General features: G+C 45.0%; 2 protein-coding genes across 6 annotated transcripts; one reads left to right on the forward strand and one right to left on the reverse strand.

Moving 5' to 3' along the window:
- The first annotated feature begins 33980 nt into the window (after positions 1-33980).
- On the forward strand, positions 33981-47282 carry GTF3A (general transcription factor IIIA). The gene is given in 11 exon segments (XM_045069720.1): positions 33981-34058; positions 34095-34388; positions 36898-36998; positions 41059-41155; positions 41531-41619; positions 42842-42915; positions 44332-44412; positions 45169-45398; positions 46718-46781; positions 47016-47068; positions 47070-47282. Coding segments are annotated over 11 exon segments (1272 nt in total). The 3' UTR covers positions 47181-47282.
- MTIF3 (mitochondrial translational initiation factor 3) lies at positions 47224-60700 on the reverse strand. 5 transcript variants are annotated; one of them, XM_045069704.1, is made up of 5 exons: positions 60435-60655; positions 54915-54989; positions 51065-51528; positions 48415-48572; positions 47224-47480 (listed from the first exon to the last, which is right to left on the reverse strand). In XM_045069704.1, the coding sequence occupies exons 3-5, from the start codon at positions 51525-51527 to the stop codon at positions 47262-47264; spliced, it is 840 nt and encodes a 279-aa protein (XP_044925639.1). In that variant the 5' UTR covers position 51528; positions 54915-54989; positions 60435-60655; the 3' UTR covers positions 47224-47261. The 5 variants fall into 5 exon arrangements, with proteins under 5 accessions (XP_044925639.1, XP_044925640.1, XP_044925638.1 ...); XM_045069705.1 differs by having other exon boundaries at positions 60546-60643; XM_045069703.1 differs by lacking the exon at positions 54915-54989 and having other exon boundaries at positions 60546-60700.
- Between the last annotated feature and the right edge of the window lie 248 nt (positions 60701-60948).

Consider the following 60948-nt stretch of genomic DNA (forward strand, 5'->3'; position numbering starts at 1 on the left):
ACCCCTCCATGACCGCCCCCCAGATTGTTCTGAAGCAAATCCCAGGTAGCTCATAGTTCATAAATATTTTAGTAATGATAAAGGCTTTCAAAAAATATAGCTACAATAATAGTGCACCTAAGAAATGACTAATGATCCCCCAATATCAAATATAGAGTCAATGTTCATGTTTCTCTGATTGCCTAATAATTCTTTTATACTTTGCTTGTTCAATTTGCGGTCTACAAGAGATCAATGCATTGACATATGTCTCTTGAGTATCTTTTAATCTGTAGGTTCCTACAACCCCTCAGAAATTAAGTTGTCCCTTCTTTAGAGTTGCCTACAGGCTGAATCTTGCCAATGGGATTCTTGTAATGAAATTTAACCTGCTCTCTATCCCTTATATTTGCAGATCTGGAGTCTTGGTTGGGCGGGTTAGTGTTTGCATGCAAGACTGCTTTAAAGGTGGGTGTATTTCTAACAGCAAGTGTATGATGCCCAGGTTCCTTTCCTCGTGAAATGTTACTAACCATTGATGACCACTAGCCAGATTTATTTATTTATTGGGAGTGGCAAGATGATGATATTCTAATTCTATCCTTCCTTCTTCATCTATTAGCTGGCATATTACAAAGTAAAACCTCTCTCATCTACTCTTTGGTTATCCTGAGGTCCAGATCACATAGAAAATAAAGACGGAAAAAAAAAGAAAGAAAGAAAAAGGAATTAGCCAGTCCTGAAATGGGCAGTCTCTCTCCAGGTCTGTAACGCCCTCCTGAAATGTTAAAACATCATAAGATACAGAAAATAATAAATATGATTAGTACAAGACTCAAAAAAAAGGGGAGGGAAGAATAAAGGACAAATGCTTGAATTTTTTCTTTCTCTTTTTAAAAGATTTGTTTATTTATTTATTTATTTTAGAGAGGGGTGGGGAGGGTGAGCTGTCGGGGGGTGGCAAAGGGAGAGGGAGGGAGGGAGAATCTCAAGATTCTGCAGGGTCAAGTCTCAAGACTCCCCGCTGAGCACATAGCCCCATGCAGGGCTCAACGTGGGGCTCCATGTCACCCTGAGATCATGACCTGAGTTATTCAGATGCTTAACTGACTGAGCCATCCAGGCATCCCTGCTTGGTTCTTTCCCAGTTCAAAGGTGAATAGAGATTTGGCTCCTTAACATCACCCAAAGGTGGTGACTTGAGTAGTTTTCTCTTTGGTGGCCTTTTCTATCTCTGGGAGCTCAGACGTATGGGACTTACTTCAATCCACCGCACTTTTTGTCCTTACCAAAGGTATTGAAATGGTCTTATTTTTGGCGGAGAGCTTTTCAAGCTTGGTTCAAGAACGTTGAGGCCACCTGAGTAGAAAGATAGCTTCCTTGCTTCCTGATATGAGGAAACCAGCTATGTTGGAGGCCCCACCCCTGCAATGGGCCATTTCTTCAAGGATTCCTGATTATTTTTAGAGGACAATGCTTCCTGGAGATCGCAGTCTCAGTTTTGGGAGTGCTAATTCCCACCGGGAAGGTCATTGTGTCCAGGCCTTTCCCATGGACAGAGCTGGAACACTTGCTCTGTAAGATTAATCACAAGGTGATTTTCTGATACTTGACCTCACACCTGGGACCACAGGGATTCGACTTCATTAGCCACAGAGAAAAGTCCCTGAAGACACACAGCGTAGTTACGCATTTGATTTAGCCCACCGCACAGACAGAATAATCTCAGAATAATCGTGCGAACATGACCATTACCAATAGCTCTAGATTCCTGAGAGCTATTTATGGCTCTGTTTCTAGTTCTTTCTGTGCTGGGAGTAAGCCCACTGAGAATGTACCATCAAGTGGCAGTTCTTCATAGTCGAGGGCAGCGGGGCACATCCTTCAGTCCGTTTGTTTCCTTCCACTCACAGTTTATCAGCACTGCTTTTTGATTTAATTTTGTTCAGTAAAATTACTTAAAATACTTATGGCTCCCAAATAAATGAGCTAGAACCTGGTGTAGGAAACAAGTCGACCTTTATCCTTGCCTCCTGTGGCTTATCCTCTCCCTTCCTCTACTTGTAAGCATTGGAAATTTACAGCTTCTTCTTCCATTTTTATTTTTATTGTTTTAAAAGATTTTATTTATTTATTTATTTATTTTAAAAGATTTTATTTATTCATTTGACAGACCGAGATCACAAGTAGGCAGAGAGGCAGGCAGAGAGTGAGGGGGAAGCAGGTTCCCTACTGAGTAAGGCTCAGTCCCAAGACCCTGCACTGAGCCGCCTAGGTGCCCCAAGATTTTATCTATTTATTTGGCAGAGAGAAAGAGGGAGAGATCAAGCAGGGGGAGTGGCAGGCAGAGGGAGAAGCAGGTTCCCCACTGAGGGGAGAGTCTGATGTGGGACTCAATCCGAGGACCCCGAGATCATGACCTGAGCCAAAGGCAGATGCTCAACTGACTGGGCCACACGGGCATGTATATTCTCCCATGTTTAAATGCTTGTATATATTTGTGTAAGAGCTGTATTGAGATTTCATTTACAAACCACAAAATTCATTCTTTTGTAATGTGTGTGTGTGTGTGTGTTGTGTTTTCTCAAACAGCTGCATATAATAAACGCTTGTCTCTGCCTGGCTTTTTGTGCCAACAGTATACCCAAGGGATCCTTGCACGGGCCTATCTGCAGAGCTTCCTCGTCTTTTCACACAGCTGCAGTGGCCACAAGGACCCTAATTCAGTCGACCGATCTCCCACTGGTGCACATCCAGGTCATGTTTAGACTGTTGCTAGTACAAACAAGGCGTATGTATTTTCAGATTTGGGCCAGTGTACTCTTGGGATGGATTTGTAGAAGGGAAATGGCTGGGTCAAAGAGAAGTGCATATCATTTTTTTCTAGACATTCCCCCGTGCCCCTCCCACCATACTTATAGGAGAAGCTGTTTCCTCCCAGCCTGGCTAACATTGCGTGGTGTCAAATGGCTGCATTTCCCTTAACCTGTTAGCGGAGAAATCATTATCTCAGCACAACTCAACGTGGAGTTTCTCTGCATCTGAGTGAGGTTGAGGGCCTTTGGGTGACGAACACTCAGCTATTCACAGTTCTTGGGAACCACGTTCTCATTTCCCTTCCATTTTTCCCTAGGTGGGGTAGATTTTAGAACCCTCTGTAATAAGGGTGCAAACGTGTTTCCTTTTGTCGTTTGTCTTTCTTTAACATAGGGCTTTTTGCCATGTATAAGGTATTTGTTGTTGTCATTATTTTCTAGAAGCAAGTTTATCAATCCCTTCTTCTGGGTTTGAAACAGAGTGAGGGAACTTCATTCCATTTCCGGCGTGTGGATTTGGGACGTCTCCTTAACAGGCTGCTCCATTCTTATATCCAGCTGGGTCTGCTTCTGAATTTTCTTTCCTGGTTCTTTGGTCTGCCTATTATCTATCCTTGGGCCCAAGTTAAACAGTTTCATTATACAGGTTTTACAGTATAGTCTAAAGTGTGCTCAGACTATCCCATTCTCTCCCCGGCCTGGCTATTTTCCAGGGTTTTCCCAGATATTATTGTTGGTGTACAAACCATATATCTGAAGTTTTCACAAGGATGTACACTATCACAATACAGGGATCTTTAAATCTTCATTGAAATAAAAACGTTATTTTAAAAAAAAATGGTTTGGGGTGCCTGGGTGGCTCAGTCAGTTAAGCCGCTGCCTTCAGTTCAGGTCATGATCTCAGGGTCCTGGGATCAAGTCCCGCATCGGGCTCTCTGCTCGGCAGGGAGCCTGCTTCCTCCTCTCTCTCTCTGCCTGTGTCTCTGCCTACTTGTGATCTTTGTCTGTCAAGTAAATAAATAAAATCTTTAAAAAAAAAAAAAAGGTTTGTATCAAAACCAAAGAAATGCCCATATCGGATATTTCATGAAATCAAGGAGTTATTGTTCATTTGTGCGTGTGTACTTTTGATAATGGCATTAAGAATTTGAGGTTTTTGTTGTTGTTGTTGTTGTTGTTGTTTTTCATTCTTATGCTGTGATGACAGATTAAATCACATTTGGGTTTTGGGGTTTTTTTTTTTGCTTCCAAGTAGTCCTGGTGGTGGTGAGAGGGGAGGTAGATAACATAAACTGGTCATAAATTGGTAATTTTTTCAGTGGAGTGGTGGGTATTCGGGGTTCATTTTTTCATTCTATGGACTTTTATGTATGCTTAAAATTGCCATAACAAACATTTTTAAAAAGAGAAAGGGTAACAGGTTCTCAGTTTTTTGAAATGTGGAACAATATGAGACTTTTTTTAAAAAGTCAGATCTGGTGAAGAGTGGATACTTTGCCTAAGGCAATTTGCAGCCAGAGTGGGGACAGCAGAAGTACAGGTAGGGAGAGAATGCTCTGCAGTAGGCAGAGTACTAGTGTGGCTTGGGGCGAGGTACTTTGGCTAATTCTTTTTTCCAGCAAACATTTACTTGTAACGGATCTTGATCCTGCCCCATTTATACACCAAGTGAGCTCCTGGAAAGCTGGGTTGAAATATTCTGTTTTGTAGCTGTTAGCCTAGCATATTGCCCAGAGTTTGTTTTGGATGGTCCCTGAAGTTCTTCAGCATTTCAAAAGGACAGAATAAATAAGATCTTATTAAGTATCACTTTTATGGAGCTCCTTTTATTTTGGAACAACGAATTTTTTTAGAAAGAAACATTACAGGCTGCAGATGGTAGGCCCCCCCTCAATTGCCCTTCTCACACGTCAGCACTTAGGAAGGTCATTTTTGTGCCATGTTTAAAACCAGCACTCGATCCTGCCGCTTGGTACCCTCTGTCAATGGCATAGGCTGAGGACGGGGAGACTGAGGTCCTCCTCACCAGAAGTGTGCACATTCTCAGTCCTTATGCAGATGTCCTTATCATAGATGATATGACCCACAAACCCCAGCTCTTCGATCTACCTCAGAGATATGTGTACCCAGGCACAAGTACAAAAGAATGTGCTAGCAAGATTGTTCACAACTGCCTAATGCTGGAAACAAAGCAAGTGTTTGTCAACAATGAACCAACACCAGCCAAATACCAGAAACAATACAAATTGTTCATCAGCAGTTAACCGATACCAGCCAAATACCAGAAACGATACAAATATTCACCAGCAATAAACCAATACCAGCTAAATACTGGAAATAATACAAATGTTCATCAGCAATAAACCAATATCAGCCAAACACTGGAAGGAATACAAATGATCATTGGCAAAGAAAAAGATAAATATGTACTTGAATACTGATGTATAATCACATGCAATGAAGATGCATAAACCATGGAGACCTTCTGCAAAAGTAATGCTGGGGGAGGAAGCAAGACAAACAAGATAGAGTTACATTGTTTATACATCAGTTGCTGAAGGGGACACACAGAGATGTGTTGAACTCTACAATTCACTCCAAAGAATGTGATCATTCTAGAAGACAGGACAGTGGTTATCGGGTGGGGAGAGGGAAATAAAGGAGAAGGGACATGTAGACACATCTGGGATTCTGGAAATGTTCTTTGGATCGTCTGGCTGGGGAATGCACGGGCACACAATGTTAAATGAGTTATGAAGCTGGACATTGATTTACGTGCACCTTTCTGGATGTGTTTTACATCTCTCGATTAAAAAGTTAAAATACAAAAGTTAAGCAAAGGAATTTTAAAAAGGTATGGGAAACATAATAATAAACAGGACTACATAACATAATAACATAAACATTGTCTATAAAGAAAAATGTATCACTTATGAAACATCCCTGTGGACCTAATTGTCTATAAAGTTGGCTAAACCACTGAGTCATAGAAATCACACTCATGTAAAGCACATCAGAGAAACTAGGCATACATAAGGGATGCAAAACACCTAAATGTGTTCACAACAGCGCTTTTTTGCTGAATTAGCAGTTTAGAAATAGGCCTCTGAGTGTCCAGGTTAAATGATGATTTATAAAGAGAAAACATAAAATGGAAAAAAATAGTAGCTCACTAGGATAGACTGAGATGCTTAGAGGAAAGAAAACCCTGAAATATATTGCTTTGGGGGGAAGACGAGGACTTGGAATAAAACTTTCATTTTGGGGTGTGTTATGCAGGGCAGAGCAGAGGGGACTGTTCTGAGTAACGGGAGAGGATGCGTCTACTATTATTACCAGCTTAGCCTCTGGCCATCTTTATGGATTTGCTGTGCCTCCAGCAGCCAGCAGAGCCCTTTCAAGGACCAAACTGTCCCATCTTCCCGCCAGCCAACAGCTTAGTTCATTTCTAGACTTTAACATCGATGAATTACAGTATAGATTAGTGATGGGTTGTTAGGAGAGCGGTGTATCCCTTCACATGCTATCAGGTTTGGGAAACGAGAGCAAGTGGCAGAAAGCTAAGGGACAACTCCACATACTATCAGCAGAAGTGCCAGAATCACTCGGAGCCAAGAGAAAGGAAGATGGGCGCATAGTCTGGGCTGCTTGCCAGGCCCCACGCTCGTTGCTTTTCTCGTGGCCTTGTACAGTCTGACTGGCAGTGTCTCCCACAAAGTAGGTACAAACTCCTAAGGAAGGGCTCTTCTCCCCCATTTCACAGATGGGGACACTGGGACCCAGAGCGGTCAAGTAACTTGCACAAAGGAAGTTTCAGGACCTGAGGAAAAGTGTGCATTTCAATGAAAAAAACACAAGTTGTGATCATCGGTGAGATGTCAAGAAAATGTAAATGTTTGAACTACTACATTTATTATGATCGAAGACTAAGACTTTAGGTCTGTAAATAAATTTTCCAAAATAGAATTCATTGCAGGCTTCCTGATTTTAAGGCTGATTATATATCTACGATAATCAAGAGTGGGTGGTATTAGTAGAGGGACAAATACTGGGCTCTGTGGACCCGAAGAGAGAACCCAGAAATAGACCCACAGGAATACACTCCACCAATTTTTGATAAAGGACCAAAAGCAATTCAGTGGAGGAAGAGTAGCCTTTTCAAAAATGGTGCTGGAGCAAAGGGTCTTCCTCTTAGAAAAATTAACTTCAAGTGGAATATGAACTTAAATGTAAAAAAGTAAAATTCTGAAACTTTTAGAGAAAACATGAAAGAAAATCTTCAGGATCCAGAGCTAGGTAGAGTTCTTAGACTTGACACCAAAAGCATGTGCCATAAAAAGAAAAACTGATAAACTTGACTTCGAAATTTAGAATTTTGCCTGCGAAAGATCCTTGTTATTAAGAAGATGAAAAAGCCAGCTACAAAGTGGGAGAAAATATTTACAAACCATATATCTGATAAAAGATTACTATCTACTATCTAGAATATATAAAGAACCCCTAAAACTCAATAGTTTAAAAAAAAAAAACTCATTAAAATGTGGGCAAAGACATTGCACAGGAGAAGTGTACAAAAAAAAGAAAACAAACAAACACTCAACATCATTAGCTATTAGGGAAATGCAAATTAAAACCATATGAGATCCCACTCTGCATTTACCAGAGTGGTAAAAATAAAAAGCAGAGCCAACACTAAATACTGATGAAGTTGGTGAGAAACTGGATTGGTCACACATTGCTCTTGGGAACACAGAATAGTACCACCACTCTGCAGTCTGCCAGTTTCTTAAAAAACTAATGACATATGACCCATAAAAAACTAAACTTAAAAAACTAATGACATATGACCCATAAAAAACTAAACATATGACCCAGCAACTGGAAATGTATCCCCATGCAATGAAGACTTTGGTTCACACAAAAACCTATATGCAAATGTTTATTTGTAATAGCCTCAAACTGCAGCCAACCTGAATGTCCTTTGGTAAGTGAAGAGTCAGATGAGCCATGGTACGTCTACACCACAGAATTCTCCTCAGCAATAAGAAAAAAACAAGCTTCTCATATGCACAACAAATTGGACGGATCTCCAGAGATTCACCTTTTTTGCTAAGTGACTTATCCCTCACCTCTTGGCCATTTTCCTGGGCTCACGGGGTTTCTACAGTTCTTCATTCCCTGTACATCATGTGCCTCTGATCAAAGTCTAATTTAAGGCTCTAGCCTTAGAAGGCCCTTGCAGCAGTTTGAGGATAATCTCTACTGTTTAGTCCACAGTCTTAAAAATGGAGATTTAGTGCAATGAGCAATGTTTATAATGAATTGTTCTCAGGTCTTTCCAGGGCAGCAGTTCTGAGATTTTTCGGTCTTAGGACCTCTTTAGATTTCTAAAAGTTACTGAGGATCCCAAGGATCTTTTGTTTATGTGCCTCTGTCTACCCGTATTTACTGCACTAGAATAAAAACGAAGGAATTTTTAAAATATTGTACAAATTCACTTAAAAATAGCAGTAATAAATCCTTTACGTGTTAACATAAGTATTTTTATCAGAAAGAGCTCTACTTTCTGAAACAGCATAACATTTAGTGAAAAGAATAGCATGGCTTTCCATTTTTGTAAATCTTCAGTGCCTTGCTTTCTAGTTGGCCTATCTTGCCAACAGATGATTCCCCTGTCTGTTTGGATCTGTCTTCGTCTGTTCGTTGGGTTGAACTCTGTCCGGAAACCCCACCTCCCACAGCTCTGCAGTTGAAAAAGGGAGAACCAGGAGGGGCCCCTGGAAGCAAGGGCTCCCCCAGGGACCCGCGGACCACACTTTGAGAAAGGCCCATCTGGTGGATTTCTCCAGATTTCATTTACGTGCTTCGTTCCTCGAAGCTGCAGAACATGTGAAAAGCTTGACCCATTCTTCAAGTCTTTAGAGAATTTTGTCCTTTTCGACAACCTAAGGGATGTGTATGGAAAATAGGATCATGAAGCAAAAGGGCACCTCCAGAAGGCTTTTTGTGGGGAAAGGGTGTGATGTCTTTTTTTTTTTTTTCCTTTCTCCTTAAACAGAATACTCTGGAGATGAGATCTGAGCGAGCCCAGGAGGCCCCAGCGTTTGCCTGAACTGAACAATGCGAGGAAACCAGCCCGAGCTCCCAAGGACGTGCAGGTGACCCAGTCCTGGGAAAACGGGGCGTTCAGAGCAGCTATATAAAATCAGCGTCCATATTCGCTTTCCTTTTAACGAGATTAGTCTTGCTTTCCCCCTCCTCTTTATTTCACGGTCTGCAGGCCACCTCTTGGCGCTCATGGTAATGTGATTAGCTGGCCTGTGGCCCACACCGAGGCCACTGTCACAAAGATCTCTGCTTCCTTGAGTGCACCTCTTTCCCGAAGGCAGCGTCTTGTGTTTATAGTCGCTGGGGTATTGTTAACTCTGGGATTCCAATAGAATGGGATATTTACGACCTCCTCGTACCTCCCCCACCCCCATAAAAGTGGATTCAGGGAGACATTTAGGGAAGAAATAGACAGAAGACAGATGTGTTTCCTTCCCCAGATGCTAAAGAGCTTCAGTTGTTCTGCATATGGAATGACTTTTTATGCCTCCTGGCAAAGGCCTCTTTTGACTTTTAAAAAGGTGCCAAAGTCAAATATAGGTAGTTACTGAAAACATTGTGGTAATCTCACTGGATGCTCCAGCTGGCTAGAAACCCTCTATCAGAGGATATATAACAAACATATATGCCTTTCCCATGTCAAGACGATAACCGTGATTTCTTTGCATTTCTATTCAAGACTGGGAACATACATAAAAAGACCATATAGTGTCTTCTTTGGGCACCAAATACCTTTCATAAACATTTAATGGCTCAATAATTCTTTTAAAAGCTGTTTATGTAATGATAACAAAAAGCGGAAGAAATTAACGGAGCATGCGGACCCTCATTTTTTTTTTTTTTTTTTTACAAATACGTTATTATCATGTCTCTGATTTTGCATGGCGTTTTACAATTTACAAAACTTTTTGATGTATGTCAGTTCATGTGATCTTTGCGACAACACCCTTTCGAAGAAACTTCTTTTCTTTTCATGTAAATCATTAAATCCCATCATCCCTGAAGGGGAAGTGTGGTTTCAGTGATTTCGATAATTTAGGTTAAACTGAGCGGAAAATGTCCAGGATTGGGAGAATCTGTACCCACAGCGCTGCATTCTTATCAGCTTTTCGCTGCGTTCCTCTCACTTGAAAGATGGTCTACTCATGGTCGAAAGGTCCTTGGTTCGATCCCAGCACACAGGGTCATCAATGGGCCCTTCTGACTTGATTTCTGAGGGATGTGTTCCACGGATTGGCTCCTACTGTCATTTCTCCTTCAGAGCACAGTGCTGAGAAACAAATTCATGATTGATATCAAAAAAAAAAAAAAAAAAAAAGGCAAGAGAGAGCAGAGTCCATGGATGGATTTCCCAAAGCGCAGATAACTGTGCTCAGTGGTAGGCTGGTAAATGTGTAACAACCAGCTCTTTGGGCAGAAAGTGAGCCCTGATTTGTGGTGTTTGAGATTCCCGTGGTAGAAACACCCCCACTCTAGCTGACTTTGAAACACCACTGAGACGGACCAATGGGCTGGGCTCTTGCCCGGATACCCCGGCTTCGGCACACCTCCTCACGCCCTTCTGCGTTTCTGCTTAAATGATGAGTTAGATGCCTACAATGTTTGTCCCTCCAGGGAGATTTATAACCATGGTGAAGGCAAAGAGATTGTCCTACGGGATTTTACATCATTCACCATGCCTGGCACGGTGTCCCACAATAAAAACCCCCTATAAATCGTCCCTGAATTGCATCATTACTGTTTTTATTGTTGCTGTTCTTATTGTTGGTTAATATTTATTGAATTTAAATGTACTCTTCTAAGAGCTTCGCTTGTCTTATCTCTTTGGCTGCTGATGAAAACAGGAATGTGTTAGAGACTCTGGAAAACAGTATGGTGGTTCCTCAAAAAATTGGAAATAGTTGAACACTACTTAACTGTGCACTTGGAAATACTTAAGTGTTAATTTTTTTGTTATGTGTGGGTTTGTTCTTGTTTTTGTTTTTTTGCCATGATTAAACATTTTTTAAATAGAATTACTCTATAATCCAGCAATTCTACTTCTGGGTATATCTCCCAAAAGAATGAAAAACAGGTACTTGAACAGATTTTTTTTTAATTTATTTGACAGAGAGACACAGAGAGAGAGGGAACACAAGCAGGGAGAGTGGGAGAGGGAGAAGCAGGCTTCCTGCTGAGCAGGGAGCCAGATGCAGGGCTTGATCCCGGGACCTTGGGATCACAACCTGAGCCAAGGTCGTATGCTTAATGACTGAGCCACCCTGGCACCCCTTGAACAGATATTTGTTCATCCATGTTCATAACAGCACTAGTCATATTAGCTAAAAACTGGAAGTAATTCAATTGTCCATTGACAGATGAAGGAATTAACAAGACACGAGGTATATACAATGCAATATTTATTATTCAGCCTTAAAAGGAGAATTCTGACACACAGTACCTCATGGATGAGCCTTGAGGACATGACGTTACATGAAATAAGCCAGTTGCAAAAGAACAAATTCTGTATAATTCCACCTAGATAGGTGTCTGAAGTAGTCAGAAAGTGGAATGGTGGCTGCCAGGGGCTGCCTGGAAAAGGGAACAGGGACTTCTTGTTCACTAGATAAGGGGTTTCAGTTTTGTGAGATGAGGTTTCTGGGGCTGGATGGCGGGGATGGTTTACAACAGAAGATACGTAATGCCACTAAACTGTACAGCTGAAAACCATTAGGATTTAGAGTGGCAGATTTCATAATTTGCATTATGTTTATGGGAATAAACATAAAAAAAGTTAAAGAATTTATTAGAATAAATATATTTGTTGATAGAGTTGTTATCAGAAATATAATTGTTCAGGGATACCTGGGTGGCTCAGTCGTTTAAGCATCTGCCTTCGGCTCATGCTCTGGAATCGAGTTCTGCGTCCGGCTCCCTGCTCAGCAGGGAAGCTGCTTCTCTCTCTGCCTCTGCACTTCCCACCACTTGTGCTCTCTCTCTTGCTCACTCTCTCTCTCTTTCAAACAAATAAATAAACTCTTGAAAAAAGAGAAAACTTTCTGTATGTGAGCTTATTTATTTATAAACTAGGAATCATACATTTTCTTCTAGCTTTTTTGTAAGGTTCAAATGTGTGAGGTTATGTTCTAGAAGTACAAAGCATGATGTACGCCCACATGGGGAGAATGTTAGTACCCAATAGTATATATTGTGGACACATTGATATGAAGTATTATATTTCTTTGGACCTTAGACCAGTGGTGTCATGCCTGATATAAACCTATAGGCATCTTACTGTACTGATCCAAATATAAAAACACTCCTGGTTATCACGAGCATGAAAAATGTTTATTAAATATTTATCGAATTTCCACTTTTGTTCTGTGTGGTCCTTGAAGTCTGGGTGATTATCTGTCTTTGAAAAGAGCAAAGGGTTTTGTGGCCAGGAATCCCAGTCCTACTTAGCTACACCCATTGTTAATGCCTTAGGAAATGCTCTCAATTCCAGTTTCTGTAGGGGATAGTTCACTTCCCATCTCCCAAATTTCTGAATTCTGAAAAGCCTTGGAATTTCCAGTTTCCATTGAAGTTTTCCTCTGTGCTTTTATTTTTATTTTTTATTTTTTGAAGATTTTATTTATTTATTTGACAGAGATCACAAGTAGGCAGAGAGAGAGAGAGGAGGAAGCAGGCTTCCCATTGAGCAGAGAGCCTGATGCGGGGCTCTGATCCCAGGAGCCTAGGATCATGACCTGAGCTGAAGGCAGAGGCTTTAACCCACTGAGCCACCCGGGCACCCCTCTTCTGTGCTTTTTTTAATCAAGGCTGTTGTTGATATAGTGCATGATTTTATCCTCAAAGGTGAAATCTGGCCAAAATACAGATGGGAATATTTCAGTAAGAATTTTATTCCAACTAGTTTAGCCCTTTGTAATTATTTGGGCCATGTGTTCAGAGGACTTTCTACTTTGGGTTACATACTCTTGAGTCGGTAACTTCTTGTTTTGTTTTTGTTTTTTAAAGATTTTATATATTTATTTGACAGAGAGAGACACAGCGAGAGAGGAAACACAAGCAGGGGGAGTGGGAGAGGGAGAAGCAGGCTTCCCGCTAAGCAGGGAGCCTGATGCGGGGCTCAATCCCAGCACCCTGGGATTATGACCCAAGCCAAAGGCAGACGCTTAACAGTTGAGCCACCCAAGTGCCCAAAGTCAGTAACTTCTTATTAAATGAATGATGTTTTAGGGTTCATAGCTAGTCCTCCCAAGGCGTGGCTAGTAGACTGTTTCCCTCCGTTCCACAGCCCAGAAAGGAGTTCCAGCTTCATCCCCTTCTCCTCCTTACCCTCTGGCCCCAGAATGGAACTTGAACTTCTGGGGTTTAAAGACAAACATACCAACTGTGCTCCAATAATAGACACCTGCATAAACTCATGAAAGAGTCCTTGATTCAAATAGCTAGTTTTACATTCTTGGCCAGTTGTGGAACCCCACCCCACCCCTTAGCCCCTGGGCTGTGGCTGGGGGAAATCAGAGAAGGACTTGAAGTGATAGCACATTCCAGATGAAGCATGCGTGCTCACAGGGTCTGTCTTACGGCACTTACAACCTCTCCAGGAACAGGAGGGAACTAACTGCTAGGTTAGAATACCCATAAGACAGATGTGGAGATGGAGATACAGAAGGGGGCAGACCCCAGATGGGTGGACACAGTGAGCTCCTGGGAGTGCTGGCAAAACCAGGCACTCCCTATCCCCTGCTCCTGCATCCTGACCGAGTAGAGAGCTGGATTTACTAGAAAAAAGGGGGACATTGAAACCTCATCAATTAAGCCCAGCAAGGAATGCTTCCTCCTTCAAAAACTAAAATGCTTTTGTCGTCAAAAGACCTTTTAATTAAAGGAGTTATGTCAATAGCCATCTGGGCACGGTGAAAAGAGCTCATTTGAATGTTCATAAATGCTGTTAGTGTCACAGTTATTCAAACTGTGGCTGACGGTTGTGTTTCAGCAAGTGCTACCTGCATTCCTACTTCTCCAGGTGCCTCTTGGAAACCGGATCATTGTAGCTCAACCTGGCCATTTCCCTAATGAAAAAGGAATTTATGAGGCTGCCTACTTTCCTCAGGCTTCTTATTCAAGAAGAGTTGATCTTTTGTCCTCTTCACCCTATTACTAAATATCGGTTCTGAGTAGAAGGGACTTCTGGAACAGAATTACTTACTAGTATGAGTATTTAAATTTATTTTTTCTGTAGTGCCTTTCAAAGAGCAGATTTTTGTGTTCAAAACTCTAGGATGGCTTCCAAATTAGGAATTTGTTTATTTGAACTCCTTTTCTCGAGAAGTCCACAGGTGAGTGTTCCGAGAAGGGAATAGTCTTAAAGTCTAAGATACTTCCTTACTGGAATGACAGTAGCGAGGGAGCTGGGAGCCAGTCTAGAACAGTCCTGCATGGGAGGAGGGCAAGGACACAGCCTCCCCTGGGATCTGCAGGATCCCAGGTCATTTCAACAACAACAAAAAAGGGAGTAGAAGATGGAGAAATGTTTTTGTCTTGTTCTCTTTTTAAACGAATGGACCCTTCTCGAAAGACATGGAGACCTGTCATCACTGACAATTAGATACTGTGCAAAATAAAACTCCAACAATTCCACACTTGACCAATAATCGCACAATGCAGTTTAAAAAAAAAAAAGAGGGTTAAAAAGGGTTTTTTTAAAAAAGGAGCATTTTTAGACATCTGATAAAGCATTGTAAAATGTATTTCATCCATACAGATCCCTAGACATGTCCTCCAACCCTGGAATTTGAGTTTTATGATCTGCCAGTGTAATCGAAGTTTTTGGTTAAGTTTCTAAGGGAGAGAAAATTAAACACCTTGAAAGACAACACCTTGTTTCTCAAGACATAACCCGGGGCAGATTTTTATGGCTGCACTAGGCTTTTAGTCCCTGGCTGGCACTCTCTTCCTAATTCTCAAACTGCTCCTAGCACTTCCTCTTTATGGCGGGGGCTGGGCTTCCGGCTGCAAGTTCAGACCTGTCCCACCAGGCTCCCTGCAGAATCTCGGGCAGTCAGGGCCTCCAGGTGGGGGGCTGACACTGAAGGGGACAAGCCCAGGCTGAGCGGTTGGCCAAATTATAAAGTCAAGGAAGTGAGAATGGGAAATACAATCACCATGTCTGAATAAATAACTAGTCTTTCTTAGGCCACAGTAGTCTTCCTGCCAGACACTCAGTGATGGGCCGGGCCAGCTGGTTCCGGCTCCCAAGGATCTCCCAGACCAGTGATTACACAGAGCCATTACTGGTCATTAAGTTATGGAAAGGCAAAGGTAAGACTACTTGAAGATGATCACTTCCCTAATTCGCTTTTACTACATTTTACATTTACTCTGTTCTATAGGTACTTTTTTGGTTTTTTGTTTTGTCCTTGTTTTTCATTTTTTTTAAATGATTTTATTTATTTACTTAAGAGAGAGTGAGAGAGAGAATGGAGGGAGAGAGAGGGAGAAGCAGAACCCCTGCTGAGCCCAGAGCCTGACATGGGGCTCCATCCCAGGACACACCACCCCATCAAGACCTGAGCCAAAGGCATAGGCTTAACCAACTAAGCCATCCAGCTGCCCTGTCCTGCAGGGACTTTGGGTTTCTGTGCCAGTCCGGGGACACACTCTTGGAGGGCATAAAACTGGGCATTGTTCCCACCTCCACATTCAGTGACGTCATGGCAGTCAACTGAAATCTGCCACGAGGGGAGTGTTTACACCATAAAAGTGGGCAAAATGTTATAAATCAGAGCTCAGTTTATTGTTTTGTTGATTGTCTGGACTTAAAGAAAAGGACAGAGAAAAATGTCAGTGATGCCGCCGATGAAACTTACAAGTGTGTCATGTGTTAGTTGCTCAGTTGTGAATAGCTGAAAAACTGAAAATATATTTTTCCAGGGTTTGCAGACATTAGCTGATTTAGCCATCACGCACATCTTTGATAAATGGCTGAAGTTTCGGCATCGCCTTTGTCGTTCTATTTGGTCTTACTCTTAAAAATACCAACTAACATTTATGTCAGAACTACAGTTTGTCCTCAGTTGCAACTATAGCTTGGACACAGGATATGAGAACTCAACAAACATCTGCTGAAAGCGAGAAAGATAATTACCATATGATCTTTCTGATATGAGGAATTTGAGAGGCAGTGTGGAAGGGCTGTGGCGGAGAAGGGAGGGAAAAAATAAAACAAGATGGGACCAGGTAGGGAGACAAACCATAAGAGACTCTTAATCTCGGGAAATGGGCTGATGGTTGCTGGAGGGAGAGGGGTGGGAAGGGGAGGGTGGTTGGGTGATGGACATTGGAGAGGGGATGTGCTAAGGTGAGTGCTGTGAATCGCATAGGACTGATGATTCACAGACCTGTACCCCCTGAAGCAAATAAAACATTACATGTTAATAAAATAAAATAAAAAATAAAAATAATTTTTAAAAAACCTCAAAACATCCGCTTAAAGCATTCTGTAAGGGTCATATGGCTGTATGGAATTTCCAATCAATGCTGTATATTGTCTTATTTGTACATTATGGGTCAGACATCTTCTACATCGGTAACATTTTGAATAAAGCTATAGATGAAACAGATCAGACACACACACTACCCCTGAGTGTTGATTGCTAAATGTCTACTGGCACACCCACACATACTCAGTGCAATGGCACTCCAGACTTCTGGGACAGTGAGTGGTCCAGAAACTTTCTGGACAACAACCCACTTTGACAAGCAAAAAATCATGGCCTCCTTACTTCAAACAGTTTCTGTATGGCATAAAAACAGACCTCGTCCTGTCCCTTCCCCGGCAGAGTTAGGCGCATTTCTGATATAGCAATAGGGGCATGGACGGATGATGTTTAAACACACGTGTATTGATGTGTTTCCGTGTAATTACGGGGGGAGTGGAGGCAGATGCTGCACCACTGCACACAGCAGGGCTAATCAAACAACCACAACAAACGGAACTGACAATAAAAAAGCGAAAGCAGCCGGTGAGTTCTAATTTAAAAGCAAGAGAAGCCAGCAATTGCAAAGCATGACCAACTCAAGACAGAGGTTGATAACCAAGTGCTCCTCCCCCCGAAATGCAGGAATCCCAACCACGCTGCTCAGGAAGGAACCCAAGTGAAATGGTCAGTTTCTTCCAGTCCCGGGCTCATTTTGGTTTGAGAAGGATAAATTGCACTGACTCCTAATGACTCACTGCTGAGGTCACAAATCATCAGGCATCAGTCATCTATAAAAATGTAAGTGTCTGGAAGTGCCTGTCATTTACACTTGGGAAAGTTTTCCTCTGTTCCCTGCTCAGCTCGTGGGCTGTACGTCAAGGGCAAGCCCAGGCAGCCCATGTCCTAGGGAGCTCTGTGGCATCCCTTCATGCACAGATACTCTGTCCACTCTGTCCACTAAACATGACTCAGGCTTTGGAGTCCTTGGGCTAAAGAAGACCCATGCTGGTAGTTACTGGCCAGCAAGTGACGCATCAGATCTTTCATGTCCTCAGGGAGTCAGCTGGGGCAGGGGCGGAGTTGGTCCCAGAATGTCTGCAGGCTACCTTCTTCTCCATCCACCTGGATGGCTCCATCCACCTGGCTCTGATCACTACAAAGGCCCAGGTCCGTGCCAGGCACTTAGGCAGACAGGCCCCCCGTCATCCAGATGAGGTCCGAGCAGCCGGTTATCTCTGAGGGGGAAATCCTGGGTCTGCTTCACCATGTGCTTTAAAGAGCTTATCTTTCTGTTTATTTGTTCTCCTGATAGAAACAGCGTTGGCCCAGCAACAGACGGCACCCGGAGCTGACCCAGCAGCCCGGCCTCCTCTGCCTCAGTCCAGGGTTGATTTGGGGGTTAAAGGTTATACTTTTGGAGAAAGGTAGTAAAACATTAATGATGAGTAAAGTTCTTTCTCTTCTCCCCCTTAAGTTAACTAACTGGGTGATCCCGTCTGCTCTATAAAATGAACTGTGTTTGCCGAGGATAATTTGAATTCGGCAGCACGAATGACCTTGATTTCCTCCTGCTGCTGGGCTGTGGGTGGAGGTGAGCCCTGCAGGGTGTTATCAGGAGGCCGTGGTGCCCAGGACAGCTCTCAGTCAAGCCCCGCAGGCAGGAGAGATGCTGCAGGTTTTATGAGAACCCCTGGACTCAAGGCTGGAGTACCCAAAATGTGAGCAAGGCACAAACTTCTCAGAGCCTCCTCCTCACCTGCAAACGTGCTGACGGTGTGTATCACACACACTGACGCCCAGTGACATTAAAAGCTGGGGAGTCTCACTCACTTTCATCACTGAAGGTTCTGATTTTATTCCCATCTCCAGCCCCCAGAGTCCCGGGTGACCTTGCAAACTGCTTCGGATTCTACATCTAGAATGTGATGAATTTCTTTTTTCATCGTCTTCCCACTGGAATCGAAGCTCGTGAGAGCAGGACCTTGGCCTGTTTTACTCACTGCTGACTTCCCAGGGCTTGGAGCAGTGCCCGGCACGGAGTCCGCGCTCGGTGCGTGTCTGTCAAGTGACCACATGGATCCCATCACCTGTTCTACACTTGTCGCCCGTTGCCTTTGTGGTATTTGGCACCTCCCTGGGCAGATGTGGGTGATACGTGGCAGTCGTGAAAGAATGAGACAACAACATAAGACCCGCAGAGCCAGGATCTAACACACAGGCAAGGCGGGCACGCCTCGGCAGGAAGTCATCGGGCTCAGAGGCCCTCGTGGGCTAAGGGCTAGGTCAGGCAGGCGCCTCTGTGTCTGCTGGGCAAAGATCAGGCTGGTGTGGGGTAAGGGCTGGGTGAGCATCGTTGAGCAGAAATTACATTCTAGGTTGCCCTAAGGACATGGAGAAAACTGCTAGTTTTTAAAAATCGAACTGAATTCTGTCTTCGTGGGCTGGAGAGCATGGTCAAAGTCATTTCTAGCAGATCCCACCCCGTCTGGTTTGGGGCGGTTCCTCCGTGCCTGGAAACTTCTATACCATGCCAGGGCTCATAGCTCCATTGTTTGTCGTCCTGAGACTTGGCTTTCCTAAACACGGCCCAGAAGTTCTCTTCCCAGCACTGGGCAAGTGGCTGAGAAGTTGCCCATCCAAGGAAACACATAGAGAAGGTGAGACAAACTTATTGGTCATCACATTTAAAAAAAAAAAAAATTGTCTCTCAGGACGACTGGGTGGCTGTCACTGAAGAATCCGACTCAGTCTCAGCTCAGGTCGTGATTTCAGAGTCATGAAATCGAGCCCTGCGGAGCTCGGCAGGGACTCGGCTTGGGATTCTCTCTCTCTCTCTCTCACTCTCTCCCTCTGCCCCTCCCCCTGCTCGCGCTCTCTCTCACATAAGTTTAATCTTTAAAAAATAAACAAAAATTGTTAAAATGTCTCTCGCGGTGAGTATCCAGTGTGCTTATGTGGGGCCTGAGGTTTGTAGCAGAAAAGCACACGGACCTCCGCGGTCGCAGCTGACCCGGGCGCCGGACGCTCCCTCTGGGGGCAGGCTGTTGGAACGGCCGGAGGCCCAGGGCAAGACGCAGCCGCCAGCGGCCAGGCTCAGACAGCAGCTGGTCGGCGGTGGGCCCTCCGAACGCCTGTCCCGACGCCTGGTGTCGGGCTCTGCGCCGTCTCAGGGGTCAGCGTGTGTCAGTGCTGTTTGGAATGTGAGAAAAGTCCCTCGCGAAATGACAGAGGCTTCCAGAAGACAAACCGATACTGCACACCTTGTACCGTCTCGGACAAATTAGGTTTATCCTCAGAACAGAGCAGTGGCCGCCTGGCACGTGGCAGCAATCGGGAGTTTCTTATTTTCCCACGACATAAAAATCAAAACCACGCAACTGAGGCAAAGAGCCAATCTTTCAGGATCACGGTTACCCAATTTGGCTGTTTACTTTAATCAAATCACAAACTAATGATCGAAATTGGATTGGATTATGTACCTATAAAGATAACCAAGGATCCCACGAAAGTGACTGTCAAAGCCTTTCAGACAATAGCATGACAACATGCCAATTACATTTTTATCAGGTAGTTAAGATAATTACCTGTGGTAAATGTGTTAGCGCGACAAGTCTAGATTGCTGTAAACATTTGCCGACCACTTTAAAATGCTGCCCGCCCGTCTGGGAGGAATCAAGGGTACAATAGCATGCAGATGTATTTACACCGGCTGAGGGCATAGAAAATCCAATAAAGTTTCTTCACCGGAAGCCTGTGTGTCCTTTTGCCACCACAAGATGGCTCTGTACCGTTTCTTCTGGGGAGCAACAGGGGCTCCAGAACCAAATCGCGTTAGCGAAGCATAGACAAGCCCTGGGGTGGTGGGGGGATCCTCGAAACTGGACAAACAGCTTGAACCGGTGAACTTCAGCCCCCTTGTCCCTCCCTCTCTCTCAAGCCCCTGATGCCCTGGGTTTTCTTCCAAATGCTGGACCCATGGGGCATCAGCCTCCAATCCAGGGTGCACTGCCTGACGTTCTCCCCCACATGCAATGCTGGTGAAACTGCATACAATTTTTAATATACACTTTATTCCATTTGGCTCTTTGTATTAAGATGATCCTTTTGCCAAACCCCAAACTTAGGTGATTCAAGACTTGCTTTCCGTCAGGAATGTTAGCTGCATTCCCATTCCTTCCTCTCCCTATTTCTAGATGGTACCAACTCCCGCTGGTCCTTTTCTAAGGAAGTCTGGGCATTTATCTCATTATCTCCACAGCATTGTCTTTTTCTCCCACCCTAAGAGCCTCCAAAACGATTTCACTGCATTTGACTGTTCTGAGTGTTTACCACGTATCAACTCCTTCAGTTTCTTAACTCTGCTGTGTCAGTTACCAGCCAAATTTCTACTTTGCAGCCTCCAAAATTTTCCTGCTGCAATCTTGTCTCTTGTTCTTTTGTTCTTCTGGGATAATGTGCTTTGGGGGAACATATCCATTCAGCCTTTTTATCAGGGTTTCAGAAGCAAGCCGTCAATGCTCATACTTAGTCCACCATCTTTATTAAGAAGCCCAAAGGGAGCCCTCAGCGTTGGGCGCTCATGTCCTTAAGTACTTATCACAATAACCTTGGCCTGTCAATGTCCCCATTTTTCAGATGAGGAAATGGAGGCACAGAAGACTCAAATAACTTGCTCAAGTCCACACAGCTAGGAAGTGGAGAGGAAGCTAGAATTAATTCCAGGCAGCCTGACATCAGCATTATGTCTACTTCTGGAAGAAACAGAACTGACAGTCTGCTAAGAACTGGTCAGACCCCAGGTACAGTGTTGGTGTGCCTGTGCGCATACAGGCGCCACACACACACACACACACACACACTCTCTCTCTCTCTCTCTCTCTCCTTGCTGTGCAGTCTCCCCTTGCCTCTTCCCATCAGAAGCTTGGAGTTACTCCCAGTGAAGAGAGTGAAACACGAGGTCTTTGGATTGATGGGGGTCTAGCACAGTGGTGCGTAGGGGAGACAGAAAATGTATCTAACAAACAGGGAGATTCCCAGTCTCCTCCTCCACAAAGCTTCTGGGATTCTAGAACCAGAAGCATTGCCTTTTGCAGAAACCTGGTACATGCGACCAGCTGGAGAGGACAGCCCTCAAAACACCAGGGTTCCCAGTGACATGGTGCAGCTCTCAGTCAGCACTCACATGGATGAAACTGGCCTTGAAGGAAATTTGAGGGGGGCTGCCAAGGATCGCTGCACAGCTAAAGAAACTTTGTAACCTAAGACTAGGCTCAACACAAAGGGGAGAAAGCAGAGTGGAGTAACCAGAATCTAGGCAAGGAGGTGAAGATTTCAGAACTATGATCATTAATATCCTCAAATAGAGAAGAGAAGATACCAGATGCATGAAACAGGAACAGGATGCCATTTTGTGTGTGTGTGTGTTTTAAACAAACCCTGAGAATAAATTTTAAAAATTTCAAAACTTGATAGCAGAAGATATAAAAACATACAGTTATTGTAGAATATTAAGAAAATTCAGTGTATAGCTTAAAAAATAAAGGTAGGGAAATCTTCCAGAAAACAGAGCAAAATAGTCAAAGAACTAAAAAGTAGGAATGAAAATGTGGGCACAGGGGCGCCTGGGTGGCTCAGTGGGAAAACCTCTGCCCTCGGCCCAGGTCGTGATCTCAGGGTCCTGGGATCTAGCCCTGCATCTGGCTCTCTGCTCAGCAGGGAGCCTGTTTCCTCTTCTCTCTCTCTGCCTGCCTCTCCCCCTACTTGAGATCTCTATCAAATAAATAAAGAAAATCTTCTTAAAAAAAAAAAAAGAAGAAGAAGAAGAAGAAAAAAGACAAGGTGGGCACATAAGGGAACTGAAGGGCATCATTTAAGAATCAGTTAAGGAGAGGGGTGCCTAGGTGGCTCAGTCTGTTACGTGTCTGCCTTTGCCTCAGGTCATGATCTCAGGGTCTTGGGATCTAGCCCCTCATTGTGCTCCCTGCTCAGCAGGGAGCCTGCTTCTCCCTCTCCCGCTCCCTCTGCTTGTATTCATTCTCTGTCTCTCTATCAGATAAATAAATTTTTAAAAAAATCTTTAAAAAAATCAGACTCTTTCAACTGCAGGACACAGGTTTCCAGAACATGTGAGTGCACTCTGCCTGGTCCAGCGGTCAAAGAGACCACACCAAGACGCAGCACTGCCTACCCCTGGGAGATCTCAGGACACCAAGAAGGAGAGGATGCTGAAAGCTTCCGGAGTCCTCGAGGGAAAAACAAAATCAATTCATAAATGAGATACAGAGATATAGATAACATGTAATATACAAAGGATGAGGAGTCGAAATGTCTTCAGAATTTTCTAAAGAATGCTAGAGGCAAGAAGGCAATGAAACCACAAATTCCTGAAAAGAAAACATTTCAAACTTGGAATTCTATACTCAGCCAAACAATATAGTGGGAGGGTAGACAAAAGATTTTTTTAAGCACTTCCCGAGAGTTGTTTCTAGGGAAGCCACCAAGCGCTCCACGGATGACAAGCCAATGACACTGTAAAAATGTGATTCGGGGATGTAAATAAACATACCAAAAAAAAAAAAAAAAAAGCTGAGAGGAACATAAAATGTTTGCTTCTGAAGACGAAATTGGAGGGAGCCTGGGGTGAAGGTGGGAAGGGCAGAAGTATGTTGTTTTTCATAATAATCCTTGTCAAATGACTTAACTGTCGGTTCCCCAGAAGCAGACCCTGAGACAAGGATTTGGGGACAGGATTTAGCAAGGAAGGGCTCCCGTGGGAGATAGGAAGGGAGGGGAGAGAGGGCTGGGATGGACTCAGGCTGACTCTGCTGCAGGCAAGGTTGCTGGGCCAGCCGCTCCGCACCTCTGGCTGGGGGCCAGGTACACCCACAGGCCCACAGGTAAAGGAGGCTCCCGCCGCCCCAGGGCACCCTGCCTCTGGAGAGATAGTCCTGGGTGCCCGCTTGCAGAAGACTGGTGTCAGGCTTAAGAAATGTACAAAGAAATGTACAAATGGGTGGTGGCCTTTAGTTAGCTAAAGGTCCTAAAAATAGTGTTCAAAAATCTCCAGTTTGTATCTCCAGCCAAACTCTTCCAGACCTCGCTGGGATGGGCAATAAACCCAACTTATTCAACTCTTAGAGGTCTGTGGCTGGAGGAGGCTGAGATAGCCTTCCAGGGATTCTCCCCCCCCCCCCCCCCCAGTTACCTAAGTTTCTCAGTGTGTACATTTAAGCATGGGGTAGGGTTCTTCCTTGAACCCCTGAAATCCCTCCACGTGGACTGGCACACCTGCCTTGTCAGTCTCAATGCTATGAGTGGGCGGCTGCTCAAGAAATATAACCTTATCATTTATTGGCATCCTCCCCAAAGCAATTTATATTATTTATGTATTTTTTATTCAAATTCAATTATTTAACTTATAATGTATTATTTGCTTAAGGGTGTAGGTCTGTCATTCATCAGTCGTCTATCACACCCAGTGCTCATTTCATCACATACCCTCCCCAATGCCCATCACCTGGTTACCCCATCCCTCCACCCACCTCCCCTCCAGCAACCCTCAGTTTGTTTCCTAGGATTAAGAGTCCTGTATGGTTTGTCGACCCCTCTGGTTTCGTCTTGTATCATTTTTTCTTCTCTTCCTCTATGATCCTCTGCCTTGTTTCTTAAATTCCATATATCAGTGAGAGCTGATTGTCTTTCTCTGATTGACTTATTTCGTTTAGCATAATACCCTTTGTTCCAACCACATTGTTGCAAATGGCAAGACTTCGTTCTTTTTGATGGCTCAGTAATATTCCATTATATATACATATATAATATATATAATGTGTATTATATACATATAATTCATATATATATACCACATCTTCTTTATCCATTCATCTGTCGATGGACATCTGGGCTCTTTCCATAGTTGGGCTATTGTGGACATTGTTGTCATAAGCATTGGGTGCAGGTGCCCCTTCAGATCACTACATCTGTATCTTCCCCCCCAAAGCAATTTAGACAGAAACAACAGTGTTTAAGTAAACTTTAGGACAATTATAATATTCAAACAGCACTTTTTGGCAAATAAAGAACCAGTAACAAAATATCACCAAAGATTCTTAAATGCTCAAGATAACTTTGAAAGAAGAAAAAAACCAGTCCTTCAACTTTCTCCAGAGGACACTGCCCTACCTTTCTTCCAGATTTACATACTTTCACCGATTGCTAAATAAAAGCTTAATAAAAAAGTTTGTATATGATGACAGGATTAAAATCCATAGGAATTCTTTTTTTTTTTTTTTCCCAGCAATCCTATTGAAAACAAGAAGGGACCTCTCACTCCTGTTTTTATATTTCTTACCACCACAATGGCACTGGCCCAGGCATCCTGGTGGTCAGCTGGAAGGCTCTGTGGGACACACCCCAGCATCACGTGGGGCTGGCACAGTGTCTCACCCAGAGATCCCCAATAAATATCTGAAGGAACCAACTTGAAGCCGCTACATGCAGGCTCCCTCCCATTATCAAAGGGACCATAAACACATGTCTGTCTGTGGCAATCATATCATAATACATGGTAAATCTCTGTGGGAGGTGAATAAGCAAGCCATTGGTTTATGGACAAGATTTACAGTCACAAATGATCACACAGGAGAACATGCTCCCTTCTAAGTTGACAGTGCTTCCCTTCCTGGGCTGCCCACCCTTTGGGATGTTGGAGGACACCGCTGAGCTGGAGACAACCTATTCAAAATCATTGCTAACTCTAGGATTTAAAATGATGACAGCAACCACAACAAATCAACTGAAAGATCTAAAATTCTAAACCAAGTTGTTGGCTCCATTTCATTTTGGCTGTCCTAAGTGTTACTTATGAAAAATCTTTTTCCACTTACCTTCTGGAGCAGGAATTTTTTTTCTTTTCTTAGAGACAGAGTGTACACAAACAAGGGGAAGGTAGAGCAGAGGCAGAGGGAGAAAGAGAATCTTAAGCAGGCTTTACTCCCAGCACAGAACCCATCATGGGGCTTGATCTCTTAGCCCTAAGATCATGACCTGAGCAGAAACCAAGAGTCCAGTGTTTAACCTACTGAGCCACCCCATTGGCCCTAGAGCAGTAATTCTTAACGTGGGGTCCAAATCCACGAGATTGTTGGACAGTTTTTTTGCTTAGATGTGTATTTTCTAGGGAGAGGACCCTGGAGATGACCTCCCAGTTATAGCAGTAGGCTGGAAGGGTGACAAAGGGAGAGATTTTGGTGCACAGTGGAATATTTCTTTTGTACATTTGGCAGAGGAAGTATCTCCATTGGGGGAAAGAATGACAAAAGGCTAGGAAAACAGAAAAGCCAAACAGGAAAAAAGGAAAGAAGAGAGAAAAGAAAAGAAAAGAAAAGAAAAGAGCCAAACAACCATTTCATCCACTAGCTGCAAACAGATGAAGGCATTTCTCCTTTCATACAGAGGCAGGGACCCAGATAGGAATGGAAGCAGCTGCTCTGACTTCAGTGACTAAGAAGGAAAGGGGGGAATGGTATTTCAAAGTCAATTCAGAGGCTACAGGGACCCCATGAAGCACATGAGAGAGAGAAAGGTAGAAAGTAAAAACATTACCGGCGTGCTAGAAAGCGACAGTTATATCTTTGTTAAAGGCAAAAAATTCATGTTTTATGTGAAGTGCTTTCTGGGCCAATAAGTGTTTGACAAAGTGATAAAAATGTCCGCTGTTATTTCTGCTGTTTCTTGGCAGTAGCAGGAAATGCATTGATTCAACTGAGAAATATTTATTGGCACCTACCACGTGCCAGGCCTTGTGCTAGATGCTGGGGTGACAGTGGTGAACAAGATCCACGGAGCCTGGCCTGCAGAGCTGTCATGCTGCCAAGGACGATGAATTGAAGAATTTCAGTGAAGCGTGTCTGGTGCCAAGAGTGGAGACATGCCAAGTACTGTGGGGTCCAGAGCAAAGCCCCTTGCCCAACTGAAGCAAAAGCCTTTGGAGGACTTGACCCTAAACTGCCACCCGATGGATGAGTTGACATTTGCTGGTTTGGAGGGACAGCAGGGAGCAAGGAGGAGAGAGTGATACAAACTGAGGAGTATCCGCGGAGGCCGGAAGGGAAGCGAGAGCTGGACAGGGGTGAGGAAGGAAGGAAGCACAGCTGGGGCAGAGCGGAAGTGGCAAGGAATAGGGCTGGGATAATGCCAGCTTCCCTGAGGCCTTGCAAGGGTATTACTAAGGAGTCGGGACTTTGTCCTAAAGGCTATGGGATGCGGCTGTGATCCCTGGCGTTTGGGGAGGATCCCTTGGCAGTGATGCAGAGAAAGGATTGGAGAGAGCGAGCCTAGATGGAGGACGGGAAGGGACCATGCGCCGGACTGCGGTGCCAGCGGCGGAGGTGAAAGGAGAGGGATGGATGCTGCCCCTCGTGGAAACCAAAAATCCATTCCGAAGGACTTCCTAAAAGTGCCTGCTCACCTCTGGCAGAGGTGGTGTCGGGTGGCTCAGCGAGAAAAGCTGGAGGAGGAAATCATCAAACACAAAAATCCTCTACGGGCTGTAGGTGGAAACCGCACGCATTCAAGCAGCTGTCCCTGCGGGCAATCAGAGGGTAATTAGGCCGCACTCACTGATGCAATCTGGCCACTCCAGACTAAAATGGAATTGAAGTGGGAGGGAATGGCGAAGTCCAGGCCTGTGGCGGTACCCTGGCGGGGGAGTTCCAGCTGCAGGGAAATGTGATGGTCAGACCGAAGCTAGAGGAGGGCTGATTTGAGAAGCCAGGTTGGAACTGCGCAGTGAGTAGACAACCAAGAAGGACAAGAATACTGGATCTAAGCACTGTGCACTGGTTGATTCCAGGCCAAGTCATGTGAGACATCCAAAGAACAGGTGTTCAGAGAGGGCAAGAAATCTGCTGACATAGCACAGCTGGGAGCAAGGACAAAGATACAGGTGACAGCCTGGGGGACATCTTTTAACTGGGCAATTAGACAATCAGTGACTCCTCAAGGCTCCTTGAAAGATGGGCCGTAGAGTGAGAATGTGGCTGAGGGGCAGAATCTTTCTTGCTCAATCTGAAGGCAAAGTGGAGGGAAATTTGCCTAACCATTGTCTTCCAGCTCACTTTGGACTGACCTTGGCCAATGTAATACTGCTCAGCCATTAATTCATTTTGTTGTTGTTTGAGCCAATATCTGAGAACCTAGTGTCAGTTACAGTTTACAGACATATAGCTCTTCACGGTGTTCATGCACACCATGTGATGATGGTGACAAGCACTAACATTCCCTGAGCAACTCCTCTGAGCATGCGTTTTGCTACACGGCTTACATGTTTTCTTGTTCAGTCCTCACAACCTGAGGTACTACTGTCCTAAATTGACTTACAGAGAGGTTAATGAACTTACCCAGTTCTTACATAATACCCACAATAACTCTGTGAAGGCAGTAGAGTAGGGTCTCTTCTATTTTATAGATGAGGCAAGGCAGGTTGGGAAGAGTTGCCCAAAGTCATATTCAAGTAGTAGCGATGGGGGTCCAATCCCAATTTCTTTCTATCACATGCCTGTAAAGGAAAAAAGAGTATGTGGCTCTGCTTCATTAAGTTAAAGGTGTGTTTTGGGGATGATGTCTTGGTTCCTTGTCTGATCCAAAGGGCAAAAGCTCTAGCTAACCACCTTGCTTGTGCTGGACCAACCCACAAGAAGTGAATATTGGAGATGAGAGTAAAATTGGGGTGAAAGGAACTACATGCTGAAGGTCTCCCAGAACTGTACACATTTGAGCTATTTTGTCCAGTTTCCACAGTAACTGCACTAATTTTTGTTGCACTGTGCACCTGACTTGGTTAGGAAGAGACTTGTATAATAGCTAGATGCTGTGTCAGGGTCCCCTTTGCTGTCAGAACCCTCTTTGTTCACCATTCTGCCTTTAGTGAGAGTTCAGGAGCACCAGGTCTAGCATTACTTTGTATAACGAAAGATACTGACTCTATGTATTACTTATATTGCATAACAAATTATCCCCAGACTTAATGGATTAAACCAACACACATTTATTATCTTACAATTTCTGTGGGTCAGGAGTCTAGGCATAGCTTTACTAAGTGGCCTGCTCCAGGGTGTCTACCTGGTTGTGATAAAGGAGTCAGCCAGGGTTAGGATCTCATCTGAAGGTTCAACTGGAGAAGGATCCACTTCTAAGTCTCTATGGTTGTTGGCAGGATTCACTTACTATTCAGTCCTGCTGGACTGAGGACCTCTACTTCTAGTTGGCTGTTGGCCAACCAACCAACCCTCAACTGTTTTCTGTGGGCTTCTCCAGCATGGCAGCTTGTTTCATCAAAGTGTACAAGCCAAGAAGAGGAGGGGAGTTGCTAGGAAGATGGCAAAAGCCCAGTGTTTTGTAACTTAATCACAGCCCATCACCTTTATCTTTTTCTATGAGTTAGAAGCAACTTACAAGGAGAGTCCTCGTCTGCACCCAAGGAAAGAGGTACTTACACAAGGACATGAATACCAGGAAGTAACGATTATTGGGGGCCATCACAGAAGCCTGCCAAACACAACTCTAGCTTGAGAGTGAAAGGCATAAGGCAGCAGCAAATGAGGAAAAAAATAAAGGCTTCTATTTTTTGCTGACTTGTCATGTGCTGAGCCTTGTGCTGAGCACCACACAAGAATTAATTAATTCTCACAACAACCCTGTGGCATATATATTATTATTCCCATTGTATTATCCCACAGATAACACAAAATTCAGAGGGATTAAGTAACTATCTCAAGGTCAAATAGTAAATGGTAGAGCCAGGATTCAAGGTTAGATCTGCCAAACTACAAAGCCCATCTGTTACTGGGATGCCTTTTCACCTGTGCACTCAAATGTCTCCTACTTGCCTCCCTCTCTCTGGTCCCATGGTCACCCCCTTGAGCCTGGACTTCCACTCTTTTGACAGTCCTGTACCTTAGTATGCCTTTCTAATGTTAGGATCCACCCTTCTAATCCTACTATCTACATTCTTTTTCTTTAGCACCATTTTTGTTAGCGTTCAAAGATCTAGGTCTTGCTGGAGTAACTCTAGGAGGACTGCGGAGATCTGGAGCAGTTTGGGGGAGGATAGCTCTGAGCAAGATTCTCTCCAAATGGTTGGGGCGTGGCATAATTTCAACACTGCTTTTCTGATGGTATCACAGCCTGCAGTGGTAACGGGAAGGATCAGGGCCTTTCTTGGGTGTAACTGAAGATGGGGAGGTGAAATCAACTGTGATGGGCCATTTAATAAATGCAGAAGGTGAAAGAAGGGAAGAAGCCACGGGTTCAGTCAGCTGGGTGGAGGGTGGCCACATTCATTGGGACCAGAAAACCCCGGAGGAGGAGAGGGGGGTGGAGAGAAGTTTTGAATATGTGGAGTTTGAGCACCTGTGGGTGTTAGGTGGTTTACAGGATCTACTGTTCATTTTGCTGGGTCTGATAATAGAATGAAGATATGATTATATAATTAGAATTGGCAGTTAGAGCTAATTCTCAAAATGAGATGATGTAGGAGACTGCTTTAAAATATTCTCTTTAAAAAATATTTTATTTATTTATTTGACAGAGAGAGAGAGACACAGAGAAAGAGGGAACACAAACAGGGGGAGTGGGAGAGGGAGATTCAGGCTTCCCGCTGAGCAGGGAGCCTGATGTGGGCCTTGGTTCCAGGACCCCAGGATCACGACCTGAGCGAAGGCAGACGCTTAATGACTGAGCTACCCAGGTGTCCTAAAATACTCTTTAAAGGAGCATTTTGCTGGACTTTAAAATAGTCCGGGAAAAAAAAGAAAAAAAGAAAAAGAAAAAGCATGGGGAAGGTTGGGGATGGAGGCATTTAGAATGAAAACAAATTATTGGTTGTCACAGTGGAGTGGTGGGTCCATGGGGTTTCTCATACTATTCACTCTAGTTTTACATGGTCTGAAAGATGATGATGGTGGCGATGACGATAAGACAAGAAGAGGAAACGAGGAAGAAGGGCACAGACTATCCCTCTCAATAACCTGGCTGGGAAGGGAAACCATGCAGTGGATATGAGAAGCACAGAGACATGAAGGAGTTTTTTGTGTTTTTTGTTTGTTTGTTTTTCATTTTGGTTTTAAAGATGAGATTCTAGAGCATATATATTGGCTGAGGGAAAGCACTTGAGAAGAGAGTACAACTTAGCCATTGACACAAAACTGCTTAGTTAGAAGCTATCCTACAATATAATGGCTCCCAATCATTTATGGTCAAGATGTGTAGATAAGTGGACAGTCAGCAGACGGTAGAGTGATGGACACTGGCCTCAGCAGGGAAGACTCAACTTTGTTCCTCATGTCTCCCTTCTACCTAGCACAGGCTAAAGCTGAAATGTCCTCGTGGGGCCAATGACAGAAGTCTAAGAGAACAACACACAAATTCTCTTGAGGCCTGGGCTTGGAACCAGCACAGTGTCACTTTCAACTCACAAGCCAAAGCAAGTCACACAGCTGAGGAGAGAGAAAATATCTCCGGCTCCCTTCACGGGAGGGAGAGGGTCAAGAGTTGATAAAAAGCTGAGGCTAGTAAATGAAATTTTCTAGCTAAAAGGGGTATATTATAATTCTGTCTATATTAACCTTTTGGCTTGACTTACAAGAGGCACAGTCTTATCCCTTTCAGGCTGAAGCTGTCTGGGACTGGGGAAAAGAGCGTGAACCTCAGGTAGGCCCAAGATTCTCTTTCAGGAGTGATTCTCTATGGGCAATTAAGGAGTCAGATTATATAAAGTCCAGACTGCTTGGGTTGAGCCATAGCCCTTGGAAAACCACAGTCACAAGGGTAGAAACTCAGAATCTCATAGAAGAAGCTAATCTATAGAGAAGAGTGGAGAAACAGGCAGGGATGACCAGGGATCTGGGGCTGTCAGGGCATGAAGCCTGGGAGAGAAGGGGGAAGGGAAAAAACACACACACATGCAGACATACATGTACACATATGTGTACACACAAAAATACGTGCACACAGTCAGGCAAGTAGTTTCCTAGAGTAGTCTAACAGATGCCTGGAGAGAGCTTAAGGAGGACAGCAGATCCAAGTATCGACAGTCAGATGGAGGAGTGGACTGTCCGCAGATGACTGATCCTATCAGGTCTTTCCACAATCGGTGCAGAGAGATTCCCTTGAATGTTTACCCTAAATCTCTTTTCACGTGGATTAGTTCGAGCATTCCTTGTATAGAAAGATTCCTTGATGAATACATTCATGTAAAACCTTTAAGGTTTCACACAGTAGTTCATGGTTGTGCTCATATAACCAAGAAATAATGTGTGCAAGTCACCTTGCTGTTGGGGATCCAAAATGTGATCCAGTCTCTGCCTTTATGGAGAGTAAATCAGGATCGGGGAAACAGGAAATTTATAGCCTGCTAGTCAAAGACAACCCAGACACTGGAAAACTTTCTACACAGTGCTATGGAAGGAAAGGGCTGCAGAAGTTCAAAGGCAGAAAAGATGGGTGAGGGCTGCAGTAATCAGGTAAGGCTTATCTGGAGGAAATAGGACCGGATCTGCTCAGAGTCGGAAGGAGACTGCTGGCGGGCTGAGCTCAGGGACCCCATTTCCCACCTGAGTGCTGTTACCTGAGCTGCAGGCACAACAGCCAAGAGGACTGAAAATGCTTTGCAATTAGCAGTCTTGCACACTTAAACTTATACAATCTCAGATGTGTTAGGGAGGTGATGCTGGAAGCCTCCTGACTGGCTGTTTCAGGTGGGTAGGTCCCAAGTACAGAAAAACTAGACAGAGAGTGAGAAAGGGAAAGAGGAAGGAGGAGGATCAGGGATTCAGATTTCACTGGTCGCCCCAGGTGTCATCGTTTTCAAAAGTGAATTTCCTGTGTGCAGCCAGGGCTGAGAACCACTGTTCTAGGATTTCATGAGTGGGAGACAGAGCTCATCACTGTTGACAGGGCAAGAGAGGGAAGGAGGTATAGCCAGATGGAGGAAGTAAGATTGATTGCTTGGTGTTAAAGTTAAAAAAAAAAAAAAAAGATCCACTTGTCATTTAGAAGTATGGGTATTGGAAAAACACACTGTGGAGTAAACTGCAGAAAGAAAAGAGGTGGAACAATGGATCTGTTCACAGGAAAGAAAGAGACAGAAGGAAAAAGGCGTGGCCTGGATCCTATTATCGGCTTTACATGCAGTGTTGTGGGGGAAACTGAAACTGGTGGTCGATGGGCCTAGCACAGGGGCCTGTAATAAATGGAACTGTTGTTTCATATGATCTCATTCATTCCAAAAATTACTATAACAGGTGGGTATTAGGAGAAAAAAGAGTCAAAGCTATCTAGACTCCTATGGTTAATAAACTAGGAACCCAAAGGTAGGTGTAGTAGGAGGCTCTCCCACCACAATACATCACAGCAGAGGGCTGAGCATGAGAATGTGGGTACTGAACTAAGAAGGTGGGAAGAACTAAAGAGAACTAAAGAGACGGGAAAAATCAAGAAGACAAGAGGAGAGCCGTGGACACACTGAATGGAGTCAGGAGGCTAAGGGAGTATCTTGAAGAGATTCACCCAGTATCCTTGACATGTCTAGGGTACAGTGGGAGTGAGGAGGAGAAAGCCAAAACCCACACAAGGGAAAGCATTTAAGACCCTCCAAATTGCGGGAGGGTGGGATGCATGTGAGCTTGTCCCACAGATCCCCACTACCGCGGCAATCCAAGAAAAGCTACAGGTGGACCCACGTCCCAGCACCCTCTCTCAGTCTCATGACACCCTGAGATGGGCATTATTATCATCATCTTCACTGTAAAGATGAGGGGATTGAGCTCAAGGGTGAGTATGCTGTGAGGATCCCAGATCAGGACTGGCTAGTAAGCCCTGGCTTGTTTTCGAAACTTCTCTACAGGGACCTGTTCATCACCCTCTGACAAAGACCCGTTTCGATTTGGAATGACGCAGGATATGAAAAAAACACACCTGGCAGAATGTCAGACAATCTATCCCATCATTGTTACCCTCATCCAAGGACATCCTTTAAACATGTGATCCTCGTAAAAAAAAAAAAAAAAAAAGACACCTATATTCATTTGAGCCTCTGAGCAGCGCTTCTCGAATTTTTATGTGCATCGCACCACCTGGAGATCTGATTCAAGTAGGTCTGTGGTTCTGATATCTATCAATGTCGCTGGTCCGCAAACCATACTTGGAGAGGCCAAGGCCTTAGGGCAATGGTTTCCAAACTTCCATGAGCACTCGAATGCCTGGCGGCGTTTCCAAAACTTCTGATTCCTATGTCCTACCTCCAGAAATTGTGGTTTAATTGGTCTGGGGTATGCGCTGGGTTTGGAATTTGTAAAAGATCTCCACTTAAGTCTAACGCGCAGACAAGTTCAGGAAGCACGTAGAAAGCATACGACCAAACATATCCATAAGAAGCCAAATCAATAATGTAAGGACAAGTTAGTTTAAATTATGCACGACACAGTGCTGAGGGCGGTGGAGGAGATGGGGAGCAGGTCGCAAACCAACCGTGCCTCCTGCTAGGTATGAGGAAGCCACGCCCCCCAAGCGCGGGAGGGGCGCCGGCCCGCCAGCGGCTTGCCGGAGCATGCGCGGATGCGGCGCCGGCGCGGGGCGGGGCCTGCTATCTGCGCGTGCGCCGCCGCTCCAGTCCCGCTCCGCTGAGGTCGCGCTCCCGGAAGTGCGGAGGGCTCGCAAGTAGGGTGCTCCCGGAACGGAAGGCGCAGGGCTGAGCGTCGGTCACGCGCAGCCGTTTGCTGCACGTGTCTCGGCACTTGGCTGACCCACTGTGCGGGGCGCCCTGGAGCCGCCTGCCTCGGTTGCGGAGGGTGTGTCATCCCTGACCATCGCCGACGCCTTCACGGAAGCCGGCGAGAGCCCCGCCCCGCCGCCCTCCGGGCTCAATAGGAGGTTCATCTGCTCCTTCCCTGATTGCAGCGCCAGTTACAACAAGGCCTGGAAGTTAGACGCGCACCTGTGCAAGCACACGGGGGAGGTAACCGGGCACCAGCCTTGCGGCGGAGGGGCGTGGCGTCCAGCCCCAGGGACTCGGGACGTGGAGGCCGGCCTGGCGGGCTCTGTCCGTGAGGCCAGGGGCAGCACGTGGGTGCACATGCCTTTGCAAGACATGTTTATCTTTGGCAGCCTGGATCATAGAGGCGAACCAGCTCTGCCTTAGGTTTGGGAGGAGCCGAGGAGAGGTAGACACGTTCTGAGACCGAGACACTTGTCCTGGGCTCGGGGCTTTCTAAACCAACGCTTCCCTTTTGATCTTGAGCTTTGGCCAGTCATCACCTCCGGGTAATCTGTAAATAGGTGCAGAGGAAGGATACATTTATTCTCATCCCTTCTATATCCCCTATTTTTACCCCCAACAGACACCTGACTTAATCCCTGGCGTCCTGGAACTGGAATGGGGAATGACTTCTAAGTACTGGAGCTTTAGCAAGCAGCATGCGTTCATTCCTTCATAATTCAGGACCCTTCTAGCCCTGAAGAGAGAAGAACAGTCTGGGCAGGAAAACAAAAAAACAAACTGCAGAAGGAAGCGTGATTGAGTGTGATTGAGTTGGGGACAATACAAGAGGAGGTTTGAGAAGCATGTCTGGTGGGCTGATTTTTTGGCCAGGGTACAAATAGGGTTTGGAGTTTGGGTTTTATTTTGAGGGCAATACGAAGTCTTTGGAAGATCATCTCTGGGGAAAGGGAAGTTCATGGAGGCCAAGGAATCTGCCCAATTTCCCAATGTTTTGCAGAACCTGGCTTCACATTGCCTCATATGAAGGCCCCCAATTTCCTCTGCCTCCATCCTTTTTTTAGATTAATTTATTTTGGAGAGAAAGAGAGGGAGTTCAGTGGGGAGAGGGAGAGGCAGAGAGAGAATCTTAAGAAGACTGAGTGCTGAGTGTGGAGCAGGATCTCATGACCCTGAGGTCACGACTTGAGAGGAAATGAAGAGTTGGATGCTCAGCCGACTGAGCCATCCAGGTGCCTCTGAAGGCCCTTAATTTCTTAAACCAGAGGCCTGCAGCCCCTGCTTTTGCACCTAACACCTTCCACACATATAGGCTATTCATTCCGTCACATGTCCTCATGGCCCCCATCCTCCTTACCCTCTCCAGCATTGGAAGGCTGACCATTTCCTCCGAATCTTTCCCTCTTCCTCACCTACTGTTTTCACTGCTCCTTTCTGCCCTTGACTTTACCCATGCTACCCAGTTGTCTTGGCAGTCTTACCCAGTGACTGTCTTCACTCAAAACATCCATTAAGTTCTGCCACCCTGTCCTTTCTGTTGCCCATTCTGTCCCTCAGATTGTGGGTTCTGAAACTTGTATGTCCAAGTAGGGAAGCATGTGGTCACTTTTGTGTCCCTCCCTGAAAACCTTTGGGGCAGCATGAGCCTCCTCTCCCTTCGGTGGGTCACCCCCAGAGCCATGGCCCAGAGGAAGGATAGACTGTCTGTGATCTTGGGACATGGGGCAAGTAGTCTCCAACTCTTCCCTCAGCTCTGCCCTCTAGATAAATAAACTGCCCTCTCTTTAAAACAAGGGCGCCTGGGGGGCTCAGTGGGTTAAGCCTCTGCCTTTGGGTCAGGTCGTGATCTCAGGGTCCTGAAATCGAGCCCAGCATCATCAGGCTTTCTGCTCAGTAGGGAGCCTGCTTCCATCTCTCTCTGCTTGTTGCTCTGCCTACTTGTGATCTCTCTCTGTCAAATAAAATAAATTAATTAATCAAGTAAAAAAAAACAAAAACAATAAAAAAAGACTTATAAATACTGTGCAAAGTTCCATGCATTTTCCCCCAGTAATAAACTCTTCTGTCTTCCTGTCTAGTGGCTTTGCTACTAGTACTGATATTTGAGGCTTTGGTACCTCCTTCCTGGACCATCTTGGGGTTACGTTTTTCATAATAAAATAAAACTGGTGATTTGGGGGACATTTTTTACTTTTACTGTAGGTGTAGAATGGAGACCCTTCCTCCCTGGGTCCCAGGTGGTGGTTGCAGTTAGGCTGAGAGCTGATGGCTTTGCTCTGGCACCTGTGAATATCTTCCTGGAGGTGTGCTGGGCATTCTCTTAGCATAGGCATTGCGCTTGTCTGGGATGAGACGGAACCTGCATGTTCCTGTGCCTTAGGCTTCGAATGGATAAAAATATGCTGTGGTTGGAAACATGTGCATGTTGGCCATGCTGGGTGGGGTGGTACCGGTGAAGCCTGTTGTCAGGCTAGAAGTAGGTTAGCAGTGCCATCTCTTACTGTGAAGGCTACCTGCGTATTTCATCTGCTATTCATAGAACAAAATCTGTCACACTGCCTTTGTGAGAAAGTTGTGGCATTTGTAGAACACCATTTTCTAGCCTCGGGTGCTCAGCACTTACTGAGAGGAAACCATCTCTGGAGGTGGCGTCCATGGTTTTGCCTCCTGTACAATTTTAGGTGTTTAAATAATACCAGAATTACTAACTGGGGCAGGATTGACCTGTTTTTTCTTTCCTTCCTGCTAGAGACCGTTTGCTTGTGACCATGAAGGGTGTGGCAAAGCCTTTGTCAGGGACTACCATCTGAGTCGCCACATCCTGATTCACACGGGGGAAAAGCCATTTGCGTAAGTAGAGCACAATTCTGAGGCCTTTGAAGCGGTTGTATTTGGCATATCGACCTGTATTTGGCATATCGTTCCTGGTAAGGAAGTAGATTGTTCACTCCTAAGACCAAGAGCGAGCAGCTTCTCTCCTTTGCTTCTCTGGGTCCAAGAGGAGACTGGGTTTGAATATGTGGGAGAGAAGAGGGGGTTTTGTGGGTCCTTTGTGTGTGATAACTTCAGCAGTGAGTTTATCTGAAGTTGTCTTGAGTTTGCATCCTGTCTTCTCCCTTTTATTTATTTATTGTTTTAAGATTTTATTTATGTATTTGACAGAGATCACAAGTAGGCAGAGACACAGGCAGAGGGGATGAGGGAAGCAGGCTCCCCACTGAGGGGAGAGCCCAATGCAGGGCTCGATAGCCGAAGGCAGAGGCTTAACCCACTGAGCCACCCAGGCACCCCTCTTCTTCCTTTTACAGTAGATACTGACTGGGAAATCCTCCCCCCAAAACACTCTGTTCAGACTAGATGGTATAATGGTTCTCTGGCAGAGTCTTGCCTCCATGGGTTACAGGGTCTTTATGAACCAGTAAATAAGCTTCTGGGATAAGAGACAGAAGCATGAAGAAGTAGAGCTTTTCATAGTTTTATCTTGTATTTCTTCAAATTAAGCCCTGCACCTCTCCACACCGGGTTCCTATTTTATTCTTCTTGGAGTTACTGCTTGCCTTTTGAATCAGCTACTTCTTTAAAGCACTGGATCTCAGATTTAGGGAGCTGAGAATCACCGGGAGAGCTTGTTAAAACCCGAGTGCTGGATCCCATCCCGGAGTTTCTGATTCCATAGGTACTGGGTAGAGCCAGAGAATGTGCATTTCCAGAAAGTTCCCAGGTGATGATGCTGTTGGTCTGACGTCCATACTTGGAGATCCACTGAACAGAACAGAATGTTCCATGGAAACACTTAGTTTTCATTGAAAAAATAATACTCTATTAGCTGTCCAGAGCTACATACAGGAGACCGGTATTGCCCATGTTGGAATTTGATATCGTAATTGTGTTCCATGAGACATTTCCTTGCGTGTAAGGTTTTCTCATGATCTGAGTTGTTTTCTTTTAGTTTTAAGATGATGGTGAAGGTGAAGTGTCTCATGTCTCACTAAGGCCCAAACAGTCTTGGGGAAAGTGAGTTGTCAGTAGTTGACACGGGATCATCTTCATGTCCTTTTCCACGTGGAGAGCCACCTCTCTGTGTGACCAGCGTGGTAGCAAGCGGGAATGGGACAAATTACTGGGGGGGCAGATGTCTTTATCTCAGCCTCCGCGCAAGCACACGGTGTATCATCAAAATAAATAGCCCTAAGTAAAGCTTAATGGATTTCAAAATGTAGTTCAGCTAGCCCAGCAGAGAGTAACTAAGTATGGTCTGGAAAATAGAGCTGGACTATAGTTTTTGACCTGGAAGTTTCACGTTGGGGGATTTATTCTGTAGGTACCCTCGTGCCTGTATTAAATGCATGTATGAGGTTATGCACAACACTATTAGTAGGATCGGAGCATTGGGATCAACCCACCTGCTGGTCATGAGGGACTAAAGAGCATAGCAACACAGTAGAATAGTCTACAGCTGGGAAAACGAGTGCAGGTGTTGTCTGGGAAACAGGATCTCCAAGGCATAGTCACTGAAAGACCAAAGTTCAGAAGAGTGTGTACGGAGAACTGCCTTTTTGCGTGTAAAAAGGAGGAGGGAAGAGGGGCGCCTGGGTGGCTCCGTGGGTTAAAGCCTCTGCTTTCGGCTCAGGTCATGATCTCAGGGTCCTGGGATAGAGCCCCACATCAGCCTCTCTGCTCAGCAGGGGGCCTGCTTCCTCCCCTCTCTCTCTGCCTGCCTCTCTGACCTCTCTGACTACTTATGATCTCTGTCTGTCAAATAAATAAATAAAATCTTAAAAAAAAAAAAAAAAAGGAGGGAAGAGTGGACAGGAAGAATCTGTATTTATATTTGCAACGTTAAAAGTTACTTAATAAAACCGAAAGTGTCACCTCTCCTGAGTGGTGGGGCGTCACGCAGCAGTGTCCCTTTTCATGCTTTTTGGTTTCTGAGCTAAGATACTTTGTGCTATTTAAAAGATGAAATCTTCAAGGAGAATGAGCTGGGTACAGATGCATAGGGGGACCAGGAAAGCTGAAATGTTCTTCCCTCTGGACCAAGGCCACTCTGTGGTAATCCTGGCCAGCTCTCTCCCTCGCCTGACCCGTCTTCAGTTCCAGGCTCCCATCTGGACAGTGCTGCTGGATGTCTCTCTGACTCCTTAAGTTTCCTGTGGCGCAAATCCCTCCCAGTCAAGTCTGAGCTCTGCTTCCTTTGGTCTTCACCTGCCTGGTCTTCACCTGCCTTGTTCTTGTCGGGTAGCATCTGTGTCTACCTGATGACCCATAGCAGAGACAAGGCAGCTCCCCTGGGTGCCTCACCCTCTTAGCTGTCCCTCAGACCCTGTCCTTCAGACTCTGTCCCTCCGGCTGCTGTGGTCTTACTCCAGCCTCTTAACTCCCACTTGAATGGTGTTTTCTTTGCCTCCAGACTGCTTCCCTTTTTAAGGCTGGGCACGGGTTTTAAGTGTGGCTTTCATAACCAAATCTAGGATCTTAGTATGTTGTGTAAATGACCCTGGTGACCCCACCTTTTCATGATCTTGCCCTGTTTGCTTAACTCTCTGACATGAAACTTTGGTCCAGCAGCACTTAACTGACCAGCAGCCCCATCTGTGACGCTGCCTGCATCTACTGGGTCTCTGTGCCTGCTCCTTGCTTCCTGTCAGGACGTTTCTGGGCCCTGTCCTCTTGCCCCAACTTGTGTTGGGTTAGATGCTTGGATCAGGATTCAAGGCCAGAGTGACAGAAAACCCAGCACCCTAGTGGCTTAAACAAGACAGTCTCTGTTTTTCTTGCTTAACTGAAATGCAGGAGTGGACAGTTGAGGGGTGTGCCACAGTCAGGAGACCTGGGCTCTTTGTAGCCTGTCTCTGCCATCTTCATCTTGGGGCTTCAACATCATGCTCCAGGAGGACTGCTGGAGCTCCAGCTGTCACACAGGCGTTCCGCCACCAGGGTGGACGAAGGAGCAAAAGAAGGTGTGCCCCTTCTCAGATGCTTTATGGTTGCTTTAATTGGACGGGCCCAAAAGAGCCATGTGGCCACCCCTAATTGCAAGGGAGGCTGGAAAAAGCTCTATTTCTGTTCATCGTGTACCCAGCTAAAACTGCGTTCTATTCCCAAAGTCAAAAACAACCCCTGTTGAAATTCATAGTGGTCTCTGCCCCAGCGCCCCTCCTGTGTGCTTCTAGTGCCATCGATCGCACGGCCCCTACCTGTGTGTCTCCCATCTGTCCCTGTGCCCGACGGGACTATTACCCAGTATTTATCAGTGAGTGACAGCTGAGATCAGGGCTCTCAGGGAGGTCCTGCTTCGTCCACCAAGCTTTGGAGAACTCATCACAAGAAGAGCACACAGTAAAAAACGCAACCGCCCAAAGAATTTAGGTAATTCAAGGGTGAGATATAGAAGCACTCATTAAGGGGTGGGGAACTAGAACGGCTTGATGATATGCGAGAAGCCATATGGTTTGTGGTTTTGCTCTAAATATCTGTTTTTACCTCTGATGGTAAGCAGAAACTAGTATTTTGGAGGTTTTTTTTGGAAATGCAGCTTATTGTGACATTTCAAGCAAAATTAAGGTTATTCAATTCTAAATTGAGAACAGTTTAACTTAAATACAATTTAAGCCTAAGCAGGGTTTGGGCTTTTGGGAACTAGTATTTTCCACTTTCCCTCTGCCCGGTTCACAAAGCGTGTGTGCTGTACTATGCCTGATTTCAGAGGCCTCACATGAAAAACGCATCTCCGTGCTTGGTAATCATATCAGAACTGAGAGGCTGACACTGACTTAACACTTTGGAATTTGTTAAAGACTATTTCATACTGTACTTGGGAAACTACTTTTATAAAGTTGGATGATATATGCATCTTAAAAATTCTCTTCCCTCGGCTTGTAAATATTTTGATTTTTACAATTTCTTACAGTTGTACAGCCAGCAGTTGTGATCAAAAATTCAACACAAAATCAAACTTGAAGAAACATTTTGAACGTAAACATGAAAATCAGCAAAAACAATATGTAGTAAGTATGAATGATTTTCTGTGCCTAAATTCTCTATTTTTATGCTTATTGTCCATGTTTCGAAAATGCTTATCAACCAGATTTTGTCTGCCAAATACCTGAATTTAGCCCAACTCCTAGCTAACATAACAGCGGCTTATTTTGAAAGCAAAACATTTTCGTGCTGATGAGGTTTATTATGGGTAGGCTGCCCCAAACGAAACTCTTAAGCTGTTACAAATAGGTTCTTCTTCAAAGCTTCCTGGCCTAGAATTTGACAGTAACTCAGTGGAAGCAAGTAGCAAGTATAAAGTTTCCATAATGTGTTTATCTTGAGGGAATTCTCTTGTGAATGGTTCTTTTTTTTCTTCAGACTAATGAACCTTTATTAAACAGTGCACTTTTGAAGGTTGCAAGAAGGCCTTTAGGAAACACCAGCAGCTGAGAATCCACCAGTGCCAGCACACCAACGAGCCACTGTTCACGTAGGTGCTTCCCGCTCCTGGGCTCTCTTACAGTTGAGGGGGGGATAAGATTGAAAGGCGGAGGTTGGGTGCAAGTGTTCAGAAACCATTTCTTAACGCTTTTCTGTACCGTGAATGCCCATTGATATAGTGGGGCATTTCAAAAGTTTGATTGTGCTTTTCCTTTCCAACAGAAATAGTTAATGTATTTCTAAATGATTTGTAAACTAGTGCAGTTGTGGTGAAGCTCGAAGGGAGAACTAAGAAATTACTTTATTTAGTTAGAGCTCATTTATTTTTATTTTTATTGACGATTTTATTTATTTGTTAGAGAGAGAGGGAGGGCGCCTAAGTAGGGAAAGCGGCAGACAGAGGGAGAAGCAGACTGACTCCCCACTGTGCAGGGAACTCCGATATGGGACTCGATCCTAGGACCCTGGGATCATGACCTGAGCCAAAGGCAGACGCTTAACTGACTGAGCCACCCCCGCGTCCCAGAGAGGCTGTTTAATTGTGTGAACTGTCATTATACAGACACGAAGCATTCCTTTGCTACAGAGCAGAAGTCTACTTTAGAGTGGCCTTCCTGAGGAACAGGGATGGTGACTGGACACACGGGCCTGGACTTGCTGAGGGTGTCAGGGAGCTCCAGCTGCCTGCTCGGAGGTGCATCTTCAAGGGCACTAGCCAGCCTCTCTGTGGGCCACCATCCTGCCCAGTGCCTTCCTGGTCCCCCCAGAGCCGTGGCTTGCCTGGGGTCACTGCAGGGCCTGCGTCTCCTCGCTGGCAGGCCTGCCACCTCTTGTGCCACCCGGGCCTTTTGCACGGAAGCGGCTATGCCCTGTGTGGCTCACCAGAGCCCGTGCGTCTGCCGCTGCTTTCCTTCCACACTGTCCCGAGGTGGCAGCGTGAGACCCAGGAGACAGTTGAGAATGCCTTAGTGGTTTACCTCAGCTGTCACGTAGCCATGAAAACAGCCCAGTCTCAGAAGGGTGAAGATGAACACTTTAATATGATCACAATGCCAAAAAAAGAAGTCATGACTCTTAGTTTGTTTGGTCTCGAGGCTGGTCAAGTCACTTGAATTTCACTTGGGATTTGGTCTCAATTTCAAATATCCTCTTTATGATTGGTTTGGTGGTGGGGAGAGACTTGGGTAGCAGAAAAGGACAGAGTAATACTGACCTTCAGCAGATGCTCCACAAAAGCGGATTGGCTCATACGGGACCTGTTGTTAACCCAGGTGTGCCCAGGAAGGATGTGGCAAACACTTCGCCTCACCTAGCAGGCTGAAGCGACACAGGAAGGTCCATGAGGGTATGTCTGGCGCTCCCAGGTGGCCCCCGCTTTGAGGAGACCCCAGGAGAGATTGTGTGTGTGTGTGTGTGTGTGTGTGAGAGAGAGAGAGAGAGAGAGCGTGTGTGTGTGTGTATGTGTTGTGTCAAGTTCTTTGACTGTAAGATGCTCTGTTCTGTGCCGTGGTCCCGTGGCACCCAACACGATCTAGGTGGGGACCGCGTGCTGTAGGTTCAGGCTTTAGACTCGACCAGAGACACTGCACGCCCTCGTCTGTTCTTCCACTCCTGTCATCACTGTTTACAGCCGGTGTCTCTTGGTCTGCCACAAGTGCCTGGGGGTTCTCTGCTTCTGAGAGGGTTAGCGCTCCGGCTATGAAGTGCTATGGTTGGCTTTTTCACCGCTGTTACCTCTGATGCCTGTGTCCTCCTTCTCATTAGGGGCATCCTCAGGGCTTGGATAACAGTTCGAGATTTTGGAGTTAGCAGATTGTAACTTTTTCCAGAAAGACTTGATTAAATTACTTGAATCTTCTCTCTGTTTCCTTGAGGGCTTTGTTTTTTTTTTAAGAATTTATTTATTTGACAGAGAGAGAGATCACAAGTAGGCAGAGAGGGGGAAGCAGGGTCCCCGCTGAGCAGAGAGCCTGATATGGGCCTCAATCCCAGGACCCTGAGATCATGACCTAAGCCAAAGGCAGAGGCTTAACCCACTGAGCCACCCAGGTGCCCCTCCTTGAGGGTTTTTTTATTCTGTATTCCAGTTTTCTAAGTATTGAGTATATGGGGGTTTTGTTGTTGTTGTTTTAAACATTCCACTAGTAGCTGAAGAGTAAGAGGTACCCTCATTCCTTTTAGTTTCTGTCTATTGAGTTGGTGAAATACAGATTGGCTGTTAACAGTGACAGATTCTTCCAGTTCTGGTGCTTCGCATGATGTCTGCTTTTGTCTACAGTGTTTCCTCTGGGTTCTTATTTTCTCCCTTAATTGCACTCTGCGTCTTTCCTGTATTTTATAACTAACAGATAGTAAGACTAGAGGCCAGGCGTAGGCACACAACCCCTGAGACGTAGTGTTGGTGGTGTGCCAAGCCCAGAGGACCAAGGAGCTTTCATGAGGAACACAAGAGGCAGGCATAAAGCAGGGAGGGGCAGGGCGCTGCAAGCCATGGCAGCTGGGGAAGGGCAGCAACTTACTGGGAACAGTGTGCTTCTGTGAAGTGTACAGACCTAAGACACTACGTGGACTACCTTGCTACATGATTATTAGATTTCCCTGCAAAACTGAGTTTTTATTCCCACCTCTAAAGACTAACTGAACATTACTGGGAGATTGGAGAAAGATTATGTAGGCTTACAAGTTTCCTTTCTAATTATGTTTGGTATTTATGCTGAATATTTATGAAAGGCAATGCACCAATGTATTTTTTTCTCAACAGGCTATATGTGTCAAAAAGAATGTTCCTTTGTGGCAAAAACATGGACAGAACTTCTAAAACATGTGAGAGAAACCCACAAAGGTAAGGCAGACGTGTATGGCACAGTGTAAATATTTGTCGCTATAGAACTGCTTTTAAAGAGGGAAATATTAAACATGGGCCTTAAAATAATAACTTTTCCATGTCATGTTTTGAGACGTGCTGGGTACCTCAGCCATTTGGCACATGAGCAGACAAAGCTGTGGTCCCAGGTTCAGGAGGAGCTACGCAACAAATTGCTTGTGCACACTTGTGTTTTTTTAAGATGTTATTTATTTATTTGAGAGAGCGAGCACAAGGCAGGGAGGAGAAGGGCAGAGAGGGAGAGGAGAGGCAGGTTCCCCACTGAGCAGGGAGCACAATGTGGAATTCAGTCCCAGGACCCTGGGAACATGATGTGAGCTGAAGGCAGAGGCTTAACAGACTGAGCCACCCAGGCACCCCTAAATTAGTAGTCAAGAACTTTGGGAGGCACTGGTGGCCAATGGGACAGTTTGGGAAATAGCGCTTTATGTATTGGCAGACAAGGAAAGAAACTGGTCGTCTCAATCTCCCTTTGCCCGCAGCTACCATGCTGAGAACCCCTGCTCCCTGGTAAGGGAAGAGTGACTTTCTGTAATACAAGAGCATGGGAGAATTGAGACAGACTTCCAAGCAATAAAAATTGGACTTCGTTTTCTGATTTATGATAATCATGACATTTTCAGCATCAAATATATTACTTCTATATTGAAGTAAATTTTCTCTGTATGGTCATACCTGGGGAAATCGGTTAAGTTTGTCTGTCTACTCCACCAGAGGACATAAAATGTGAAGTATGCCAGAAAACATTTAAGCGCAAGGATTACCTTAAGCAGCATATGAAAACTCATGCCCCGGAAAGGGATGTATGCCGGTGTCCGAGGGAAGGCTGTGGTAGGACCTACACAACCGTGTTTAACCTCCAGAGCCACATTCTCTCATTTCATGAGGAACGGCGCCCATTTACCTGTGAACATCCTGGCTGTGGCAAAACCTTCGCAATGAAAGTAAGTATTCGCCCTCCCGGATGCTGTCCTTTAGGTCTGGGGCTTCCCAGCTGGGTTCCTGGGAGCTCTGGATTTCAAGATGGTGCCCCAGGACCTACAGATGGGGAAAACCGGGTACTCTGGACCTTCCACTCTGGCTTCAGCAGGAGCGGTTCTTTTTTTTTTTTTTTTTTTTTTTTTAAAGATTTTATTTATTTATCAGAGAGAGAGAGAAGGGGAGAGAGCGAGCACAGGCAGACAGAATGGCAGGCAGAGGCAGAGGGAGAAGCAGGCTCCCTGCTGAGCAAGGAGCCCGATGTGGGACTCGATCCCAGGACGCTGGGATCATGACCTGAGCCGAAGGCAGCTGCTTAACCAACTGAGCCACCCAGGCGTCCCAGCAGGAGCGGTTCTTAACTCAGGTCTGCAGAACCACCGGATTTTCCTATGCCAGTGGCTCTCAAAGCATGGCCCTGGACCAGGAGCATCGGTGTCACCTGAGAACTTGCTAGAAATGCACATCCACAGGCCTTCCCCGGACCAGAAACTCTGGAGATGGGACCCAGTAATTTAACAAACCCTCGGGTCTTCATGTCCTTGAGAACCAGTGGCCTGCAGTACCACATGCTTATTAATTATAAGAGTATGATAATACTTGGGTGTCCTTTTAGACTGTCGTCTTTTAGGGGTTGAGAGAGTGGGCAACAAGGACATGAGGGACTATAGCACTTGGGGATCGAGTCTGGATCTTGGTGTGACTTGAATAGGTAAGAACGGGACACTTACCAGATGACCCGCGCTGCTCTGTGGACCCTCAGTCTGGCAGGTGCTCCTACAAGTGTGAACCATGAGTTACAGCTGAGTCTGAAGAGACAGTGATGCGGGCGCCGAGTGCGTCCAGACCGTTAGAAAACCACCTGGGGCTGACGATGGTCAGCATTATTGAGGACGGGAAGGCCTCGGTCAGATTTTCCACTGGGGTTTCGGAATGCTGCTGAGGTTCACCTAAAGGTGCAGCTAAAAGAACCTTCTTCGGCTTGGAATAGCTCACTCAGAACTGGTTTCTCCTCCTCTTACGAACAACTAAGAAGCCGGTGGAGGTTGAGACTGTGTAAGTTCCTAACCTGGGTCCTTCAGAAAGGTAGTGATTTAGGTCTAGGATTTGAGGAAGAATTCGCTCTGGTGGGGGAATCTTTGTAAGCTGAGGTCACATCCTTCAACGGGATGTAACAGAAAGAAGGTGGACAGTTTATTTAAGTAAGTCATGGAGTTTTCCTATTAAGAGATACCAAAATGGCAGTGTTCTAAAGATTTAACTGTTTCTTTCTCCTTCATTGTAGCAAAGTCTCACTAGGCATGCCGTTGTGCATGACCCTGATAAGAAGAAAATGAAGCTCAAAGTAAGTTGAGTCAGGCAAGCTGTTGATTTTAAACACCAGTTACCTCAGCCAGATACAATCTAGAATGTTTCAGCTCCTTAGTAGCGAGTGAGCCTGCGCTGCTGTGGAAGGGAGGGCACGACCTTCACTGTTCTAAAGGAGCGCTGTGTGTGGGGGTGGGGGGGGTTACAGCTAGTAGAAGATTGGTTCACACAGCTTGATTTTGAATTACCATTATCTTGTTTCCTTATCTCCAAAGGTAAAACCCTCTCGTGAAAAACGGAGTTTGGCCTCTCGTCTCAGTGGTTATATTCCTCCTAAAAGGAAGCAAGAACAAGGCTTATCTGCACCTAAAAATGGAGAGACCCTGAACTGTACTGAAGACCAAGTACTCTCCACTGCTGCGGCCCTCGCCCTCAGCTGAACCTCACCCTGCTTTGTTTAAATGATGCACAGCAGCCATCTCATTGACTTCCACTCAGAAGCACATTTTTCTTTATTAAAATCACTGATGCACAACATCTGATTCTTGATTGTTTCTGTCTTCTTTATTCAAAGCGTCTCCTTTCTGGGTTCCTTGAGCTTCTCTCCAGGCATTCTCTTCCTTTTTGCTCAAATGACGAAGAACACACATTACAGCTTTTCCTCCCCGAACAGGCTGTGGCCGGGATGAGAAGGTAGCTAGTCCAGGCATGGTCTGGAGTATTTGATTACAGATCTCCTCCTAGAAAGGGAAAACACCCAAAGATAAATTTAAAACTGTCTTTGATGCTTTCTAGTGTTAACGCTCTAATACACATAAAAATCAGCATTCCTGAATTGCTGTTAAGTGACTGCCTAATATCAAATTGTGCCTATCTGGTTAAGCTGACTGAAACCTGTACAATAACCATGTGGAGTTTTACAAATGCCACATAACTAACTGATGCACTGAAGGCTGACAGTTTTAAATTCCCACTCTGTCCTGGCACTGTGGGACTGTGTCTGGGCCCTTCTACCATCTCCAAAAAAGGAGGTACAAAGCAGTGGGTTTCAGTACTGACAGAGGACCTCTTTATCCCCCAAGCTGTCAGTCTAGTGCATTTCTTAACATTGGTAACACAGAGTCACTGGGGTGATTAGAAGAATACACCCAGTTCTAGAGACTCTGGGCTGAAACCTAGGCCTAAGTGATTCTAACCTGGAGTGAGGGCGGAAACCACCAGACTAATGCTGCCTTTTAGCTGCTAAGGTCTTGGACTCTAAGGACAAAACAAATATTCTAGAAACTTAGCCTGGGAATATAAACTGCTATTTTCCAGAAAGGCAGTGTGACTTTATATATAATGCTTCTCAGGGGCATTATAAATAGGAGACTTTTAAAAATGAATCTTATGTTTTTAAATTATAAATATTGTGCAGTTTGTAAAAAGAATAGTAGATAGCCCTGCGATTATGCAGTGCAATGTTTTCACATGACAAAATACGCTTCCATGGAAAAAGTGATGTACACAGAGTATGCTTACATTTTGAAAAATGAATTGGAAATCTACTGCCATCACTGGATAGAATTAGCCATTACTCGTCTTTGCCTTTACATTCTCCAGATTTTCTACAATTATATCTTTAGATCAGAAAACAAAAACCATGAGCAGTTCCTCATACCTGCCTGTACTCACCATCTTCTGTTCTGGTTCCTCTGGGTTCTTCCCTTTCTTTATAGTAATTTGAACTTTGTACTGTTTCTCAATCCACTGCTGAATCTGTTTACTCTTTGTATCCAAGTCATGTTGTCCAATATTTGAAGAAAAACTGAGTTCCTTTGTCAGGGTAGGTCCTAGTTTGAAACAGGAAGACTTGGTGCTAGGACTGCTCACTGGTCTCTTCATGGGACCTGAGCCGTACCACACACTTCAGGAGAGATCAGCCTGGCACGGGGGCCCAACACTCCTCTCTGACTTAGTTTCAAATGTTTTTTTAAACAAGGGAGATGGACAGATTTAAAGGTACCGATTTTTTACCTGCCAAGGAAGAGTATATTGGTCTCAGCCTTTAAAAGTAGATATTCTGTAATGTACAGAATGCTTCCAAAATCCTTACCTTCACGTGATGAAAGAACAAAAGAATGGTCCTTTTTATTAAAAGGAACGAGTCTAGCTTTATGATAAAACTTGACTATCCTTATTTTTCCTTCTGATTAAAGCAGCAGCTGGGAAGTCCTCTTCTCATCTGACTCCTTTTGCGATGGCCTCCTAGTGACAGTGGGGTCATCCAGACTGCACGAGACAAGAGGGAGCTCCCTGTGTCCTGTATTCCGAAAATGGAAACCCTGACTTTTCGAAAATTATTTTACAGGGAAGGAACAAACTACCTAGTAAAAGCGCTGGGACAATTCAGGGTTTTGATACGGGAGAAAAATTGGGTCTCAACCCATACAACAATCTCCCTAGGAGGACTGACTAAATGTGAAAAAATTACAACTTTAAAACAGGAGAAAGGAAAGTGTGTGACCTCAAGACGGGAGAAGGATTTTGTTAAGAAAAAAAACTGGTAATTTCCTTTATCAAAACACTACTGGTAATTTTAAAAAGGGCAACCAAAGAAATCGAACCGGGACAAGGTTTTGGCATCACACAGAACAGAGAACCCTAATAAATCGGGGGTGGGGGAGGACCATACAAGTAGAAAAACAGGGACGATAAACTGGTAATTCACAGAGGAGGCAACTCAAATGGTGAAAGGAAACACAAATCAATAAGACAGGCTTTCCTACCCATCAGCGTGACAAAAATGAGAGGAGCGGACCAAGTGTGGGTGAGGATGTGGGGAAAGAAATTGCAAACACTGCTCATCTGCCCCACAGGCTCAGGACACTGACAGGCGCATTGTTCTCAATCAAAGACTGGAAACGAGCCCAGTGTCCACGCAAAGGCACTAAAGCCATGGTATATGGTATATCCTTAGGATTCAATTTAGTAATTATAATAAATCAGCTACGGCTGTTCTATCAACATGGCTCTTGAAAACAGCAAGATGTAATTTTTATGTGTATAAAATCCTGCTCTACACTGTTTCTATGGAACCAAAGCTTAACAACACAGATCTACTACACCCAGAGTCCACGATGGTGGAAAGGGAGGACAGCACCGGGAAACAGCGCCAGGGGACTTCCAACTTTTCTGGGATGTTTTATTTTGTTTAAGAATCTGAAGCACAACAATGTTAATGCTTGTTCATTCTGGACAGTGGATAGTAGGTATTTATATTTTTCTGTATGCTTTCCAATTCCCAAAATAAAAGCAGTGTTTCTAAAAAAAGAAACCCCTCCTTGCTTCCCTCAAGCCCCTACAGCTGGTTCTAGGTCTCTCTCAGAACAAAATAATGCCTTTAACACCTTAGCCCTCCAAGTAGCGCTCACGACAGCAACGGGTCTTCTCCAAGCTTCTCTGGGTTGTTCAACGACTTTTCTGGGATACAGTTTGAAGCCTTTACCATCCTAGTTGGCCTCTTCTGAATGCTCTTTGTTTTCTAGTCAACATCTTTGCTGAATGTGGGCTTACAAGACTGAGCCACAGACAGTGTGTGGTTTTCTTAAGACACACAACCTCGCTGTGGCGGCTTCGGGACCAGTGTTCCTGGTCCCTGTCCCAGGCTGTTTAACAGAAAACACTCTTCCGTAATGATCAGCACTTCGCAGGAATCGTGATTAATCCAGGTCTATTCAATTCATGGTTCCACGAAGGCATCCGTGACAAGGGCATTGGAAGGTGATTGGCAAAATGCGTAAATGAGCATTACTTACCAATATTGTAACAAAACACTGGGGTGGGAGAACCTAGGAGGTTAGAATCACCTGAATCACCTAGGAGGTTAGAAAGTGTTTCCAAGCAATTAATGAGGCACCGCCACTTTAGAGATGTGGGGGGAAAGGCGGGGAATAGAATGGCCCAGCCCTGGAACAGGGACTCGAATCCGCCCCCTCCGAGTCTCCTTTCACTCCCATTGCGAATGGTTCTGCCACCCCCAGATCAGAGACTGAGCTAAGGACCACAGGGAAAAGTGATTTCATCACTTTGGGGAGTGTACCTTATCCCCCACCCTCCACCTTTTTACACAGGCTTAAAGGAAGAGATGCTGTCCACAGGGCATCCAGGAAAAAATGGAATGGCAATAATGGAAAGCTGAAGAAACATGTGAGCAGGGGTGGGGAGACCGTACACTTCCCTGTTTTTTCACATCCCCGAGGTCACGAGGAGCCGTGGCAGATGCTGCTCTCAACTGCTGGTCCACGATCCCGAGGACTCAGTCTGCAGACAGCACGACACCTACCAGCTTTGGGGTTGGCCTTTTCCAGTTCCCGAAGCCTCAGTTGCTCCTTATGAATCTGTGCCCCCGTCAAGAGCTGGTACTGGGGAGACTCGGTGCCGCTGTCCCGTTTCACAAGCTTCAGGTCCCGCTCATTCATGAGCCTGATCACGTCTGCTCGGTGCATGTTTCCCAAATCATTGCCCGCCTCATCCAGCACGTGAATGACTCGCTCGTGAATTTTTCTCCCGATGCTATTAAAAGCCGGCTCGCTCTTTTTCTTCTTCTTTCTTTCGTCCTGGGGGTCCGCAACAGTACTGAAAGCTTTTGCATGAACCCAGGAGGACAGTCTTGGGACAGAAGCTCTGAGGGACCGCTGCGCTGAGATGGTCTCACGCAGGGTGCATTTACCAGGACATCGGCTGATGTAGTTACTTCCAGTCTTTATGGTTTGTGATGTTAGCCTCTTTAGAAGAAGGGCGGCCATCCTAAAAAGCAGAGAGAAGGTTTGTTACAATTCCATCAGTTCCTTGCTGTGCTTTGATACAGTCGTACATGGAGGGCGTGTATGAGGCTGCAGGCCTAGGTCACCTGCGAACGTTGTGGATCAGTGCCTGGGGAATTTACGCCAATGACATGCGCTGTCAGGGGTCTGAAGTCATATTAAGTGGTGGATGTACTGTCCCCAGTGCAAGTTATTGTGAGAATAAACCGTACCTGCACATGCTGTCATTTTCCGTCGTTTCTTCCCCCAATACTAGCTCATTTGACCCTATTTCCCAAGGATCTTGTAGTGCCAACTCTAAAACCAAGAATCATCCTAAAGGTTTATTTAGGAGAATGCATATATAAAATCCTTGGTGATTCATAAACACCAACTCATAAGCTTTTAATACAATCAACTGCTAAGACAATTTATCAATACATCCACTGGTACACAGAAGACAAGAGCTCTATTCTGGGGAAAGGGACCCCCACGAAGGAAGCTGACCCCGTGGGAGCACTGATGGAGACTCTCAGGAAGGAAATATCCTGTCGTAAATCAGAGTGCTGAGCTCATAAACTGTACGATGACCCACAAGGGAAGGCAGGACAAGCCAACGTTAATGAAGCATTTGGTACACACGGTGATTCTGGTTTATTTCATAGGAATAACCACTGTTCTTAAAAATGGCATTTTGATTTTGAACTTGCTTCTCTCCCCCAATAAGTCTTTCTCCTTCCATTCATATGCTGGGCAAAGCCTAGAGGGGCAGGCTGGAGGAGGAAAGAGAGGGCCCAATCATGTCATCTGGGGTGGGCAACACAAGGACTCAGGGAGGTGGGCCTGTCCACGACCAAAGAGGAAGGGAGAGGGGCCTTCAGCGGTGCTTCTCAAAGAATGGTCCCTGGGTCACCTGCAGGAGAGTCACTTAGAATGTTTGCCAAAACTGGAAGTGCCCTCTGGTGCCTAGATTTGATCCCACGGAGCTGTACAATCACTGACGCAACCTCCATCATCACCCTGTCTCAGGCCTTGGGTTGGGTTGACTGCAGCCCAAGCTGTCCTGAAGAGGCCCACAGTGGCCCCCACCCACCTCTGCCCACCGCGCCTATCCCACCTCTTCCAGCTCTGTTCCAACCTCACTGGCCTAGGGGGTGTTCCTGGCACATACCGAACACAGTCTTCCTCTGGGTCCTTCCACCCAGGAGGTCCCTTCCCTCGGCTGCGTGGTTCATTTACCTCAGGCCTCCCTCGGCTTAAGGGTTACTGCTCAGCGAGCTCTCCATCCACTCTAAAGAACATTGTACCCTCGTCACTTTCAAATCCATTACCTTGCCTTTGAAAGAATCCACATCCTGCCATAGTCTATAGCTACTTTGCACACATGTGCACAATCTGTCCTCACGAGAATACAAGTTCCGAACACTAGAGCCCAGAGCCCCTATGAGCACAGACATGCTGAGTGAACCAATGTTTGAGCCAAAGGGAATAGCCAGGAGGGAAGGTGGTGTCTGCTGGTGTCTGACCCCTGGGTCCTCAGATGCGTCATTCCTTAGCAAAACACACAAATGCAGGTAGCCCATGTGCTTCACGTTCTGGCTGGCCTCCCAAATGTCACTGGCCTCACTGAGATCTAAGGGCAGATGCTCTACCCACAGGGGAGGAGATGAACTCACAGTCGCTACCGGTCAGGACTCCAGCTGCAGATGTGGTAAAAACTCAAGAACAGGTGCTCGCTTCGGCAGCACATATACTAAAAACTCAAGAACAAGAGCAGACTGGATCTTTTTTTTTCTTTTTTCATTTTTATTTATTTTTAAAAAAGATTTTATTTATTTTTTTGAGAGAGAGAGAGAGACACGGAGACAGAGAGAGAAAGAGTACTAGCAGGGGGAGCTGCAGGCAGAGGAAGAAGCAGACTTCCTGCTGAGCAGGGAGCCCAACGCAGGACTAGATCCCAGGAGCCTGAGATCATGACCTGAGCCGAAGGCAGATGCTTAACTGACTGAGCCACCCAAATGCCCCCCAGATTGCACTTTAAGTAGCTGAGATACTCCTGTTTAACAAAAGAAGTCAGATATTTGTTGGTGGAGGAAGCCCCAAGACCAAAAAAGCAGAAAAGCCTGAGGAGACCAGAGAAGACTGTTTTCCATTTAGCATCAGAAAAATAACAGCACTACCAAATTTCACCAGGAGTTAGGATGGCGCTGACAGTAATGGAAGACAGCGACTGCATCCTGGGTAATGAATTCTCAACACATTAAAACAGAGAATATTATTTCAAAATGTAGGATTTTTTTTTCTCAAAATGTAGGATTTTCAAAAACAAGAAAGTATATAAATAGACAAAGCATAGGAAAAACAGAAAATAAAATTTATGAAAACCCTGGTTGTTTGTGGTAAAGGACACAAGTGATTTTCCCCCCCATCCTTCCTAATTGTCATTTTTCCTCCATCTTTTACATGGAAGAAATACTTTTTACCAATAAATGAAATTACAAAATAAAGATGATTTCAGAAAAATGATGTAGAATTTTTTTTTAAGCTTTAAAAACACTTTGCAGGAAAAGGAAAAGGAGTAGAAAAATACTGTCAACTATATTTTTCTTTAAGTTCTGTACCATTTTTAAAATTTTAATAAAGTTTTCAATTTTCTTTCCTTTTATTAATTTTTTTAAGATTTATTTATTTGACAGAGAGAGAGATCACAAGTAGCCAGAGAGGCAGGCAGAGAGAGAGAGGGCTTCAGGCTGAGCAGAGAGCCAGATTCGGGGCTCGATCCCAGGACCCTGAGATCATGACCTGTGCTGAAGGCAGAGGCTTTAACCCACTGAGCCACCCAGGCGCCCCTTATTCGGGAATGTTTCAAACATGTTCAGGCAGAACAGTATAATAAAGCCTCAAGCACTCATCACGCAGCCTCTTAATAGCATGTAGCCAAACCAGCCTCCTCTCTGCCTCATCTACTCTCCTACAACCCCAGCAGCCCATAAACTATTCCAAGGTCAATCCTATCTCACCAGCATATACCTCAGTAAGTCATCTCCAAGAGGTGAGGCTTCTTTTGTCTTTTAATGACCATAATGACATTACCCCAATTAATAATCATTCCTTTATATTACCAAATATCCAGTTTTCTGGCTTCCCCCACACTATTGTAATTTCATTTGTTTATGTTTTATCCACAGGTTGGGTGCATGGACAGACTCCCACTGGCCCAAATGTGTGGTAATCACAACACTAAGGAACAATGGCAGAAAGTTGTTTCAACACAAGGAATATGCAAAAATCTACAAAAAAGAAAGATCATTTGCCAGAACCGCCATGACTATTACCCGGATTCCCTACCGTTAAAATTGGTAAAGAGAAAGGACTAACCATTCACCCTACCTTTTTAGGAAGAACTGACATCAGCAATCATCCCCAGTGGGTAAAGAAAAGCTCTTCATTAGAGGAGAATGCCAGCTAATAAATGAAGAAGACAAGCCATTTAGAAATCACCATTTTGCCACCTTCAATCAAGTAACAGGTCCAGGCAAGGGTGGATACGAAAACCATTAGATACAAAGCTAATGAAGAAACAAGGTATTTATTATAATGGTGCTCAAGGGTGACTCAAAGGTTACCTGCAAACTGAAATGGGAAAAAACACACTTTGGCTGTCATCCTCCTTCACCTAAGGTCAGACTCAGCATTCCAGCGATGGGACAAACTGACATCCTAGCGCACACTTCCTCCGGTGGCATGGCATGGGGGTGACACCTTCTGTGAAACAGTCCTGCCAAAAAAGCTTTAACCAGAATCTGGTCTGGCCTCTAGATGGTTTCCAGTTTCCAGGGAATACAAGGGCCAGACTTGGGAACAAATCAGACACCACCACAAGGAAACAATCTGACAAATGCAGACCGTGGCTTGTATCAAAAAAAAAAAAAAAAAGGTCAATGTAAAAGGGAATGAAAAAAGAAGGGGGCTATTCTTGAATAAAAAGAGGAGACATAATTGTAAAATGCAATGTGTTTGGGAAAAAAATAAACAACTACAAAGAGATGTTGAGATATAGGGGACAAGCTTTTGAAAAGTAAGAAGACTGCTGATGGACCAGGTACGATCTGAGAAGTATTTTGACTGTCTCAGGTGGGAAAATGCCGTTCTTGGGAAGGGACTCTGAAGTATTCAGGGTAGAGGACCATGACATCTGCCACTTGCTTGGACAAGGTTCAGCAGAAAATACATGTGCAGCATGGCAACATTTGTTGAATCTATGTTATGGTTATGTGGATGTTTGATTATTGAGCCTTAAGACTGTCCTTTAGGTTTAATTTTGTTCATAATTAAAAAGTTAAAAAGAGAAGCAGCTACCCGAAGAAAGGAAACAGTTCACTAGTCGTGCCAATAGGACTGTTTCAATCCATATAAGTTAGATACGTCACTATAATTTAATAAATTGGCATTCTGGCTTTATATAATCTTCAAAAAAATGTTCTCTTCATTAGTTTTAAGGCCTTATCTAGATGAATTCTATGTCTACGGAATTTTACAGATTGCAAAGTCTGAATTGTTTGGTAATGCAGATCACCTTTATTCTCCATCTAGCTTTCATCAGTCTAAAAGTATCTCCCCATCATAAATGAAGATGGTTTCATGTCCAAGTAGGACTTGTGCAATGTTTGGCTAACTCGTGGTTAAAAGGGAACATGTTTTGGAGCAGTGGTTCTCAGAAACTGGAGGCCTACCAGCATCATCTGGGAATGCTTTTTCAAAACACAAGATGTTTCCTTGTTCCTCTATTGTTAAGAACCACTGGGTGAAGACCCTCTCAAAAAAGGAAGACATAAGAAAATAAATGATGAAACACTGTAACGTTAGTGGGCGCCAGTGGTTTAAGCTAGGCATTCTGGGGAGTATAAGAGCAAAGGTTAAGAAAAGGTTAAGAAAGCTTTCCAGGGGATGCCTGAGTGGCTCAGTCAGTTAAGTGGCTGCCTTCAGCTCAGGTCATGATCCTAGTGTCCTGGGATCGAGTTCCACAGAGGGCTCCTTTCTCGACAGGGAGTCCACTTCTGCCTCTGCCTGCCTGTGCTCTCTCTGACAAATAAAATATTTAAATAAATAAATAAGAAAGCTTTCCGGGTGGATGCAAAACAGAAAGCCTTGCTCTTCATGAAATTTCTCCAATTAAATGTGTTTGATAACTGTCAAACAAATAGTCAGCTGACTGAGCCAGCAGTCCAAACTGCAGTAAGTTCTCATGTTCTTATGACAATATAGGTGCCTTTAGTCACTCACTGCCACAGCTATCCCTTCAGAGACATCCAGAACTATTTGAAAAGCCAATTATCTTAAAGTCATTTACTTAAAATACGTAATTGTGTAGTGAGACAGCCATATCTGGTTTCACAGAAACCTGGATCTGATCGAGATCATCCCAGGCTGCAGCTCTCTGCACCCACTGGGAGTTTTAAATTCCGCAGCTGACTCCACATTGTGGGGAGAAAATATAATATTTTTTGTTGTTGTTCCTTAGTTGCATGAGATTGGTTAGGTGCGTGGAAAACTCCATATCCTCAAGCACTGGAGGATAAACGGACAAGTGCCCTCAGAGCCCCCTCACTCTTCTGTCTAAGCAAGTCCCACTAATTTCAGTCCTCACTCCCCTGCTTGGCCCTCTTCAATACCACCCCTAACGTGCCTGGGACCATGTAAGAAAAATGACAATGGCATTATTCCAAATGCACACAACACAGAGTAATTTTAATGTTTGACCTACATATTCCATAAGAAATTGAAAGGATTTTAAATAATAAGCCATAAAGTGGGAAATTACAAAATAAATACATGGCTACTTCCATACACAGTATTTCGGGAGAGCTTGGGGCCGTTCTTTATACTTTCACACTAAGTGTACAGTTGTTTAAAATGACTAATATTCTTTGAGGACTATTTCCCCCAACTTTTACCATGGAAATGTTTAAATATACAGAAAACTTGAAAGACTGTACACTGAACACGCCAATACCCATTCATCTAGATTCTACATGTGGCTATCTTTGTTTTATTTACCCATCTATTTATTCCTCTTTCTATCCATTTATGTTTTGATGCATTTCAAAGTAAAGTTGCAGACACTGACATCTTCAAATGCTTCATCCTCAAATACTTCAGCATGCATTCCATCAACTAGGGTTCAGTATTTGGACTCTTTCCATTTTGAAGCAAAATTTACATATAAATTTGGGCTCAGTGGCTCAGTGGGGTAAGCATGTGCCTTCAGTTCAGGTTGTGATCTCAGGGTCCTGGAATGGAGTCCTTCGTCAGGTTTCCCACCCAGCAGGGAGCCTACTTCTCCCTCTCCTGGTGGCCCTCTCCCTGGCTCATATTCTGTCTCTTGCTTTTTCCCGCAAATAAATAAAATCTAAAAAAAAAAAAAAAGTTTGAATCTTAAATATACCTTTTAATTAGTTTTGACAACCACCCACAACTCCTCTTAACATACAGAATATTACCATCACCCCAGAAAGTTACCTCATGTCTAAGTTAGTCTCCAACCCCACCCAGAGGCAACAACTGTTCTGATATTTTTCTATCATAGTCTGTTCTCAGATTTCATACAAATGTAATCAAGCCTATGTACTCTTTGTTGTAAGGCACGTCAGCATATTTTTGAGATTCAATGGTGTTGTTGGAGGTGTCACTCGTTTGTTCCTATTTCTCAGAACTGTCCCAGTGTATTGATATACTACAAATTTTAAATCCAGTTTTCTATTGATGAACATTTAGAATGTTCCTAGTTTGGGGCTGTTATGAATAAAGTTGCTATAAGCATTTTTGGTTTGGGGGTGTGTGTGTGTGTGTGTGTGTGTGTGTGTGTGTGTTTTGCTATGAGCATTTTTGTACAAGAAAAAAAAAGTAATCAAATGATTACTGCTCCAAAAGACAGCTGTATTCCCTTTATGATACATTATTTTGCATTACCAAGTACTTCTTCAGGAGGTACGGATAATGTATTGTAATGAAACTTCTTGGAATATGATTTAAATATGTGGTTATGAGGGAGTCCTGTCCTGTAAGAAATTAAATTGTTTGCACACTCACTGCTCTTCTTTCCTCTATAGCTGATATTTACAAGCTCATACTTACTAATACTTGTTATTTCCAGGGAGGTTGGATCAAAGCTACATAGATTCTAGAGTACTAAATATTTGTGAAATTAATTTTGCCAGTTCCTATGACTTTAAGATCCTTCCTCACACCTTTCAAAAGAGTTTCACAAAATCCTTGCTTCTGCCTGCAGACCTGCCAACAGGCCATGTGTTCTGTTCCAGTGGGCTCTGCAGCCTTAATACCAGAGGACTGAACCATGGTCACTGAGCCTTCATGGTGCTCTCCCTTGGCTCCGGTTTTGCTCTTCCATAAGGAATACAAAGTACTATCCATACTCAGGTTAGCTTTTTAAGAGCAATAACGCCAATTTACAACACTGAAAGAAGCTGACATATATCTTTGGTCAATTACTTAACCATATTTTTTTACCTATAAAATATTTAACTTGCTTTATATTTTACTTATCTTCTTGAAATAGCTTAATGGCCATCCAGGAAATGTTTTTTAAAAAGCTTTTAAATCCAGAGCTACAGACTCAGTATTAACGTTGGACTTATTCCAGCACATGTATCTTCTACCTGGTCCTTTGCTCTTCCAGAACTTCCTATCTCGGTGCCCAGCATCACAGTCCATCCTCCAAAAGAGTACCCCTCTTTTCCATCTCTGCTCTCCCTCACTCTCCTAGCTAACCCAACACCAAGTCTCATAAATTTTCTTCTAATTCCACTCAAATCCAACCACTTCTCCCCACGCCCATTGCCACCACCAGATTCCCACCAGTAACCTAACTAGGATTTACACACTTGGAACCGCAATCCGTTATCCCTGGGCGGCTGTCACCACACATCCCCACCCTCCCCACCATAAAACTGCCTCATATTATGACCAACATCTTTCATGAAGCCTAAAGGGTCGTGCCACCTCTCCAGCCTCGTTCTATACAAAACTTTCTACTTCCCTAAACCACACTGGCCGTCCAAATTCTTGAAATGCTCTTCCCTTAAGTTTGGGAAGCTCCGGATTGTTGCTTAGTGCTCCCTTTCTCCAGGCATTCTTCTGATTACCTTCCAAACGAAGCCGATCAGCCCAGCCCCTACTTCCCTTGCCCCCTCATCTGTCTGTTGAGCTCAGCATTAATGCCCAACATTAAATGCTCGCGTAGTATAGTTTATCTTTTTCCCTTTTAGTACTAATCACAATCACAATCACAATCTGGTGATTATCTGATTGCTGTTTCTCTCCTTCAATAGGTGGTAAGTTCTCTGAAGCTGGGAACGAATCTGATTTATCCTTTACTGTCCCGTCCCTGGCATACTAAGAGGTCGCTGACTTTGCAAACGCCCCTCCACTCTGCACCTTCTTAGACTGCGAGTTTTCTGTAGGAAAGTTTATTTACTTCGTTCAAGAGTCTTGTGCCATAGAGCCTATTAAACTGTGAGTAGGGAAAGAAGAAATCCCCCAATCACTTAGCAACCCTCCCCGCTACTCCTCTCCCCGCCGGCGGACAGTCACGTGTGTCAGCCGCGGCCACGCCCACAGAGGGAAGTGGTCCCCCAGCACCCTCCGGCTAGAGAGGGACGTGGGGACGTAGGGCCGGCGTGCGTGCACGCGTGCCCGTATGTACGCCGCGATGGCGGGGCGAAACGTTCAGAGGCCGAAGGGCCAGCGTCGGGTCTAGCTCCTGCGGTTCCCGGATGCAGGGTCAGCATCCCGGACCCAAAGACGGTTCTAGAGACCGGCCGAATCTCCCACCCCGCGGCAGGGTCTGCGGCGCCTCTCCGCGCTCCGTCCGGCGGCAGAGGGGGCACTGACCTTCCAGGGACAAAGCTGAGCGCGAAGCCGCTTCCTCCGCAGGACTGTGCCTAAGCCCACGTCCTCCCGCGCAGGCCCCCCTCGCACGGCGCCCCTAGCCTTTGGCTTTACCTACGCCCGGCCGGCGATTGTAAGGTCTGGCGGAAGAAGCCAGGGAACGGCCCCCGCGTGGAGCCCCCTTCGCCCTCCGTAGTGGGCGGGGCTTCGGCTCACGTCTTCTAAAGGAAAGGTGACGCAGGGAGGAGCGCCGTCTGGCTGGAAGGCGGAAGTCCTCCGCAGAAGTGTGGAGGGCGGAGGGCAGTTCTTGCCGGCGTTCTCTTTTATTAATTTAATGTTGAGTAAAATACTTCATAAATGTTCTTATGGTTCCTGTGGTTTAAGAAGCACTGCCTCCGGTTTGCCGGTGAGCAGACAGACTCAGGAAGTGAAAGACTGCCCTAGGTTCCCGAGCGCGGGGCCACCTGAGATCTGAAGTGGGTTCAGGCGTGTAAGATTCAAGAACTGTCGTGACGGG

This window comes from Mustela putorius, unplaced genomic scaffold, assembly GCF_011764305.1.
Source record: "Mustela putorius furo isolate JIRA1106 unplaced genomic scaffold, ASM1176430v1.1 tig00003942_pilon_pilon_pilon, whole genome shotgun sequence".
NCBI classification, from domain to species: domain Eukaryota; kingdom Metazoa; phylum Chordata; class Mammalia; order Carnivora; family Mustelidae; genus Mustela; species Mustela putorius.

Bases quoted from the DNA above. Each gene is read 5' to 3' on its own strand.
- MTIF3 (XM_045069703.1), bottom strand. From the start codon at position 51,527: ATGGCCGCCCTTCTTCTAAAGAGGCTAACATCACAAACCATAAAGACT. The intron at 48,573-51,064 runs GTAGGTGTCGTG...GTTTCAAACTAG, and splicing joins AAAGGCCAACCCCAAAGCTG to GACCTACCCTGACAAAGGAA. The intron at 47,481-48,414 runs GTGAGTACAGGC...TTCCCTTTCTAG, and splicing joins AGGAACCAGAACAGAAGATG to GAGGAGATCTGTAATCAAAT.